The sequence below is a fragment of the Phyllobates terribilis genome, unplaced genomic scaffold (assembly GCF_046119375.1).
Source record: "Phyllobates terribilis strain yellow unplaced genomic scaffold, ASM4611937v1 Scaffold_5__5_contigs__length_657084704, whole genome shotgun sequence".
Taxonomy (NCBI): Eukaryota; Metazoa; Chordata; class Amphibia; order Anura; family Dendrobatidae; genus Phyllobates; species Phyllobates terribilis.
Window position 1 is genome coordinate 269,596,139 of NW_027362765.1, and position 72,089 is coordinate 269,668,227.

General features: G+C 43.9%; 1 protein-coding gene across 2 annotated transcripts; it reads right to left on the reverse strand.

The window, feature by feature from the left end:
- Nucleotides 1-8,174: 8,174 nt before the first annotated feature.
- On the reverse strand, nucleotides 8,175-48,181 carry HLF (HLF transcription factor, PAR bZIP family member). Of its 2 annotated transcripts, none has more exons than XM_073684141.1 (4): nucleotides 47,851-48,181; nucleotides 45,516-45,851; nucleotides 14,428-14,648; nucleotides 8,175-11,948 (listed from the first exon to the last, which is right to left on the reverse strand). In XM_073684141.1, exons 1-4 carry the CDS (start codon nucleotides 47,963-47,965, stop codon nucleotides 11,733-11,735), a joined length of 888 nt encoding a protein of 295 aa, XP_073540242.1. In that variant the 5' UTR covers nucleotides 47,966-48,181; the 3' UTR covers nucleotides 8,175-11,732. The 2 variants fall into 2 exon arrangements, with proteins under 2 accessions (XP_073540242.1, XP_073540241.1); XM_073684140.1 differs by having other exon boundaries at nucleotides 8,175-11,951.
- Nucleotides 48,182-72,089: the final 23,908 nt, after the last annotated feature.

Sequence of the window (72,089 nt, forward strand, 5' to 3'; positions counted from 1 at the left end):
AGGCATTAATATTAACCCCTTCATGACTGGAACATTTTCCGTTTTTGTTTTTTCTCCCCTTCTTGCCAGAGCCAGAACTTATTTATTTTTCGTTCAATATGTCCATGTGAGGGCTTATTTTTTGCGGGATGAGTTGTACTCCATCACCATCACTGGTTTTACCATATTATGTACTGGAAAACGGGAAAAAAATTCCAAGTACGGTGAAATTGCAAAAAAAAATGCAATCTCACAGTTGTTGTTTTTTTTTTTTTTCCCACGTTCACTGAATGCTAAAACTGACCTGCCATTTTTATTCTCCAGGTCATTACGAGTTTGTAGACAACAAATATGTATAGGTTCTTTGTTATTTAAGTGATGAAAAAAAATTCCAAAATTTGCTAAAAAAAAAAAAAAAATGGTGCCATTTTCTGAGACCTGTAGTGTCTCCATTTTCGGGATCTGGAGCCAGGTGAGGGTTTATTTTTTGCACGCCAGGCTGACATTTTTATTGATACCATTTTGGGGTAGATCTGATGTTTTGATCGCCCGTTATTGCATTTTATTGCAATGTTGCGGCGACCAAAAAAACGTAAATCTGGCATTTGGAATTTTTTTCTCGTTACACCGTTTACCGATCTGAATAGTTCTTTTTTTATATTGATAGATCGGGCAATTCTGAACGCGGCGATACCAAATATGTGTATGTATGTGATGTTTATTTTTTAGTATTTTATTTTGAATGGGGCACAAGGGGGGTGATTAAAACTTTTATATTTTTACATTTTTTTAAATAATTTTAAAAACATTTTTTTACACTTTTTGCCATAGGAGAGTGGAAGCAGCAGCTGTCCGATTGCCTCTGCTACATAGAGGCGATGAGCAGATCGCCTCTATGTAGTAGAAATGCTCATGTACTATGAGCGCCGACCACTAGGTGGCGCTCATAGCAATCTTTACATGATAGCCACACAGGTCTGCTGCAGACCCTGGGTTGTCATGCCCAGGCATCGGTGACCCGCAATCACGTGACGGGGTCACCGATCGGCGGGGCCTAGGATGCACTTTGCGGAATCGCGAGTTAAATGCCACTGGTTAATAGTCGCGGGTGGATCGCAATTCCACCCGCGGCTGTTCTGGGCACATGTCAGCTGTAAGAATCAGCTGACATGTGCCCGGTTCAGTGCGGGCTCAGTGCTGGAGCCCGTGCTGAACAGTGGGTGCCAACGTGGTGCGTACTATAACGTGCCACGCCAGAAAGGGGTTGAAATGACACTGGTATATTATTTAACGCTACCTGAATTTGTCACTGACTAATAAGAAGATGGCCCATGGATAGAGTACTAAATGCAATTAAAGAAAAAAAGGGACATTTGCATATATGCAAATATAGCAAGGAGAATTTTCAACATCATGTATAAACTTGAATAAAAGAGGTGTCTGCCTAAAATAACCCCATATACAATGACTATATGACTTTGTGAGCTCAGAGGTACTGTAGATTATCTGATCAGAAACCCTCTCTAGTAGCCAGAGCCGAGGGAAATCACTGATTTTCTACTGAATCAAATGAGCTTCATGCAATACTTAAAATCTCCTGTAGTGATGATGTAAGGAAAATGACATTGTGAAAAATGGCATCCACATCCCCTATACCAGTGATGGCGAACCTTTTATGGACCGAGTGCCCAAACTGCAATGCAAAACCCACTTATTTATCGCCAAGTGCCAACGCGGAAAATTAACCAGAATACTGAGGTTTTAGTTTAGAAGAAACAACTCATACAGAGAGCAGGGGAGGGCAGCATAGAGCAGCCACAGAAAGGAGCAGGGGTATGAGACTGCAGAAATAAAGAATGTGCTCACCCCCATCTTGGTATATGCCCCAATCCATGTATATATGCTGCCCCCCCCCACCAATCCATATACTGTATATATGCTGCCCCCCCCACCAATCCATGTATACAGTATATACCGCCCTCCCCAAATCCATGTATATATGTGTAACACCCCTTCAGGGCTACCACGGTACGCTGGGTGTTATGGGGGGTCTCACCTCTCTAGGGCGCAGTGCCTCCACCCGAATCTTGATTGGAGCTCTCTCTAGGACTGCAGAAGGACTGTTATCTTCAGCCAGGGACTGATTCGGGAAGCCCCTGCCTTTAGCTCAGTACACACTCACCCGGAACAGGAGTAAAACAGTTAACAGGTTTATTGCTATGCAGCAGAAATTAGGTGGATTTAAAGAAACAACATACAATACAGGTAACGGTGCTCTATAAAAATCATATACACATCACAACCTAATTCTTCCCCGCCCCTGCAAATATAACGTAGCAGGGTTCCCCTTTTCTTGTATTAACTCAGTCCAAACGTTGGGGCCCAGATGCCGCGGATATTGGCGCACAAATTTATAACCGTTGGTGCACTTAGATGAACATTAACGTAAAAAGTCTGGGGCGTAGTGTACTCACTGTAACTGGCGCTGGTAGAACCACAAGTCTCAAAAGGGCACTCACGGTGCATCTCAACCGGTTGTAGGTTTCCCTGGACACCAGCTGGGGGCGGCAGGATTCAGGCCTTTATACGGTGGGAGTGCCGGCAGAATTCTCCGAGTCCTTGATGTCACTTGCTTCACCGAGTGACAGGGCCGCGCTCTCTCCAGATGCGCGGGTATATCAGAGGGGACGGCAACGCTCCGCAGCGTAGCGGTATACAAGTCCACAGCGCTCCGTCTTTCACAACAACAAGCTGCCACACTTCCTTTCCTCTCTAGTTTTACTTTCACTTTCTCTCCAGCTCCCTCCCCCAAGTCCCTCCTCCCTCCTATCTTTCCAGGCTGTGTCATCTGACAGAAACAAGGGTCCATGGGAATTGTAGTCCACTGCAGCTCAGGGAAAGAACGATTAATGTCTGTAGGTCCCTGTTTAACAGCAGCTGCAAAGCTCTTCTTAGTGTCTGTAAGTCCCAGTATACCAGTAGCTGCTCTGACAGTTCCATGTGCAGGTGTTACATATGGCTGCCCTCCCACAATCCATGTATTTATGTTATTTCCCCCCAATTCCATGTATATATGCTGTTTCCCCCCATTCCATGTATATGTGTTCTTTCCTCCCATTCCATGTATGTATGGCTGCCCTCCCGCAATCCATGTATTTATGTTATTTCCCCCCCATTCCATGTATATATGCTGTTTCCCCCCATTCCATGTATATACGTTGCCCCCCCATTCCATGTATATATGCTGTTTTCCCTCCATTCAATATATATATGCTGACCCCCATTCCACGTATATATGCTCTTTCCCCCCATTCCATGTATATATGCTCTCCCCCCCATTCCATGTATATATGCTCTTTCCCCCCATTCCATGTACATATGCTCTTTTCCCCCCATTCCATGTATATATGCTCCTTCCCCCCCATTCCATGTATAAATGCTGTTTCCCCCCCCCATTCCATGTTTATACAGTGGTGGCCAAAAGTATTGGCACCCCTGCAATTCTGTCAGATAATACTCAGTTTCTTCCTGAAAATGATTGCAATCACAAATTCTTTGGTATTATTATCTTCATTTAATTTGCTTGCAAGGAAAAAACACAAAAGAGAATGAAGCAAAAATCAAATCATTGATCATTTCACACAAAACTCCAAAAATGGGCCAGACAAAAGTATTGGCACCCTCAGCCTAATACTTGGTTGCACAACCTTTAGCCAAAATAACTGCGAACAACAGCTTCCGGTAACCATCAATGAGTTTCTTACAATGCTCTGCTGGAATTGTAGACCATTCTTCTTTGGCAAACTGCTCCAGGTCCCTGATATTTGAAGGGTGCCTTCTCCAAACTGCCATTTTGAGATCTCTCCACAGATATTCTATGGGATTCAGGTCTGGACTCACTGCTGGCCACCTTAGAAGTCTCCAGTGTTTTCTCTCAAACCATTTTATAGTGCTTTTGGAAGTGTGTTTTGGGTCATTGTCCTGCTGGAAGACCCATGACCTCTGAGGAAGACCCAGCTTTCTCACACTGGGCCCTACATTATGCTGCAAAATTTGTTGGTAGTCTTCAGACTTCATAATGCCATGCACATGGTCAAGCAGTCCAGTGCCAGAGGCAGCAAAGCGACCCCAAAACATCAGGGAACCTGCGCCATGTTTGACTGTATGGACCGTGTTCTTTTCTTTGAATGCCTCTTTTTTTTTCCTGTACACTCTATGTTGATGCTTTTTTTCCCAAAAAGCTCTACTTTTGTCTCATCTGACCAGAGAACATTCTTCCAAAATGTTTTAGGCTTTCTCAGGTAAGTTTTGGCAAACTCCAGCCTGGCTTTTTTATGTCTTGGAGTAAGAAGTGGGGTCTTCCTGGGTATCCTACCATACAGTCCCTTTTCATTCAGACGCCGACGGATAGTACGGGTTGACACTGTTGTACCCTCGGACTGCAGGGCAGCTTGAACTTGTTTGGATGTTAGTCGAGGTTCTTTATCCACCATCCGCAATCTTGCGTTGAAATCTCTCGTCAATTTTTCTTTTCCGTCCACATCTAGGGAGGTTAGCCACAGTGCCATGGGCTTTAAACTTCTTGATGACACTGCGCACGGAAGACACAGGAACATTCAGGTCTTTGGAGATGGACTTGTAGCCTTGAGATTGCTCATGCTTCCTCACAATTTGGTTTCTCAAGTCCTCAAACAGTTCTTTGGGCTTCTTTCTTTTCTCCATGCTCAATGTGGTACACACAAGGATACAGGGCAGAGGTTCAGTCAATTTTAATCCATGTTAACTGGCTGCAAGTGTGATTTAGTTATTGTCAACACCTTTTAGGTGCCACAGGTAAGTTACAGGTGCTGTTAATTACACGAATTAGAGAAGCATCACATGATTTTTCAAACAATGCCAATACTTTTGTCCACCCCCTTTTTTAGGTTTGGTGTGGAATTATATCCAATTTGGCTTTAGGACAATTCTTTTTGTGTTTTTTCATTGAAGACAAATTAAATGAAGATAATATCAAAGAATTTGTGATTGCAATCATTTTCAGGAAGAAAGTGAGTATTATCTGACAGAATTGCAGGGGTGCCAATACTTTTGGCCACCACTGTATGCTGTTCGCCCCCATTCCATGTATATATGCTGCCTCCCCCCCATTCCATGTATATATGCTGTTTCCCCCCATTTCATGTATATATGCTCTTTCCCCCATTCCATGTATATTTGCTCTCCCCCCCCATTCCATGTATATATGCTCTTTCCCCCCCATTCCTTGTATATATGCTCTTTCCCCTCCCATTCCATGTATATATGCTGTTTCCCCCCCATTCCATGTATATATGCCCCCCATTCCATGTACATATGTTTGTTTCCCCCCCATTCCATGTATATATGCTCTTTCCCCCCATTCCATGTATAAATGCTCTTTCCCCCCCATTCCTTGTATATATGCTCTTTCCCCTCCCATTCCATGTATATATGCTGCTCCCCCCCATTCCATGTATATATGCCCCCCCATTCCATGTACATGTTTGTTTCCCCCCATTCCATGTATATATGCTCTTTCCCCCCATTTCATGTATATATGCTCTTTCCACCATTCCATGTATATTTGCTCTCTCCCCCCCATTCCATGTATATATGCTCTTTCCCCCCCATTCCATGTATATATGCTCTTTCCCTCCCATTCCATGTATATATGCTCATTCCCCCATTCCATATATATATATATATATATATATGCTGCCCCCCCATTCCATGTATATATTGCTGTTCCCCCCTCCCGCCCCCATTCCATGTATATATTGCTGTTCCCCCCCTCCCGCCCCCCATTCCATGTACAGTATATATTGCTGTCGTCCACCCCCCGCTGCCCCCCATTCCATCCTGCTGGCACCGCTGTTCATATAAAAAATAAATAAATAAATAACAAACACTCCTACTCACCTTCCTCTCCTGTAGCCGGCAGCTGACTCCAGCGTCCTAGCGACCGGGCACATGACGTCACTGCCATGCGCCCAGTCGCTCGTACGCTGACCTCAGCAGCTGGCCTCTGATTGGCCAACAGCGTGTATTTCGGTGCCCAGGCCTGGCAACTCGTGCGCTGCAATACACTTCAGCTAGATGTGTGTCAGAGAATTCACATCTAGCTGAAGTGGGGACTGGTGTCGGCGGGCTCCGAGTACTCACCCGCCGGGCCAGGTCCTGGTCCAGGAGCACTATTGCTGCGGCGATGGCGCGTGTGCCCTTAGGGACGGCTCTGCGTGCCCACTCTGGCACGCGTGCCATAGGTTCGCCAGCACTGCCCTATACTGTAGAAAAAAATAATTCTTTAAATAGAGCCATGATGTTTGAGTCACCCACACTGAAAGATGGTGCTAAATCTACTAGTATTCCAATGTCAAAAGACAAACAAGGTTTGAAGGAATGGAACATTTCTATAGTGTACATATGAAAAAAAATCATATGCATATACACAGTAATGTGTGAAGTTTTGAGGGAGTTGAGGAAAAATTCTGAAAAGCAAGAATTATTTAAAAAATATAAGTATTAATAATTAATTTTTGTCAATTAACAAAATGAAAACTAATTGAACAAAAGAGAAATCTGAATCAAATCAATATTTGGTGTGACCGCCCTTTACCTTCAAAATAGCATCAGTTCTTCTAGGTACACTTGCACAGGGATTTTGTAAAATTAAAGTCCGGTGTATGAGTAACCAATTACATCAAACAGGTGATAATAATCACCATATTTGTATGTAGGTTGAAATAAAGTCATTAACTGAAACAACTGATTAGGAGTGAAAATGGGTGAACAGCCAAACTTTGCTGTAAAGATGAGGTTCTGGAAGACCGTTTCATGTCACAGGTCATACGCCATGAAAAGACTGAGAACAGAAACAAAATACAAGGTAGTTATATTGCATCATCAAGGTCTCACCCAGGCAAAAAAATTTCAAGCAGACTGGGGTTTCAAGATGTGCTGTTCAAGCACTTTTGAAGAAGCCACAAGAAATGGGCAATGTTGAGGATCGTAGACACATTGGTTGGCCAAAGAAACTAATACAGCAAATGAAGACACATTATCATTAATTCCATTTGAAACTGGAAGATGTCAAGCAATACAATTAGCCCAGAACTGGCAACAACCAGTGAGACCGACCTATACCCATCTACTGTTCTGAGAAGTCTCGCAAGAAGTGGTCTTCAGGTATTGCGATACCTTCAACATGGAAACATGGCAAAGCGAATTAACTATGCAAGAAACTAAAGGAAATTGTGTGCAGAAAAATGACAGCATGTGCTCTGGCCTGAGGAGTGAAAACCTGAAATATTTGGCTATAACAGTAGGCAGTTTTGTTCGCCAAGGGGCCAGAGAGCAGTACAATAATAAGTGTCTGCAGGCAAACGTGAAACATGATGTAGGTTCCTTGCAAATTTGGAGCTGTAGTTTAGTAAATGGAGTTGTGGATTTGAACAAGATTAACGGGGTCCTCAATGCTGATAAATACAGTAAAATACTTATCCTTCATGTAATACCATCAGAGGGGCATCTGATAGGCTCCAAGTTTATTCTGCAGCAGAACAATGCCTTCAAATATACATCCAGTGTCATTAATAACTATCTTCAGTGTGGAGAAGAACAAGGAGTCCTGAAAGTGATGATAAGACCCCACAGAGCTCTGATCTGTACATTGGATTTAGATTTCTGTTTTGTTCATTCACTTTGGATTTTGGATTTAATTGATAAAACTAAAGTACTAATAGTTCTGTTTTTGGAAAAATCCTTACTTTGCAGCATTTTTTCCATATCTATAGTAAAAATAACACCAGTGATGTTACTGTACATATTACAATTATCCAATTATCACCCAAAACCTATGTACATAATCATCATTGTCAATATGACTAAACAATATTCCATACTAGCTCAGTGCTCCCTCTGTCTAAAATCACATTTCTTTCTTCTATCCTTAACATTCTAAAGATCCCTGAAGTTATAACTTTATGAAATTATGAGATTTAACTATTATTACCTTAAAATTGATGATTATGGATGAGTTGCACTACCCATGGACAACCCCTTTAAATTTAGGGCTACAGTATTTTCACATGAGCATAATAGGACCACCAGGATTTGAGGCCACATCATGCTCAAGTACAACATAAGGACTAGTAATAAACTCAGGCTTCATATCTCTTCTGTATTTTTATTATAATTTTTCTCCTGTGTAGAAGATGTTTTTTAAACACACATGTAGAAGTCATTGTGCAAAATACTTCAAAACATAATAACTTTAATCTGTACATTTGAATAATATAAATCTTACAAAGGTCTGTTGAAAAACACCAAATTATTTTGATAACCCACAGTATAAGACAACACCATGACCTTCCTTATATTACATGCCTCTTTTACAGTACATTCATTCTTTTAGAAAAGCAAACTAAGGCCTTACGTACATATACAGTGTAACTAAACAGAATTAAGAATACTTCCTCCATTGTGTTGTCTCTGATGACAACTTTATGGAAAATTCATAGTCCGGGCGATAAATAAAGGAGAAGGGACCCCATAACAGGGTCATTTTACTGGTACAGGTTCTTGGCACCAGGACCCACCTTGTCTTAGGACAAAAGGGTTTGGCACTTGTTCGCCCCTCATGCATGTCCCTTATAGAAGAGGAGGGTGACATCAGCCTTAGGATAGTTTTTCTTTTCTTTGTTTTTATGGAGAAATTAACACCTCCTATGAAGAAGGTTCCTATCAAAGGGCTAAAAAAAAATCTATTTCTAGCAACTTGGATGGACCCCCATTATGTAAACCCAATCAATCTTCCAAACCCAAGTGTAAAATGATCATGTCTGTAAAGGGAGTATTATTATATTACCATAATATTATTATAATGAAATATATCAAACACTAAACTTCATCGTAAAACAAAAGTTCACCATACACAGGGCACAAGTTTGCTTTTCTTTTCATATACATAAAAAAATAAGCTTCTGCAAGTCATATTCATTTCACAGCTACCAGATTTAAAATGACATCACAAAAAAATACAAAGAATCTTAAAACGCTAAAATCACAGAGTTTCTTACAAAAGTGAAAACTGTACAAACAATAATTGTGAAATGCAATACGAAAAAGGCTACGTGGAAGGTGGAAAGTGAAGATTGTTTATAGTTGTAACCGATTCCTTAAACATATTTAATACGAGGATATTGCGGAATATATTAAATCAATGACATTTATGTGACAGCTAGATGCTGGCAAAAGAGCTTAAATTTAAAGTTGACCCCCAAAGACAATAATGCACCCCGGGTTCAAAACTTTTGGTCTACTAAAACATCATTGACTTAGAAATCTTGAAATTCTATACTCAAGAGGAATAGAGTCCACTGTGTCCAACCAGATAATGTAGACTTTATTCCGGTAGATTGTAAAGTCTATTAGATGGAGTTAAAAAAAAGATCCAGATTGGTAAATACTAAGGAGGCAGAACTTAAAGGGGTTGTTTATCTTATAAAACATATTCTAATTGGTCACAAGGCTGAGCCACCATGTCCTCTTGGACATGGTGGCTCCGCCTGGTGGCTAATCAGAGGGGAAATCATAATGCACATAGCTGTATGTCTAATAGGAATTAGACGCACAGCTATGTGCATTACGATTTCCCCTCTGATTAGCCTGCACCCCGTGAAAGATCTCAAAGTAAACCCTAAACTTTTCCATTGCCAAACGGGAGGCCAAATAGAGACTGAGCTTTTCCATCTGGTGGAGCAAGTAAAAAAGCATATATGTTAAATGTACTGTATACATTTTTTATATGAAAATCTATGAGAATCGATTTAATGGATAATTCATGAGTAGAGATGTGCAAACCTGGGCTTAGTGTCTGGTGCTAAATGGCGAGCACAGACTTCTCCCGGAAGTCCGTTGCAATGTTCAGAGTTCCGGGGGTAGTCAGGGAGAGAGAGAATTTTCCAGCTGAAAAATTTGGGCCCTCATTGTTGTGGTTCGGGTTTTGATAAAGTTCTGGTACAAGATCTGAACTTTGGAAATAAATATGGGTAGGGTACCAGAACCAGAACTTCCATGGGTCCACTCATCCCTATTCATGAGCTTATGAAGAGCTAGATGTCATTACAGCCAATGATTGAGTGACATGGAAAATGGACGCACCCATAATTTTTAGGCTATAATTTTGTCCTTGTAACAGGTATGTTATGAAAAATATCACATCATATTTATACCATACTAGTCCACAGGTGACAGATGTCATACCTACGACATATTTCCACGTAGTATAAAAACTGCATTTTTCTGTTGCATTTTATATTTTTTGCACAGAAAATCTGCTGCGTTTAACAGTAAAAGCAAAGTGCATCTAATTTCATGACAACTCATGTCGACAGTGCGATTAGATATAATGTTAAGCTGTGAATTTTTGGTGCGTGTTTCTAAGTGTAAAATCCTAGTGTTTTTGCATTAAAAATAATGTGCCAAACCTGCACCAAATATGCAGCAAAAAAAGGGAAAACATATAGAAAGAAACAGTAAAAACACAGTATTCCCCGCAGATTGCTATTGTGGATATTGGTGCAGACACAAAAACGCAACAGGAAAATGCAGCATTTCGTGGGAGCATGGTCCTAACCATCAGCCAAGAGCCTTTGTTTAACATATATTCGCAAACTTTTTACTGCGAACATGAAGTAAAAGATAAAAAACTACAATGTGAATCTAGCTTTACATGTTTAAGTGGGCACATTGTAATTCTTCATTGTGCCTGTGGGAGTGCTGCAGGGAAATGAAACACTTGCTGGTCACTGGTTGATCCAGTAACTTATCATTAGATTAATTGGGGGGGGGGGTCCTTTTTACAAAAAGAGATCGGAAAAATCAGATAACCTTTTTAATAGAATGTTGGTAAGAACTTGAAAAACCGAGAATTCTGTTAAGTCCAAATTGCCTTTTTAGTATTTTAAAGCACCGTGAGATAATTTATACATAAGGAATAGAGAAGATAGTAAACTAGATATAGCTACATAAAAACTCTATATGTCGAGCCTGTATTCTTTATGCAAGTGGAGATTTGTGTGGCTAAGATTATTGCTTTAGGCATAAGGAAAATGTAAAAATGATCAGAAGCTCTTATGAGTCCTAATGGCTTCTTTTAGTTGGACCAAAAGGGCAAATGGGATATAAAAGTAAAACACAGGAAATAAATGTTATGGTGAATATTAATATTTAACAATAGTAATGAACAAAGGAAAGGAAAACAATACTTTTAGTAAATTCACACATATATACAGATGAGTTGCCGACTTAAAGACATCGGAGGATTATGGCAAGGAAATCTATTTTACAGAGAAAAAAAAATTTAGGATGGGGAAAGTCTTGTGTAGTAGTCTATGTGACTCCTGACGCTGAGAGAAGGTTCTTTGTGCTCCCTGGGTGCCACCGCAGTCTGAATCCAGAGCAGATGCCGAGGGTACAGGAAAAATGTGCTACAGCAGGTTTTGACATAGTCAAGGAAAGCCGTACCCTTTAATAAAGCGCTTTACAGTATGGAAAGTGCTAAGATCAACAAATAGAAATAAAAAAAAAATAATAATGGTAAAAAAAAAAAAGAGACATTGCAAGTTTTTTTTCTTCTTCCAGTAAAGTGCTGATGACAGAAGTAGGTTGGTATGTGTTTAGTGCTACTCGGCAGAAATGAATGTGTCCATGTGTCTCCATAGCCAGTCTGAATCTTACACAGGCCCATGACGGGCTTCATACTTTGCCAAAATGTTTTTGCATTTGCCAAGCTCTTTCCGGAGGTCAGCAACCTCCAGCCGTAGGGCAGAATTCTCCTTCTCGAGGAATGAAGCCCGGATGGCAATCTGGTTCTCTTTGAGCCTTCGTGCATCTCTTGATCTCTTGGCAGCCATATTGTTCTTTTTGCGCCTTGCCCAGTATTTTTCATCCTGCTCATTTGTTCAAAGACAAAATGGAACATGTTAGACTTTGGAACCACGGAAAAGGGAAGTGACAGGCAACATGGAGTAGGAGAACTCTACCACATCTAGATTTTATTCCGCTAAATCAAAAGCAGAGTAATAAAAAGCAGAGTTATCAGAAGCTGATAAAAAGGGGCAGCGACTTGTCCTATCTCAGGGTATACTTTCCCTGATCACTATTTCTAGTTACTTCCTAGCAATTAATCATGCAGTCACCTGAGCCATGCCCATCCTCATATTAACAAATTGCAAAATGAAATCTTTTAATCCAGTCCCACTGCATCCAAGGATGGTAAGATAAGATCACGTGCTCTCTAGAGGCAACTGACTGGGTTAATCTCCTTACCCCGTCCCTAGAATCAGTGAGCCTGGATTAAATATTCCAAGTGACCACAGCAAGCGATGTGATTAAAGCAAAACGGAGGCTCTTTGTTACACAGGCAGGGACACTTTGCTGGCTCACTGGTGCTAAGCGATAAAATCATCTTAATTAGCTTGTCTTTCCGCTATTGCAGCACAGGAATTGTTTTTCTTCCAAAGGATTCAGGTTTCACGTGCAAACTAAAAGTTGAAGACTATATCAAGATAGATTTCCGGGCATGTCCCGTTCACGTGTGAGGATTAGCGGCTAAGCTGTGAACCATCCTGGGATACAGTTTGTCATTAAAGGTAACTGGTCATGTTGAAAACGGTATCTGATCTTCAGGCAGGATGTTCTGAGCAGAATCATATACCTTGTTGTGGGAAACGTTTCTGTATAACTTGTATTTTATGCATTGAAATCCCTGGTGGCTGTATACATGAGTCCATTTGGTGGTCCTACTAGTGATTGACAGCGATTGATCTTCCCTGTACAATCACTAGTAGGACCACCAACTGGAATCTAGAAACACCAGGGATTTCAATGAATAAAATACACGTTATACTGAATATTTTCTAACAAACCTATATTTCATTCTGCTCAGCTTCTCCTCTACATTGTGCTGTCCACAGATCAGGCTACATGTATGGTGTGACCAGTTCCCTTGAAAGGGAATCTGTCAGCAGGATTTCACACGTAAACTATTTATATACACATGTAGGTGTTTCAAAGACAAGTACAGCAATACCTTTACAAGGACAGTAGGTTACTACATTACTGAGAAATTAGCATTTAAATTGATATGCAAATGAGGCTTAAGAGCTACCTGTAGATCTGCAGCCTCTGTCACTCCAGCTCAATTCCCTGTCCAGTGCCAAGTCCTCCTGCTCGACTGATTGCTTCTTTACCTAAAGTCATACATCATAGAGGCTGTCAGTCAAGCAGGAGGATTTTGAACTGGATAGGGAATAGAGCTGGAGTGACAGAGGCTTCAACTCTGCAATAGCCCTCAGCCTCATCTGCATATCAATTAAAGCACTGATTTCTCAGTAACGGAGGAATGGACTGGCCATGTAAAGGTATTGCTGGACTTGTCTTTGAGTTACATGCACACAGAAATAGTTTTGGGGGTGAAATCCTCCTGTCAGTTTCCCTTTAAAGAGACAATCCCAAGTTTACACATGTCTAAACAAAAGTAGTCTTACCTAAGATTTAGCTTCCATCTACTATACAAATCAGTGATTCTAACGTATATATATGGTGACAATTCAAATAGTCAGAATATCTACAGGACCTTCTAAGATATAATCCTTGGTCACAAGTCATCTTCACTAATTACGATGCATATTAGAAATATGCTAGGCAGAATATTTGAATAAGCATGGTCAAGTCTATGATCACCTTAAAAACTGGGCATGACCAAAAAACAATATCACTAAAGTTTCGGATGACATACAGTACTCATGGACAACGTTCCTTTGTGTCTCCATAGAGATTTGTACTGTCTCTGACTATTAATATCTCCTAGGAATAATGAAGAGAATAATTCAAAGGCACCAGCATGAACAATCACACTTAGTATTCTCCTACCACACATGTGCCACCTGCCAAATATTCATTCCCTCCAGAAATGCTCGTCTTAGAGCGAATCTTTCAGTACATGTATATTTATACACTCACATGTTCAGTCCTCAGCTACATTGAACATCACTAGGCACATTGTACAACTCTGTAGAGTTTTGTGAAATAGGAAAATATGATAAAATTAGAAGAACATGATCTTGCGCTGTCTGGCTTCACATTTTTTGTAATTTTGGTGCAAAAAGAAATTCTCCTTAAGACTAAAAGAATTATTCAGTTCTCAGTAATGTGGCTCCTTACAGGTATCAAGTGTCAAGAATAGGATTAGAAATAAGCAGGGTAACATGTCTTAAATTGTGTTTGGATAAGGAGCTTTGCCTTGTCCTGTCGGGTCTCAATCCCATTCTTGAGACCAAACATTGGCTTTGAAACAGAGCTTCAATATAGTCATCTGAATGCAGCTCTAGACCAGCAAGAACATCTTGTACACCGTTTCCAACTTACCTTCAGATCTTCTGGTATGAAGATTTTGCGGGCCTTCTTAATCATTGGCTGTGGCTTTAATTCTTCTTCGGAAAACTTGCGTTTCCTGGGGTCAAACATCTCTTGACCTGGGATACTAGACAGGGCAAGATCTGCTGGGTCTGGTTCATATCCTACGGCCACTTGGATAGTTTCTGGATCTATTGGACTTGGAGTGTTGCGGTTTCCTGGCAAAATCTGACCTGAAAGATATTACCCAATTAAAGAATATTAGACTAGGCTAGATTATTCTAGATGAGAAAAGAACTGTAATTCCAGAGTACAGTAGATTTCCACATATTATACGTAACTATTCTTATTGGCCTATACTAAAGCCATTTCACAGATATATGTTTTCAGGGTTATGGACTTTATGCCCCTAACTTCATATATAGGAACAGAGGGTTTTTTGTTGTTAAGTGACAAATAAAAGTACCATGATCTATCAGAAGTTGAATCAATGAATACATAGGAAGACAAAAACAACAAGCACGTCATGACTTGGAAATGGTGCACACATAATAAACAGATTTGTTATTTACAGGGAAAAAAGCAGCACTTCCAGTGACAAATATAGGAAGAGGATAATGGCCTCTTTGGAGTCCTCCATAAACTGAACAGCCTAGACAATATGAATAACACAAAGGGCTTTTTCTTGCCCGTTTCTCAAAGTGCTCCGCACATCTTTACAGTACACTTAGCCAGGCTGCTGTTCTATTTTCTACCTTATTACTATGGGACGTTCTCCATTCTCAGCATATGCCCAGCTCACATCTCCATGCAAAACTTATTTTGCTTTATTTCCTCATTAACTAGCAAAACTTAAATTCCATGGCTGCAAAAAAACCTTCTAATTACATTTAGCATCTATTGCAAGAAGAAAAAAAGCTTATCAATCTCACAGTCTTTGGATAAATTCACACTTTTTGGCCACATTCACACGTTCAGTATTTGCTCAGTATTTTACATCAGTATTTGGAAGCCAAAATCAGGAGAGGAACAATGGTTTTGGCTTACAATACTGAGGTAAAATACTGACCAAGCACTGAAGGTGTGAACGTGGCCTTTGACTGAGAAATGTACAGCAAATTCCTGGAACAGAACCGCAAAAAGGATCCAGTTGTTACTGTGCAGGAGCTGCTGTTTAGCGTATGTGTGTATGGGCTCTCACATTGTCTTACTGCAATACTAACAGTGTGATGCCTCTTATTCCCTGTGGAGGCGCTGCGTAAGGTATACAATTCTGTAACACACTATATATATTACACATAATACAAATTACATATATGAATGTATATGGTATGTTTGTGTGTATGTATGTATACACACATATATATACTGTATATATATTTAAGCAGTTGTGTATATTATATATATAGTTGTGTATATTATATATTATATATATATATATATATTGTGAGGTAGTGACTGGGATCACATATGAGGGACGTTATATATCCCCCAGGATGTGTACAGAGACCTATTAAATCCATTGGAGTGCATTGCAGTCACACACAGCTGCGGCTGCAATGCAGGAATGAAGGTGAGCATTGACCTGGTCAGGCTATCTGGCTAAGGCAGATTAGTAAAACCTGGCAGGGCCTTCATTTCTTGGAGGAGGCTACAGGAAGGAGGTGGGGCGGCCTCCTCCCTCCAACCCGGGTTTTCCAGTGGCTCTTGCCACAGGTCCTTTAAAACCCTGCATTAAGGGTTAGTGTTGTTCTATGTTGGAACCTGCTAGGAGGATAGCAGGAAAGCTCAGCGGACCTGTGAGTAGCTGAACCCATGCCTGGGAAGGCTCTGCACCAGTCAGGCTCTGAGCGGCCCGGCGTGGCCGTTGTCCATGGCAACCGTTGTTATGGACTCATGTTAACCCGGCTGCGAACCGGAGGACTTTCTGTTTTACCCGTGAGTTGCTGAATAAAAGCTGTTTATTTTGGACTTGCTTGGGTCACTGCCTCAGTTACTGCACGGTGTGAACACCGCCGCCTTACAGCTTACACACAAATGCGCATATATACATATGTATATAATATATATACGCGTATCTATATAAAAAATATATTTATGAAAAAAGAACGTACTATCATTAAACCCATATCTATACATGTCATATATATGGTTTAATTTGTCAGTTTTTTATGCATGGCCAAACGACTGGTCTAATTAGCACCAGATTTGGTACACAGGCAAATCAGGTGCTTCTAATGATTTGAGACCGGGTTGCAGCCTTCTATGACCTACTGTTCTGAACATATTCATGTAAAATAAAACAGAATACAAAAGTAAACTCACGGTGATCTGACTATAGATGTGACATGGCCATTAGCAAACTGATGAAACTCCAGACTGAGGCACGGCTGCATATTGATGTATTTTATTTATATGACGCCATCATACCCCTTCACAGACGTCATCACTGTCCCCATTGGGGCTCACAATCTAAATTCCCTATCAATATGTCTTTGGAATGTGGTTGGAAACCCAGGTAAACACGGGGAGAACATACAGTTGCCATGCAGATAGTCACATGTTGTGGCTAAAGATCAGTCCCATTCATCTAAATGGAGTTATTTTGGTGGCAAGCACACTGATATGTACAAGCCCCATCCACATCAAATCTGGTATGTTCCCTTATAATATAGTAAGTATCACTATTTATCACTATTGCTAAAATTTACCATAGAAGAAATCTAAATAATCACTTTTAATTATTTTGTCTCTTCCTTATTCCAAAATATACTGAAACATCAGATATTTTCTTTACATCACCAGCAAACAATACCAGTGTCTGCCACTAGAGGACAGCAGTCAGTTAGTTTACTGCTCAGCCACATCAATGAGCAGAACTGTCATTAAACAGCTGAAAATCCTGATTAAAAACCCTTTATTCTGGAGGCAGCAATCAAACCGAAAGGGTAGAGAAAGCAGCCTGATTAAGGAGTCGTCCAAGTGCTTGATTGGCGTGACTCTGAAATTTGCCAGTGACAGAAATAGCTTTGATAAAATCACATGATCTCTTCAGAGATTGGATACATTTTATTTAATCCTAGTTTAACCTCTTCCACACCGCAATATTGCTATACTGGTAGTTAGGGTACATACCCTAACACCACTATAAAATACAAAAATCACCATGTCCTCTGGACTGTGTAAGAAAAATCGTCAGTTCAACATATTATCATTGTATGGGTAAAGGGAAACGGTCACGTTGTACATGGGGTCCGATCTGTGGCAGCACGTTATAGAGAAGGAGAAGCTGAGCAGAACAATGTATGTATTTGTGGGAAAAGATTCAGTATAACTTGTAATTTGTCTGTATACATAGGAGTCCAGTGGGCGGTCCTAATAGTGATTGACAGATAGCTCTGCATAGTCATACATGGAGGACTGTCAATCACTGAGTAGGACCACCCACTGGACTCCTCTGTATACAGACACCAGGGATTTCAGGGAATAAAATACAATTTATACTAAATCTTTTCCCACAAAAATGTATATAAATTTGATCAGCTCCTGCTCAATAACATCCGGCCTACAGATCAGATGCCATTTTCAATTTGACAGGCTCCCTTTAAGTAAGCCTTGGCTTCTGGCCCTTGGTGCAAATAGAAGCTGAATTATTTCCTGCTATAATATGACCCGCTGGGCATGTGGGACTACTACTTTCATCATCAGTGGACAGCCAGCAGCCGGTTGATTAGGCCGGTCCTATTATATTTACCAGAGATAAACCGTAGTTCATTTTAGATTTTGACTGAAATAACATGCCCTATATATAAAAGCCATATACATACAGTACAGACCAAAAGTTTGGACACACCTTCTCATTTAAAGATTTTTCTGTATTTTCATGACTATGAAAATTGTACATTCACACTGAAGGCATCAAAACTCTGAATTAACACATGTGGAATTATATACTTAACAAAAAAGTGTGAAACAACTGAAAATATGTCTTATATTCTAGGTTCTTCAAAGTAGCCACCTTTTGCTTTGATGACTGCTTTGCACACTCTTGGCATTCTCTTGATGAGCTTCAAGAGGTAGTCACCAGAAATGGTCTTCAAACAATCTTGAAGGAGTTCCCAGAGATGCTTAGCACTTGTTGGCCCTTTTGCCTTCACTCTGCGGTCCAGCTCAGATATAATTCCACATGTGTTAATTCATAGTTTTGATGCCTTCAGAGTGAATGAACAATTTCCATAGTCATGAAAATACAGAAAAATCTTTAAATGAGAAGGTGTGTCCAAACTTTTGGTCTGTACTGTATATCCCCATGATGACATTGGTTATGATGGTTCTTCGTCAGATATCACAAAGTTCAAGAAAGCCAGGTACAACTGGTGCGGTAAAGTCACTGATAAATATACCTCAATGGGCCATTTCCATGTTGTATTTGTTTAAGTGAAAGCCATTACAGGCCCCTGGGGGCTATCACCCACTTTTCCTTTAAGGAGTCGTCCTCTTTCAGAAAAGATTTTCCGATGAGTTCCCCATAAAAAAACAAACTGTCTTTAATCACCCTCCCAAGGTCCAACGGTCCAACTATTTATTCTAAGGCTATGTTCAGAGAGCATTATTCAAAAATGACTAGTTTTTCAAAAAGAAACTCTCCATTTTTGTTTCATATTTGAAGCGGTTTTGACGTGTTTTTTTTGGCATTTTTTTCCCATGTATCATTTTGTGCAGCCTTTTGACTTGATGTGTTAATTTTGGAGCGGATTCCTGGAGGAATCTTCCTTGAAGAAGTGTCATGCACATTTTTTTGTTCCAACAAGGTGTTTTTTGAGAACCCAGAAAAGGGAAAAAAATAAATGCTAAAACAGTGAAATTAATAGGAGATAGCAAAAATGATTTGAAACATTTTGAAGAAACCTTTTAAACGGTGTTTAGAGCACCCCCCCCCCAAAAAAAAACTCATCAAAACCCTTTGTGTGAACATAGCATAAAGATCAGTAATGGTCCCGATAGCTGGACCCCAAAAGATAGCTTATAAAAAGGAAAAACTATCAAGGAAGGATATTACAATATTACACATCTGTAGCCTGGGAAAGTTGAATGAAAACGCCGGTCAGAGCTATAATGACGATGAAGCTAGTTTACAGATAAATGGGCCTATGTGAAATACATCTATTCATTAGGCACTTATTTTATAATATACTGAAATATATTATAAATTGTCTATAAATCCACATTTCTAGGTATAGCTGGGAATCTCAGTATGGTGTAAACTTGTTCAAGTCTTATTTGCAGGATCCAGTCATTCGGGGTGGAGCTGCTAAAAGCAGTTCACAATCCTAATTTTACTCTGTAATCCTCTCTAATGTTAAGTCTTTGCAGTACATGCAGGAACAGGGGCTGCACAGCACATAGGAAAAGTCAGACAGGTGGCAGATTAGACCAGGCTTATCGAGAGGGCACACACAGGGAGATGCCACCTAGCAGTGAGATCAGCGGGTCGCATGTCCAAGTTATGTCCCAGGTAATTGGCGTCCATTTCCACTGTACCAATTGTGCTTCCAATGCAATAGGAGTAAGAATGACTGTGAAGACAACACAATCTAAGACATCATTCAGACATCAGTGATTTTTCTCACATGCAAAAAATGTGGTCCGAGTTTCATCAGTGTCTTTGATCCCATCTTCATCAGTGTTTGGTCAGTGATTCAGCAGTTGAGTATGCGCAGAAGATGTCTTCTTCAGGCAGGTCCACGCTGATACCTGCCTGAAAATGCTCCCGGAAAACGCTTAAAAGAACAAGCAGCGGCATTTCTATTTAGATCTTGCTTTCTGTGCATATGTATAATAGGCAATGCGGCACTCAAAATTGCATATGTTCAGTCTTTTAAGCAACTTTTAACCACTTCCCATTCCTAAAGCGGTTAAAAGAAGTGACGTCTATTATTCAGCCATTTTTCCGCTCTAAAGATGGCCCCAAAAAAATGCAGACTGTCAGAAATGATTATAATGAGGTCAAGAAACAACAAAAATAAAACGCAAAAAAAGATGCTTCAGGAAAAAAGAAAATGTCGGCGTTTCCTAAAGGATCTTCCTCTTGGAAAACCAGTTGGGCTCACACGCATGTAAAAGACGTCTGAGGGTTCATTCCGATGTCGGTTTTTTTCATACGAGGGCTATCCGTTTTTTTCATGGATAGCTCTCTTAACTATGATATTCTATGGGGCTGTTCACATGTCCGATTTTTTTTTCTCGGATTGAGCGGTCCGTGGAAAATATGACATGTCCAATTTTGATGCCGAGTTTCTGATCAAAATCGACTATACAAGTCTATGAGTCCGTGAAAAAAATCAGACATAGAGTGACTACAGACTTTTGTGAAGAACCTGAACAAACCCTTTAAGTTCTGGTGTTTGCCACCATCACAGTCCCTTAGAGATAGGTTGGTTGATCCTTAAAACTTCTTTGTTTATCCTGTCTTGGAGGTAGAGATGGATCGTTGTAGATTTTAGACAGAGTGTTCGATAAGCTGGGTAAAGAGCTTTCCAGAGTCAGTAGACAAACCACCAAAACCTGTAGGTGCCAAGTGCAAACAATGGCCACCTGGTTCTGGATATTCATCTCGGCTTACTAATGCCAGTAAACCGCAGGTACAGCACAGAATATCCCAATGTAAGCTTCTTCCTATGAAAGACAACACCATGATGTGGCTGATGCTTGGTCCGGTAGCACCTGTCTAGTGTACATCTCTTTGTTATTTCCTATGTATTTCTGTTCTTGCCCCCTCCGCACGTGAGCCAGATTGGTGGTATCTATTCATCATAATCCAGGTAGAATGCAGTGATGTCATGGTTACAAAGTGTGCGCCAACTATTAGTAAAACAAGCGGGTGACTATATCCCAGGTTTTATTTCCTATGATACTCGCAATGCTTGAGGATGCTATATTTAGGAAACAGATTGTACTGTTTATACTCAGTAAATGGCTACCAGACTGTACAACGCTGATGGCGAGATACCAGGATTCTGCTGGAAAAGGAGAGAAGGCCGCCCACTTACAGTACCTACTGTAGATTGCTTGGTGAGGCACCAGTACAATAAATACACTTGTATTGTATTTTGTCAGAGATCTTGGCACGTGTAAAGACTATTAAACTTTAGACATGTGCATAGAGCATAAATAAGCCAGAGCACGTATTACCAAGTGCAATAGGTAGGCCTCCACTATGTAAATCCATCCTCCATGGCATATGGAAAATAGCAGCTGGTGCATCATCAGCCTCCATGGATCGCGCATTCTGGTTCATTTGCTTGCACAGATCTCACCCAAATGATTTAATGAACGCCTATCGTGCATTTTTTCGTATTTATGCTGATAGGCATCTACCTAATATTTAGAGAAAACTTTTATAGTTATACTCCAGCCATCTAATAGTTTATAATTTTGGCCACTTTGCATCTAGATCTTTTATTTTCCAATTTACATTACTCTAGGGCTACCATCACAAGTACAAATTTGTGCAGTGAATTTCAAGCAAAAGGAACAGCAATCCACATCAGAATTCATGACAAAATCTTCACGGGTCAGATGTAAATTTGACATGGATTTTGATGTAAATTTGCCGTAGATTTCTTTGAAATGCGTTGCAAAGGGTAAAATTCACTGCATAAACTGACGAGCTGAAGATTTAAAATCCGCGCAGCAGCTCGGTTTCTACTGTATATTTTTTACGCATTGCATGGATAATTTTTCGTACATTATCTCATTCATTTGACAAAAAAATAATAATACAATTATATTTTCTGCTGCACATTTTGTTTGAAAATCTGCAGGTTTCAACATACTCTATAGGTTTTTGTGTCCATCTCACCACCACACATTTCTCCTATGATTCCTTTCTCTTCCTCAATCCTGTGCAAATTTGTGCAGTGAATTTCACACACATGTACAGCAAATCCACATCAAAACTCATGACAAAATCCTCACAGGTCGCATGTGGATTTTTCGTGAATTTTGATGTAAATGTGCTGTGGATTTCTTTGATATGCAATGCAAAGGTTAAAATTCACAGCATAAACTGACGAGCTGAGGATTTAAATCCGTGCAGCAGCTCGGTTTCTACTGTAGATTTTTTCAGCAACGCATGGATCATTTTTTGTACGATATCTCATCCAGTTGACTTAAAAAATAGTAATACACCGAAAATTCCACCTGCAAATTGGATTGAAAAATCTGCAGAGTTCAATATAACCTACAGGTATTTGTGTCCATCTCAACCCCGCACACTTCTTCCATGATTCCATTTCTCTTCCTCTATCCTGCTTCCTTTAAAAGGCACACTATCACAATGACATCTGGAAACCCAGAACTGATACCTAGCACTTGTCCCATAGAACTAGCATAACCCTCTATGGCCACTTTTCTGGGGGAAGGCATTAATGTTGATCGAGTATGTACTCGATCATCACTAGTAGGCATCCAATTTATTTTTTTCCCCTTGCATCCTGACTCAGGTCTATTTTTGTTGATTTAGCTGTAGATATAAAACTGCAAAATAGATTAAAGATGGAGAACGTAGTGAAGCTTAAACTTTTTGTGTCTACAACTGAGGTAGGATGTCACGTAGCAAATATAGCAGTGTAGAGTTATTCTATGTGCTAAGATGTAGGTCAGAGTAAGCTCCATTTACTTCAATAAATTCCAGAAAATGCCACTCAGGAGCATTTTAGAAAGCCTGATCCGTTAAGCTGAAAAATTTGGGCTAAGTCTGTTCAAAAACAGCTCGTTATGAAACATAGTTTTTTTTTTTTGTACAGGAGGTATGGAAAAAAATTACACAGTCACAAAGATGTCTGAAAATAGAAGTGATTTTGAAGATGACCTTCAATATAACAGGCTATTGAAGAAACAGCTAGATTCACTGTTTAGCCACAAGAATACTTGTAAAACAATGATAATCTTGTGACAATGGCAACAGTCCAGGAGTAGGAAATATTCGGCAGCAAGAGGACAGTCAGTTCCTCATATTGATGTGAATGAAACAGAGAAAGAAGGGCAAGTGTAAGGACTGAGTGGCATAGACCAATTTGTGGATGGCTAGGTCAAAGCATTGGTAAAACAGAAGGTCTTGTGGTATGATATGCAGTGGTTAGTACCTGCCGTAAGAAAGACAACTGGTGAATTGCAACAATACTTTGGGCACCAAAGGCTCATTGATGTCTGTTAAGAGCGAAGACTAGCTCATCTAGTCCGATCGTACAGAAAACCTACTGGCAAGCGAAGTGTTAAAAAACTAAATGCTGGCTATGATAGAAAGGAGTCAGAACACACAGTACATTGCAGCTTGCTGCCTATGCGGTGGCGTACCTGCAGACTGATCACAGTGCCCAGGCTCTGTCCACCTCTGCAAAACCATTAGGGCTTGTTTACATGCTGCACTTTTCACATATTTTTCCCGCAGTTAAAATGCAGCATTTTACAGCACCAGTAAAGTGAATGAGCTTTCTGAAATCACACCCTGCTTATTTTTTCCTTGTGCATTCAAACCACCAAAGTGTTTTTTTTCAAATCTGCAGGGTGTCAATTCTTTCAGCGTTTTTTGCACAATTTTTCACTCACTCAAATGACCAAGAAAAAAGCCCAAATAAAAGCGCATACAAAAAAAGTGTAAAAAACACATGTATTTTATGCAGTGTCTTTTTTCTGCCAACATTCTCATTTTTGCTGCAGAAAAATACGCTGCAAATATTCAATGTGTGCATATGGCATTAGAACTGGATTACAGAGCAATGGCAAAAAAGTGTCCAAAAATAATAAAAGGAAAGGTATCATTGGAGTCGAAAAATAGTATGCATTCATGGCAAATTTGCTTGCATTTCTTACTCTCAAGGATTATCCATGAATATATGGAAAAAGATGGCAAACTGAAGGACATTATACTCATCTATGGAGAATATACCTATTATGAAAATGCTCCTATTTTTGTGCAAATTAAATTAGAACTGGATTATGGAACAATGGAAAAAAAGTGTCCAAAAATAATAAATGGAAAGGTATTATTGGAGTCGAAAAATAGTGTGCATTCATGGCAAATTTGCTTGCATTTCTTACTCAAGGATTATCCGTGAATATATGGAAAAGATGGCTAAAGGACATTATACTCATCTATGGAGAATATACCCATTATGGAAATGCTCCTATTTTTGTATATAGAATTAATGGCAGTAAAATATTTGAATGCATATTTAAACAGTTTTTCATGCATTGCATTCGTAAGGCAATGGAAAAAAGTGGCCTGGTCTGATGAATCATGTTATCTTTTACATCATAAGGATTGTAAGCTACAAGTATGATGCTTGCCGGAGAAAAAGAAGTCAGCAGGATGCACTGTTCTTAAGACAACCACCTTAAAGTAATGCACCCAGTCATGAAAACTAGTGCTAACAAAAAGGAATTTCTCCATTGCTTGTGCTAGAAAATGACAGAAATAATTAGCCGAGCTGTTAAGAATAGCACCCTCCTCTTGCACTGATTTTCATATAAATTCCATAAGTTTCTTACAATGCTTTTGTTTAAGAGGGATTTTTTTACTGTTTTTGGACAGATAGATCGTTCACAGTCAATCATTTTGCTACAAACTCTAATTTTGCATAAAGTAGCATACCTATCCATTTATAGACATTTAAAAATTGTTCAATAACCAGAAAGTATTTCCTGGAGTGAAGTTTTGACATTCTCTTGTCTTGGAGTTTCAACTCAGGCTATAACAGAGTCTAGTTTGTGGTTCCTAGTGGGTTCCTGGATATATAGCAGGATATGTATCTCAATGCCCTCTTTGTAGACCCTCTGACACTGGAGCACTACGACAAAGAGGCTATGGAGCTTCTTCAGATTATATTCGAGAATGGGAGTTTTGGAGAACTTGTTGGCATCATAAGCGGTATTAATGTATTAATTAATGGCTGAATATGTGGCCACTATATGAGGTACTGAAAATAACAAAATAATCTACAATTATGCATTGCCGTATTTTTAAGATAAGACGCACTTTTTTCCTCCAAAATTTTGGAGGAAAAAGGGGGGTGCATCTTATAGTCCGAATACTATATACTGTGGCTGTGTGTGGTGAGGGTGTGGGGGAGCAGCAGTGGGGGATCAGCGGGGCACAAAATGCATCAGCCGCTTGCTGCAGCCTACGCTGTACCCGCTACTAAAGAAAATGAATATTCCCTGCTCCCCACGCCCATGGGTGTGGAGATCAATGAATATTCATTTTCCTTAATAGCCTTCACACTGTAGCCGCAGCGCTCCTGATGAAGGACGCACCGAAACGCGCGTCGGGGTGAGCGCCACATCAGCAGTAGGACCATTGAGCCCAGAGCCACTACAAAACGTGTATGTCTCAGAAATCAGGTACGAACCATTAGAGCACTATATAATGACACATATATGGATATGGCAAGCATGTAGTGCAACTCACCAATAGCTATAAATTAATTTAAATAGAACTTATCCCTCGATAGGGGCATATACTGCTAGTTGTGTCCTTGGTTACGCCTATATTTGGCTATAAGTTGTTATCACCTGGGATTGATACCTTGCTACTGTAGCAGTTTGGACGTAATATTGGCATTTATATTGAATTTATAATTAGAGTTGAGTTACTGCCATTTAGCTCTGGTGTCTTTTCTACATATAATAATTAATACTTTTTAATTGTAATATACTGTAGTATCACCGCGTGTGTGCTCTTTCTCTTAACCACCATGTACCCTATTTGTCATAATAAAGGTCTTTTTTATTGAATACAATTGACTTCTTTTTTGGATTTATATATTGGTTGTTGTTCTGCGGTCAGTGTGCCCGCTATTAAAGCTCATGAATATTCCCTACAACTCATTCCCATGGGTTATAGTGAATATCCATGGTCTTTAATAGCGGGCACACTGACCGCAGAGCGGCAGCAGGAGCCGCGCTATGGTACAGTGTGACGGCTGTTGAAGGGACTGACTGGTCACTGCTCCCCAAGCACACAGTCCCGGCGTGGGGAGCAGTGACTATTCCGGCACAGCACTTTCCTGTGTGAGAACGGATGGCAGGGATGCCATGCGCACCCTGCCATGCGCGGCTCACACAGTGAGAGTGTCGGCAGCAGAGCGGGACAGCGCTGGAGGAGAGAGAAGGTGAGTATGATTGTTTATTTTTTTCGTGGGCAGCGTGATGGGGGCTCAAGGGGTGTCATGCACACAAGGATGGGGTTTCAAGGAGTGCCATGCATACCAGGATGGGGGCTCAAGGGGTGCCATGCATACCAGGATGGGGGCTCAAGGGGTGCCATGCATGCCAGGATGTAGGATCAATGGGTGCCATGAATGCCAGGATGGGGGCTCAAGGGGTGCCATGCATGCCAGGATGGGGGATCAAGGGGTGCCATGAATGCCAGGATGGGGGGATCAAGGGGTGCCATGCATGCCAGGATGGGGGATCAAGGGGTGCCATGCATATCAGGATGGGGATGAGGGCCATGTATACCAGGAAGGACAGGCCATACATACCAGGATGGAGGATATTAACAGAATTGGGAGACATTACCCCTATACCAGTGTCAGCAGCAGACCCCCTCCCCCATAATAGGGCATCATGACCACATTTTTTGCTTACATCTTTTTCCTATTTTCCTCCTCTAAAACCTATGTGCATCTTATGGTCCGCTGCGTCTTATAGTCCGAAAAATACGTATACAATATAGTTCTCAGGGATATTTCTTATCAGAAAGTGACTGGATTCACCTTACCATGCACAACATTTACAACTAGGGATGAGGGGACCTGTGGAAGTTTGGGTTCTGGTACCCAAACTTTATTCCAAAGTTTGGTTCAGGTACTAGAACTGCACCCATTGAAAACAATGAGGACCCGAACCTTTGAGCTGGAAAATTCTCTCTCTCCTCCCAGACGTCCCCTGAACTCCGAACATTGCATCGGACTTCCGGAAGCAGTCTGTGTTCAGCATTTACCACTAGACATTAACTGTCCGGTATGAACCCCAAACTTTTAAGTTCAGGTTCGCTCATCTCTATTTACCACTAAATAAACCATTTTTATTGCACATTATTCCTTATCCCTTCGAGACCTTCATATATACACTGCTCACACTTAAGATGAGAGAAAAGTTCCACAGCAGAGCAACGTTGGTGAACCTAAGTTCAACTCTGACTGACATCAATATGACTGAGAAAAGTAGAATAGGTTTGTGGCACCACTGGTAGATAAAACTACAGACCTCATATTTTTTAGGATGATGCCTTCGATTATTGTCATAGAGAACCTTATAATAGTCCACAGAAAAAAAAAAACGCTATTATGCCACTAGTCAAAACTCGCCAGTTTCCATGGAGACAATGAAAGTAGAAAACTTCCCAGACAAATGCTCAGCTTCTTTTGTAAAATTAGTTGCTGATAAACTTCACAATCTTTTCTTAACTGCTTGTTTGCCAACATTGGTAGATATCTTGACCTTGGAAATATCTGTTTTTCAATATAACTATAGAAGTCATGCTTAACTTGAAGAAAAGGGCACATAGCTGCACATATCACCTTCTTAGAAGTTCATGCGTGCTAGCAGTCTCAATTTGTCCAGGACAATAAAGTAAATGGAGCGTGTAAGAGGGGGATTTGGCAAAACCACCCCTAAAAGTTCCCATTTTAGGGACTTAAAGGTTTCAAATTTTTCTTACTAGTATCAGTTCTCCTTTCTGATCATGAAAGGAAATTTGTTCCCAAGCCCCTACATATAAAGGGGTTTATCAACCTCACAGCCATGTTTCAAAATAGTGCCCCATTTGTGTAAAGGTCGAGTGTGGTACTGCAGCTTAGCTGCAATGATTTGAGTAGGCAACAGCACTTATAACCTGCAGACAGGAGTGATACTGTCTGGCTTGTTTCAGACGAGCATATTTCACGTCACGAATACGGACCGCAATGTCCGGACTGAGAGCGGGTCTCCTGATCTGGACTTACAGCCTCATAGACATACCTGATATATGAAAGTGTACATTCGGGTCAGGAGACCCCACACCACACTGGGCATTGTGGTCGGTATATGGACCATAAAATACAATCATGTGAACCTGATCTTTTAGGAGGGAAGCATGTACGTTCTCCTTAGTTCTACCAACCTCCTCAACGTATGCTGCATATACCTATTTTGTATTTTTTTATAGGTGTATGAATAACACCCATTTTCAACTTACAGCAGAGTTTTCAGAAAAGGTGAGGAGAAAAACTTGTCTACTATAGACAATCGCTTTTTGCTTAAAGGGTCCCCAGGCAATAGGTTGTTAATATTATATACTGCTGCTGGGATCCCTTACAATTAGCTGTATCTAACAAAATAGCTTTTTTTTCTTTTTTTGTAGCGCCACCGCAGGGTGAAATGAAGCATTACACTCATTGAAATGAATGGGAAGTCTATGTTAGGCCACATTCACTCGTTCAGTATTTGGTCAGTATTTTACTTCAGTATTTGTAAGCCAAAACCAGGAGTGGAACAATCAGAGGAAAAGTATAATAGAAACACGTCATCACTTCTGTGTTTATCACCCACTCCTGGTTTTGGATTACACATACTGATGTCAAATACTGACCAAATACTGAATGTGTGAACGTGGCCTAATGAATGGAATCCTTACAACTGCCCTCAGCTCTGACTAATAAGGATCCTGAATAAGGGGGTTTCCTCCAATAACTCACAATTGGCCAAGAAGGCATTTAAACATGAGCTTTCTAAACTAAACAACCTCTTTAATTACGATGACCTGCAAACGTGAGTTTATTGGTCGAAAAATAATCAATTAAATTTTATCTCTGAATTAATTGGTAAAGTTTAGTAAGGTGTCCCTAAAAATATAATAGCACAATTCACTCTCCATTTTATAACCCGAGTAATTATTAAGCAATTACCTTCAACTAATTGATGACAACTAATGACAACTGTCCAGTAATCGCGGTTAGGGTGTGTTAGATAACAGCTCACGAATGTGTCCACTTCACATTACAATTTGTGCAACCTTAAAGTTCCACTCTCTATCAATAGCTTTTTTTTCACATATGGACTTTTCCCAGCTACTTGGATAATGATTGCTGTATGACAAGATAAAGTACAATATCTGTTAAAGAGGATTTTACTTCGGAAATAGCAATGTCATAGTCATAACTTTTACTCCTTCTCGCTTTGGACAGAGGTTCCATCCAGTCATCTTCTACAGACAGCCATGTTATAACTATATGGTTACTTTGCCTGGTCACCCGTCACAGAATGAGCATGTACAACAGATTCATTCCTGTTGTGTCCCTGTTAATAGGGAATGAGAATGAAAATGCTACCTCACCTTCCTAGTAAAATTTTAAATAAAGTCTTTATGTGCCTGCAGAATCAATGGATCTAAAATAAAATAAAAAATATGCAACTTAAAAAGTCTACCACTCATGTATATACCTTGGTGTCTCCACAGAAACAGACTATAAATCCTCTCTAGTCTGATCTTCAATCTGTTCCGTACTTTCTTCACATATTTGGTAGATTAGGAAATAATATGGGACGGTTAGAAGGCAGTTTCATCTCTGTTGTCTTGAGTAATGTAAAATTTGAAGGAAATTACCTTAAAAAATATAATACTGCTACTTTCTAATGCTACTTTCAGGTCCCCCTGACAAAGCTGCAGGCGAAACGCGCGTTAGGGTACTGGGTAGTGTGGTCCCTAATACATGATCGTACATGGTCAGCATAGCTGTCTATGTATATGATAAATGGTTATACGGGCACTAATGTAGGTCTTTTTTTCTGACTAATATATCTTACTGACATGGTTATTTCCTTGTTAGCATTAGTGTCTTATATACTCAGGAACCGATTATATCTATACTAAATGTGATTGTTATATAGACTTTATATTCTTGGTTAAAAAGAGAAATTTAAATTAATTGTATTATTAAATTGCTATACTGAATTATAAATCTGACCACACGGCCCATTTTACTTTTAATCGGGTTTTATGTTTTTTTTTCATGTGTATTTGTCTTCTGTTATTGTGTTTAAATTTTGTCTTTCAATAAAGTTTAAAAATAATTATTTTGTAATTTATAACATGTCTTGTTGGTAATTATAGGACTATACTCTGTTGTCTTAAGTAATGTAAAATTTGAAGAAAATGACCTTAACAAATATAACACTGCTACTTTCTAGCGAACGCCTACAAAGAGGTGTTGCCTAAAAGTTTGATGATCCCAAATCTACCATTGGTAATGCTCGTCTGTGCTACAGTATATTCACAATGTAACAAGCACAAGTAATATAGACGTATAATCATAGTGACCAAAATGTCTAACAGCTCTATCAAGGAAATACATAAATGAATTCCAACCATTCATTGCATTTTTTTTGTATCGGTGGGGCAGTGTTTATTCTCAAATTATGTTAAAGTGGTACCATTTCCGGCTTGGTGGGAATGCAAAGGATTTTTTTTTCAGCTACTTATTAGAATCTTGACGTTCATTGCATTCTAAAAAAAAAATGTATCGGACCAGTTTTATTATTGTTTTTCATCAATCGGGCTCTCTATGTACACCACAGCCCCAATGAGGTAACCAAAAAAGCACTGTCTGCCTTTTACAAAATCATTTGTTGGAAAGGTTCCCCTGAATGTGCACAATCACAAGTTATTTCACAGCTTGGGCTCCCAACAATCAGCTGTAATCTATTGTACCTAACAATAAGTGTTTTATTTCCCTGCAGTGCCCCCATAGTACAAATGAAGTATTGCATTGTGCCTATTGAAATGAATAGGCTGTCTTTGTATTGCAGTGTAGTACTGGGTGCCCCAGATAGAGAAATTCCTGATTTTAGATTGATGTTCTGAATTCTCCTCCATTATTGAGGAGTTCCCTTCATGCACACAACTTAACCCTATATAACCTGGGCTTTAGAATGGTTACGAAGCTTTACAAACTTAGCTAATTCTCCATTTATTTCTCGTTCTGCATTCCTGCTGTATCTGGCCAAAACCTGAATTCATTCCTGATAGATTCATAAGAGGATTTTTGCTTGGCAGTGGATATTATTATAAGCATGGAACCATTTAAGGAGATAGTTTTGTGTGCAGAATCAGTCACATTTTCTGCAGAAATGAGTCTGAAATGCACAACCTTTGTGTTCCAACCCAAGCTGGCCTGCAATGTGTTATTGTACATGATGAGGTCTGTGTCATTTTTTAGGGCACAGTAAATATCTTAATCGGGCCCACTAAATAGGTTTTCTGTTCTTGCTTTATTCATTAATCTCCAATCAGCTTGAGTACAGGATCAAATGTAAATTCTCAAGCTAAGTAACAGTCACTTCCTATGGTCCGCTCTGGATTTGGTCTTTCTCTGGATTTTATGCTATACTTACATATGTATATTATGACAAAAACTCTCATAGGAGATATATCTATATTACGTTTATGTGAATATGTAACATCACTAAGATACAACATTACGTCTACTACTTAGTCCCCTGGTGGGTATGTTTGTAGGCCAGACCTGGACCATAAGGGTCATGGGGCAGATTAGATGCAGAAATGTTTGTACCTTATAAATTCTTTGCACACTGTACATATTAATGAATGGATGTGTGCATGACCAACTGTGTATGGCAGCGGGATAGATGTCATGTACCTTGGTCATAGAGGTATATCCTTGTCCAAGAGGTAGGACCTACATCTATCAAATATTAATATTAACATTAGAAAAGTGGAGCCTAAATGTTTCCTGTAATGTAAAATAAGAAAATCAGATACTGCTCACCATCCGCCACTCCTGCGCCAGCTCTCTGTCGCTGCTACGGTCTCATGTACCTTGGTGTCATGTACCTTGGTCCTAGAGGTAGATCCTTGTCCAAGAGGTAGGACCTACATCTATCAAATATTAATATTAGAAAAGTGGAACCTAAATGTTTCCTGTAATGTAAAATAACAAAATCAGATACTGCCCAACATCCGCCACTCCTGCGCCGGCTCTCTGTCGCTGCTACGGTCTCATGTACCTTGGTCCTAGAGGTAGATCCTTGTCCAAGAGGTAGGACCTACATCTATCAAATATTAATATTAGAAAAGTGGAGCCTAAATGTTTCCTGTAATGTAAAATAACAAAATCAGATACTGCTCACCATCCACCACTCCTGCGCCGGCTCTGTTGCTGCTACGGTATCAGTGTTTTTGCTGCATCAGTGATGCCATATTAAAAGCGTGCATCACCACTGCATTTAGACAGCGAGGAGCCGGATGTCAATCAGCATGATGTCGGCATTCAAGTCCCATCAACAGAGCAGGATAGAAGAAAAGCCACTACTCTGTCGATGTGACGTTGACTGAATTGCCGGCAGGAGCTGTCTTTGACCGTTCTGTGCCGGCAGAGATCGGAGCCGGGCACAACAGGCAGATAGGTAATAACTACCTGACTGTTAGTTCTTAGGCCCATAGTAAAAAAGATAAATAGTCCCGGATAACTCCTTTAACAAAATTACTATTTTAAAAAATTCAGGAAATAGGCAGAGATATATTAGGAAGTTGCTTGTAACTCACTAATATACTAATTACATGGCCCCAGAAAGAAAGCCGCGCATTAATATAATCAGTAGGTTTTTCTTTTAATCCACGATTAATAATAACTCACTGTACCTCGGTCACTTCCGATCACCTGGATTAGGTGTTTACAACCAGCAGCGGCATTAGACTATTAAGTGAATAAACAATTGACTGTAACAAGTATTACTGCACATGATGTACTGTACAAGGAGTCTACTGTAGTCTTCCCGTGAGTAATTACTAGCAGTGAAAGTAAGTGGAAGCTTCTTTCACAGCACAAGTCATTCCACGTGATAGGAGCTCACCAAGTTCACTCCCACACCCGGGGCACAGGACGTACCAGCCTACTGCCAGCCAGCTTCTACTAAAACATCCACATGTAGAAACTCTAGTAAATATGGGACTTGGCGCATTGCCGGGGCACACATACACTGTACAGGAAGTACCTGCACTTCCGGGCTGCTCCCCGTGAGTAAGATAGTCGCCACTCACAAGCCCATGCCTGTCTATCTATAATAAACAAACATTGTCTATGCCAATACAGAAAGTACAGTGGGTGATGAATATGTTTAGATATCAGATATCCTCAGTGTACTGTAAAAATTAGTGCTTGGTAATCACTTACAGCAAATTATTGTATTAACCCCTTCACGACCTTGAGATTTTCTGTTTTTTTGCACTTTGGTTTTTTGCTCCCCTTCTTCCCAAAGCCATAACTTTTTTACATTTTTTTTTACATCAATATGGCAGTGTGAGGGCTTGTTTTTTGCGGGATGAGTTGTATTTTTGAATGACACCATTCATTTTACCATATAGTGAACTGGAAAAAGGGAAAAAATTCCAAGTGCAGTGAAAGTGCAAGAAAGTGCAACTGTACAATTGTTTTTTTTTTTTTTTTTGTACCTTGTTCACTAAATGTAAAACTGACCTGTCATTATGATTCTCCAGGTCATTACAGGTTTACAGATACAAAACATGTATAGGTTCCTTTTTATTTAAGAGGAGAAAAAAAAATCCAAAGTTTGTAGAAAAAAAAATAGCACCATATTCCGAGACCCGTAGCGTCTCCATTTTTCGGGATGTGGGTCAGAGAGAGGGCTTATTTTTGTGTGCCGAGCTGACGTTTTCATTGATACCATTTTGGGGTATATACGATGTTTTGATCACCCATTATTGCATTTTATTGCAATTGTTGCGGGGACCAAAAAACATAATTCTGGCGTTCTGATTTTTTTCTCGTTACACAGTTTACCAATTGGATTAATTATTTTTATATTTTGATAGAGAGATTCTGAACGCAGCGATACCAAATATGAGTATTTTTTTTTGTTTGTTTTATTTTGAATGGGGCAAAAAGGGGTTGATTTTAATATTTTTTTAAAAACATTTTTTCCCTACCTTCTACTGTCTTCAATAGTCTCCTTAGGAGACTGGAAGCTGTGATCATCTAATCACTTGTGCTACACATAGCAGGGTTTCTGCCCTGCTATGTGTAGCAAAAATCATCATCTTCTATGAACACCGGCCACAGCCCGGCGTTCATGGCTGCTCAGCAATGACAAGCATGGGGGTCTTCTGCAGACCCCTGGTTGTCCTGCCAACCCATCAGTGTCCTGCCGATCATGTGACAGGTGCGCCGATGCTTGGGGTTTGTGACGTGCTCCAGAGCTTATTTTAAATGAAAGGGAGAATTATCAGCGTGAGACATGTAGATCAGGAGAGCAGACTGTCAGTCATTAAATGTCTCACACTATTAATTTCCCCTTTCATTTAAAATAAGCTTTGGAGGCAGACTCTCATGCAGATCAGTGTCCGGCCCAAAGATCTTAACATCTCATTTACATATTAAGAAAAATATTGATTCCTCAGGAATAAGACATTGGATCGCAGATATCAGATAGGTATCAGTTTATTCAACTTTCTACGACCTACATCCCCATATAGATGGCTTAGGAGGGTGCATCTTACTGACAGATTCCCTTTAAACAGTCCACATAATAGTGCCATATAGTACTGAAATTCAACACCTCAAATTTGCTCCTGGGCGCACCATCTTAGAGAACAACTAGTAACTGTGGGTAATTATGGACAATTACCCAGTTTTCCACCCTTGTTAAGAGCTGTAATACCAGTTATATTGGATGTCACCTGGCATTCCATGCTAAAATATAGCTAAGAAAAGGAGGTATACTGGTGATTTTTCCAATGATACGTTTAGTCATTATACAACTTTTGCTAAACTCTGAGCTGTAAAACTGCTTGGTTGATAAAGGCTCCTGTATATTAAAGTCCATGTTATCGGGGGTTAGATAATATACCTAAAATAACTGCAGTGTTTAACATGCTGTATGACCAATGTCCTTGATGTTTGTAGGCACACAACCTGTGTGCGGGGTGGTGCAGACGGACTTTTTTGCTTTTCTATGATTTTGTGTAGTGGGTTTTATTTTACATAATACATTTTACAATAGATTAAAGTTATCCAAGACATCAAAGTTTGGTTGGACTTGTTCGCCATCTAAAGTGTATGGGACCTTATGACCAGCCCTGGACCTTTCCTTCCTAGAGAGACAAGCCACAACTAGGAGTACCGGGTTGCCACTCATACCACTCAGTCTATTGAAAACAAATGCATGTGTATGAGAATCACTCATTCGGCCGATCACTATCTAAGGCCTATGAGTCTCTTTACGTATCACGGGAAATGTTTAATTAGAGTCCATTTTTGAGGGATTTCAGAATTACGTATTGTTTTATTAGACTAATGGACATTAGAATAGATACAACAATAAATCATGGCAGATGCAACAAAGTTTTTTCATGTTCTGTCAAGTTGTGGTTTTGAAGCTGAACTGCCTAATCCCATGCAAAATATTAATATGCATGATTACACTGCAATAATTTAGGATGTGGCGCATTATGTGTATAAATTAATATTCCAGCAGAAATTCTTAGGTCCACGTTCTGTTATAATACAGAAAACATTCTACGATATCAGCAGTTTACAATGCCATGAACTAATTCAACAGCTGGGATCAGAGGTTCCTCTGATCCAGGCTAACGCAGCATAAGCCCGACCATCAGGCTTCAGCTTCTGGGCATTTAATGATATACAGATAAGTCAAGGTGAGCCAAGACTTAGCTTAAAATGAGCTGAGATGAACGTGTATGTATACATCAGAGAATTGCTCATTTTATGCATTAATAATGTATATAGTGTATATATTAGACACTGCCTTTAGTTCAGACTCTGTGATCAGAATACAAAGCCAAAGAGACAAAGGCTACTACAAAACCATCACTATTTGCCATGGCTTATAAATTGTAAGCTAGTATGGGCAGGCCTCCGAGCATGTGTGTCTTGTAACTAAGCATTGTTCTCTGAAGAACAATATGGAATTTGACACTAGAAAACAAGTTAAATGCACTATATAAAGAAAAGATAAAAACAATAAGAATAATGATATGGTAAAAATATATTGTGTGAATCATTTTTTTTTCATTTAACTATCATCATAGCATGGTGGCTCAGTGGTTAACACTGTTACTTTGTAGTGTTAAGGTCCCGGGTTTGAATCCCACCAAGGACGTTTGTATGTTCTCGCCATCTTTAAGTGAGTTTCTGTCAGGTTCTCCATTTCCTTCCACACGCCAAAGACATACCAATAGGGAATTTAGATTGTGAACCTCAATGGGGACAGTGATGACAATATGCTACAGGAGTAAGCATAATAAATAAATCACTAATGTGATTGTACATGGTCAAATCATGGTCCTCTTCTTCTCATCCCTGTACACCCACAACCAGTAACTCCTGACTCCCAAATATATAAATTGATAGAGCTTTCCAGATACATGTCATTCCAGTTGGCCGCTCTAGCACATACACATTATGTAAGCAGACCAGCACATTTTGCTTTGGGCAGAATGGTTGTCTGGTGTCTACAGATGTCCAGATTTATATCTGGATTTACTATAATAAGAAAGAAGTTATTGTTCTTTTAAGTGTTTGTCCACGCGCCTGTTTGCTTCAAGATAAATTCACTTTTTTTCTACTAAAGTCTAATTGATCTGAATGTGCTGTGACCAGGGTCAGATGCTTGTGACGCAACCCTACAGCCCCAAGGGATGGGATTACTCCTTTAAGTCTCGATTGTTGATCCACCACTACAATACAATCACTGTTTTGTTTTTCAAGACCGATACGATGGGATAAAATAATGAACTGAAAAAAATAAATAAATGAAGACGCCAAAACTTCTGTACTATGTTGGCAAGAGCAAGAGAACATTTTATACCTTCCTAATAAATCTTTAACCACCCAAAAAAAAAACTCAAATGTACCTCTTCATGACTGGGCAATTTTCATTTTATTTTACTATATAATGTACTGAAAAATAGGAAAAAAATTATATTTGGGGTGAAATTGTAAAAAAATAAATCAGTTAGCTATTAAGGTTATTCAGGTACATTTTTTTTTTTTTTAAATATTTTTCAAACATTTTTCACTTTATATTTTTTAGTTCCCTAAGGGGACTTGAACCTGTAATCATTTGAGTAAGGATGAGTGGACCCGGAGAAGTTCGGGTCCTAGTATCAGACACAAAATTTAGTCCAATGTTCAGTTCGGGTACCAAAACTGTATCCGAACTTGATCCAGAAACTGAAACCCATTGAAAACAATGTGGACTCGAACTTTGGAGCAGGAAAATATTCCCTCTCTCTTGTCCCCGAACACTAAAAAAGACTTCCGGGAGAAGTCCGTGTTCGGAGCTTAACGCCAGACACTAACTGTCTGGCACGAACCCCGAACTTTTAAATTCAGGTTCGCTCATCTCTACATCTGAGGACTAATGTGGCTGCACTTGGGACCTTTACCAGGCTAATTTCCGTCACCCCATTTGCACCCTGTGATCACCTCCTGAGCCTCCTCCATACATGTGCACAATGACTGTGATGTACAATTAGGTTAGGGGGGCACAAATTTGATTATTCCATTAAGCATCATATGTAGTGTTAAATTTGTAGAGAGGTGAAAAGTATGGGTGCGAAGAGACTGTGCGATAACACTCTACACATGGCATGTGCCTCAGGACAGCGAGAAAAAGGGGTAAAAGTGTTTTATAGTAGGCTTGACCTGAGTTTTATTGGACATTGATATTGATGATCTATCATTAGTATAGGCCATCAGTGTAAAATGGGTTTGGGTCCGACTCATCTGACTAAAGGAAGTGGTACTAGGCGCAGCCACTCCCAAATGAATGGTGCTACACCTGGTAAACAATGAAGAGGACATGGCTCAGTCAACCAATGGATTGGTGATTATGCTGGGAGTCAGCCTTCTATTGATCTGATGTGGATGGAGCGTCCCATAAGATCCCCAGAAAACCCCTTTAAGAATCAAAGTCTTATTGTTCTTCTGTGGCCCTTAAGGAACTCTAAGATGATTAGGGTGCTGTGGAAACATGATATAATAAGCTGTAAGATTCATGGATTTCCTGTAACAAGTGTGAAAATCACCGGACACACCACAAGGGTGGAAAAGAAGCATGAAAATCTTGTCAAGACTTTTAGCTGAAGTTCTCCATAACTAATAGATAAGGGTCCTGAACAGGTCATCCGCTTTAAATTAAGTTTGAAGAGTCGCCATAGTTTTAATTTGTATTTAATAAATGAATAGCAAACATGAAAATAAGAAACTTTGTAATGTATTCTATTACAGAAATCTGCTTTCTCTGCTCGGGCTAAACTTTCATTCTCAAAATTTGCAATTCACGGTGTAAAATCTGTATTCAGTGAAGACAGATTTTTACATTACTAATATAGTAATTCGGGAAAACTTGCAGAAGAATGTCTGTCGACTTCTAGCTCCTCCCTCTCCTCTCCATAGAATTTTAAAAGCACCAACAGTCTTCCCTTCTATCTCAGTAACATAAAAATATGTCTTCGATAAATAAAGATTTTACAAATTTTACCCATGAATAGAAAGATCAGTCCAAAAGCAAAAAAAATAGTTTTGTACAAATATATTTTGATAACGCATGCCATGATTTTTCTTCTGCAGGATCATATGGCTATACAGTAGATGACTCGTAGACTGATATGGGCCATTAGCCCAATCTCTGAGAGTAATAGTAATGTACAAACAATGCAGTCGCAACAAAGAAAATGACAAATTCTGTTTTCCTTTATCAAAATGAGCACTCTATGTGGTTTTCTCTAGTGAGGCATACAACCCAGAATGCATCAGTCTACCTACTAATCTTAGTATTGTAGTTTTACTGACATATGACCTATCAAGCATCAATAGGATAATAGTGCGCTTTGTATGCCAGGCTGTATACATGAGTCCTTGAAGTGAGGTTTCTGATTCTGAGAATACTTTATACAATTCTTTGAGGTCATCTGTTACATTGTATGTTAACGGTTCCAACAATAGAGGACTAGTGTCAAGGGTGTAAAATAATAGGCCCTGAGGAATAAACCAGTGTGTTCGAAACGCGTTGGCAGAGATGCTCTGTCTCCCATAGTTTGCACCATGTTTTTAATTTTTTTCTAATAAAAGTATTAAGAGTTTTTACTCAAGTGCTGGAATATGCCACGCATCCCTTTTATTCTTGGAAAAAATAAGATCAGAGGTATCTAAAAATAATACATTGTTTGCTGCTAATACCATGAATTCCTCGCTATATTACTGAATTAGAACAATGAACATACAGAAATACAACTGACATGACGTATACCATAATAGAAAAACCAATGGTATATATTAAAGCGTTCATGCCATACACCCAAATGTCCAGCAAAGAGCTTACAAATCCATGCTCTGGAAACTAGTTATCGCTGTTCTCTGTTCTGTATCAGACTAGGGGTTCCCTTTACAGGAAACATCTTTGGCAGCCAATGGACAAGCAAACGACCACTGAAAATAAGGAAAGTTTTTGGGCTATGTGCTGTAGGCTCAGTGTTTAGTTGGGACATTTGGACCATTTTGATCTACAGACCTTTATAGGTTTTATTTCTTTAAAAAGGGTTATCCCTCAAAAAAATATTTTTTGTTCCGGTCAATGTCTATGGAATTGACAGATCTAGTGGAGTATAATAATGTCAGTGCCATGTACATTGAATAGAACAGTAGATTGTATGGAGGCTTGGGACCTTTGTGATCTTGAGGGTATAGGCGGTAGGACCCAAAGGAATTATACAATTATTGCCTATCCTGCTGTGAGTACATCTTTATTTTTGTAGGTCAACCTCTTTAAATTGCCAATCCCTTCAGACAATCCCTTCTCTAAAATGATCTGTTAGAGCCATCATGTTCAGCCAATAGCTGAACATATAATAAATGGACAATTTGAGTTGACCAATCTAGGACCTGCTCTTATTTAGCAGTAATCTGCTGTGATGTTTCGTCAAGTATAGTAAAAAAGCAGTGGACTTTCCATGTGAATGTTCAGGATGAAGATTTGTAGAGTAAAAAAAAAATCTTACACGTATATTGACTTTGGGTGTGGATTTTAAGGAAATTCCAGAATGAGACCCTGCCATGAGCTATCACGGATTGTTGGTTGAGGTGCTACAGAACACCGCAGTTACACCTGAAGGCAAAAGTTGACCAAAAGGGGCTCCCAGTCTCAACAACAAAAAGTCTCATTGCTCATCTTATCTCACATAGATCGATAATCTGTTCATGCACAAATAGTCTACTTTGTTGAAGGTAAAGTCATTGCAATCCATTCTTGAGGTCTAAACTTGCAAATTGCCTCTTCAGAGAGAAAAAGTATTTGAACTCTAGTGCCACCTATTTTAAGTAGCAATCCTAAAACTCTATATCAGCCCTTTAACAAGCCTTGCTACATGACTTAGGATAAAAGACAAACCAGAATCTCAATTTGTCACAGTGTTTCAGGGTGTTGCCCATCGTCAGTGCAAAGCATGAGATCTGATTAGGCTGTATGAGAGGCTTCTGACTGGGATCTAAGGGGTAAGGTTTCTCCTTGTGGAGAGTGACATGTCTGGCATGCCAATGTAAGGAAGCTTATAAGCCATGCAATGCTCCACTGGGAAATTAAATATGAAAATTTCCCCTTTAAAGATGAAGAGGACTTGATCTTGACTTTTAGGATTGCTCCTTACAATAGATGGCACTAGAATTCAAGTCCTCTTCTTCTCTGAAGAGGCAAATTGCATATTTAATTTCCCAGAAGAGCATTGCATGGCTTATAAGCCTCGATACAATGGCATGCCAGGCATGTCACTCTCCATAAGGCGATATGTGACCCCTTAGAGCCTGATGAGGACTAAACTGTAATGTGGTGCTTTTTTTTTTAAACAACTATCTATAATACCTGAGACATGTTTCCAGTTGTTTTACTGGTCCATGTCCTTTTCGCAATGCTCAACTTTGAAGTATAGGAAATTTAGTAGAGTAGATCTCTCCTAGTTGAGTTCCAAGGTGGATCTAAAATATATAAAGTAACTACTTTCTTCTATGCACCATGAGAATTTCCAAGCCAGGTCCGTCTTATCAGTGCTATATGAGGTGCTAATGAGAAAAGTTTAGCAACCACTTAGGCGGTGTGCCCACTATGCGTTTTTCAAGCGTTTTTGATGCGGATTTTCTGCAGCGTAAACGCTTGCAAAACGCTTGGTAATCCGTGCCCCATGGTCCCCAATGAAAATCTGCATGTTCTGTGCCCATGCTGCTGAATTTTCCGCAGCGAATTTCCTTGCGGAAAAATCTGCAGCATGTCCATTATTTGTGCGTTTCTGCATGCGGATTTGAGGTCCCAAAGCATTTGAAAAACGCAAGTCAAATCCGCATGTGAAAACGCTGCAAAAACGCGTGCAAAATCCGCAAGCGTTTTTACTGCCAAGAACATGCAGAAACGCTGCAGAAATTTTCTGCTTCATTTCTGCATCGTGGGCACATACCCTTAGCCACAGACGTCTGCAGCTTCTGTTCCCCGGCTGAGCAGTGTAAGGAGACGGCACAGGGTAGAGCCATGTGTACAGATCACATAGTAATCCGCACTCACATGAGATGAAATGTGAGCAGACGCATTGAAGAACCGTGCGCTCACACATGTCTCAATTACAGGCTGGGAAAGTAAACACGAGCGAGGCGTGCTAAGTGTGTGCCTACACCTGCTAATTATCCTGCCGTACAAATGAGGCTTAAAAAGAGAAGGGGTTTTTACTTCATTTTTTCCCTTCAGCGATAATCTGTTTTGAAAACGTACAATTAATTGTTTCGCTCGGCTAGGCACCGGAGTATACTTAAAGAGAGATTTCTGTATAATCCAGCCATTCTCAGCTATGCATATAGCTATACTTAGGAGCGATTAGTGAGAGTGGTGTCTTGGCTCACAGCTCCGTTAAGCCTTGGATTGCAAACGACAAATTGGTTTGGCTCCGGAAGGCAAAAATGTATGTGAATAGAATCATATACTGTATATATTGTCCTGTTAGATATATGGATACATCTTGCTTTTATGGTGAGTATAAGGCTACATTCACACATCCATCTGACCCGTTCTTGTGCGTTTTTTTGTTGGACAACACATGGACCCATAGAGTTTCATTTATCCATACACACATCAGTTTTAAAAACGGATCCGTGTGTCCGATCCGTGAGACTCAGAGCATGTCCTACTCAACAGACTCAGCCATTAAAGTCTATGGGAAACCATGTAAAACGGTTGACACGCTGAAGGCAGACTTTCAGTTCCACCCAACTTTCATCCATTTTTCACTGATACATTATTAAGAGTCAATGGATAAAAAAGTTCAGACAGTCTACTGCTTCAGTGAACAATAAGGGAAACTACTAGGATGATATCTGAGAAAAAAATAAGTCTTCTTTTCTAGGATGGTAAAACTCACATGGGTGGGTGAATGTAGCCTAAGACTTTGGGAGGTTTTAGTTTTTAGGAGAACATCTAACATACTGGCATTTACTTGTCGATGCTTTCCTTCACTCAGGACAATTATTCAATTTGCCGTCCTGCGACCAAGGTCCATGATTTACCAGCCAACCCGGACCCTCACACCCCACGACTGAGTCTAATGGTAGTAGGTATTTGTGGTTGCCTGATTGACAGAGGTCTAGTGGTCACCATTTATGGTGTGTCTACATCTTAAAGGATATCTCCAGATACATTCACTACCTACTTGCCCAATTAAGACCAGTGTTTCCCAAACTCCAGTCCTCATGGCCCCCAACAGATCATGTTTTCTGTTTCTCCTTAGTATTGCACAGGTGAGAGACCCTGTTGCAATTTCTTATGCCTTGATAATAATTCCACCATTTGTGCAATTCTAAGGAAATCCTGAAATCATGATCTGTTGGGGGCCGTGAGGACTGGATTTTGAGAAACACTGATTTAGACTAATAAACTGGGTGACAAAGTCTGTAATGGCTTCCATTATTGGTTGGCACACAGCTGTTTGTGCCTCAGACAAATAAATTGTATTTTTCAGGAATTAAATAGCCCCAGGTATTATTTTTTCCTAAGCTATCCAGACTTTACATAGTTGCTTCTCCCATCAAAACCCACAAAGGCTGCATATATCATTAAGATAATAATTTTCATACAGTATATTTACACTGACCTTGAAATCTAATAGAGTTTCTACGCACTGTGCAAGCTGTTTGTTCCCATAGAGGCTACAGAACTATAATTTAGCACAAGGACAAATCACTTTGAAATTCATTTTTACATCTATATAACAATAAAGACAAACATATATATATATATATATTTCTAAAAAACATAATATAGCTTGACTGCACTGCATAAGAACAGAACACAATCCACAAGGGTCACTGGAGCTGGTCAAGGACGCCAGCCAGTGTTTTTACAGATGGATCTATGACCCTCGCTATAAGAAAACAGCTCCAATAATGATGCTCGTGAACATTTCTATTCTTCTACGGCATTGATAAAAGTATAAAAGTAATCATGGTATACAACCCTTTGTGGCCACTGTGCCAGAGGCTACTCTGAGAAGCAGCCTTCTAACCATGTAGACAACATGCATATGGCACCCAACACATTCATAGCTTATGTCAGTGACTGTACATCATCTGACTCAGAAATTGTGCTAGTAAAGAGTAGGTGCCGACACCATAAATGATAATTTGCATTTAACAACTAGACTCTGGGAGATCTAGTCACTTCCCAAAATAATTGTGGTTAGTGTTTAGGATTCTATATGATCCAAGAGGTGTTCAATGGGCAAGTTTGGCATCATTTGTGTGCTGCTGCCTAATTTTGAAAGTTTAGGAAGAGATTCTCTACAGTAAGAGTGATAAAGCTGAGGAATGTGCTTTCACAATGGCAAAGTGTAATAACAGCATAACTTACTGTACATTATATGATACTTATATGATACAAAAACCTTACAAATTAAACCTGCATATGCGATGTTTATGCCTGTTTCTTAGGCTTTCCTCACATGTATTAAAGCTGTCAAACAGTCGCAAATCATGAGCACGGAGTGACTAAAACATAACACCCGAACACGCTGAAGATACTCGGTGAGCACCCGAACATGCTCGCCGAAAGGGTTAACAGAACATGCTCGCTCATCACTACTAGGTACCTTTTAAACTATGGAAGGTCACCGATTTGATGTTTGTTAAAATTATCTTGATTGTCAAAGACAACTCAAAACTTTTTCTTAGCTGCCATCTTAGTTTGATGAGCTTTTTCAGAATAACCATCCGATAATATGTTGGAATTCTGACTACTCTCGGAACAACATTTTTGTAACCTGCTGTATGTTAAGAAAAGACTGAACAGTTAAGTGATGTTTGAGTTGCCTTGATGCGTACAGCTATTTGGAGCCGTGGCTTTATAAGGACAAAGTGCTTCAACAAAGCCCGATGGTTTCTGCAGGAGAGTGAGGCTGCACAATCCACGATTACAGGCAGCCTTGAGAAGGACAAAGCTCTCAAAAAGTGGTCCTCAAGCTTAGAAAATGCTTGCCCGTCAATAACAGTACAAAAAATGGTCACAGGCATGTAAAACCTTGCGGAAAGCTGAGCAGAATATGGACAAGGGTCTATAACAGTTCTATATCTATGTTATTTTGGAATTTTTTAGGAAAACTAAATGAGGACAAGTCTAGGCCAAGTGTAAAAGTCAAAAAGATCTGTCATGTAGGAAGAAGTCTGTAATCCCAGACCACGCTTGCCTACAGAATGGGGATCACTTTGGTATTCTGGTATGTTTCTTATTATTTAGATAAGATATTTCTCTTATTACTACTTTGACACAACATATAATTGACTTTTATTTGAATGGACTTTTCAGATTTCCGGTAAACTTTCAGCAGAGCTCCCAACATGTGATCTTCTCATACACGACATATCTCTGACATCTAAGACTCTAAATGAAATCACATGTTCGGCTGTATAGTTCACAAATAGTTCATTATTCATCATTATAGCATTTGTTTTTACATTAAAAGAAGAGACACTTACAGGGCCTTACTGGACTGTGCATACAGTTCTGGGGCACCAAGCCTGGCAGGACAGATGTGGATGCCCGACTGCTCAGATCAATGACAGAAGGTGGTGTCACCGGAGCCTGTTGGAGACTCGGCTGATGGGAGCTCAGGTCATGTGAGGACTGGCTTGGTGGAATACCGTTTTCGGAGAGAAACTCTTCCAGGTCCATGTACTCCAGCTGGAAGGTATCGCCATCATACGGTAGGGTCTTGTCCCATAGCGTTGGCCCCAAGAAAGCCGACTGTGGGACAGTGGAACTTGACGTGTCATCTTCAAGCTTCTTTTCCTTGTCTTTTTCTTTACAGAAGGCTAAATGGGTAAAGATGGAATCATTTAATATTGGATAATGTGTGTAGCATGTTATAGCAAGATGTCAAAACATGGGAAAGCTGATATTTTCTCTGGCTCATCATGTAACGTGTCTGACACCAGCATAATGAAACATTGAGGTGCACATGGCAACTGGGAAAACACCAAGAAACAGAAATATTACAACTTTACATGTTGTTCTTCTGGTTTTTGGAGACAACTTTGGATGACTGTGCCATTACTTGGTGACTGAATCATACATCATTTTACATACATCACATGTATTACATCATTAATATACACATCACATGTATAACATCAGTTATACATACATCACATGTATTACATCATACATCATTAATATACACATCACATGTATAACATCATTTACACATACATCACATGTATTACATCATACATCATTTATACATACATCTCATGTACTATATCATACATCATTAATATACACATCACATGTATAACATCAGTTATACATACATCACATGTATTACATCATACATCATTAATATACACATCACATGTATAACATCATTTGTACATACATCACTTGTATTACGTCATATCATTTATACATATATCTCATGTACTATATCATACATCATTAATATACACATCACATATATAACATCATTTACACATATATCACATGTATAACATAATTTACACATACATCACATGTATTACGTCATATCATTTATACATATATCACATGTATTACATCATGTATACATACATAGCATGTACTGCATCATACATTATATATACACACATCACATATATTGCATCATACATCATTTATACATACATCACTGATACATACATCATTACCAATACATATTGCATTATACATCATTAATACACATATCACTCGTATTACATCATTTATACATACAACAGATAAATATATATTAATGATGTCTGATCCATTATACATTATATCATACATCATTTATCAATATAATACCTGTATGAATTATGCATCTTGTGTTTATTATCACAATCTGTAGAAAATAAACCCCCCAAAGAGGTAGAAAATGAAAGTTTTCAGGCTGGTGCTCACATTACCCTTCAGATTTGCAGGATAGCTGTAATCTCTGTAAGGGATCGGTTCAGTGGAAATCATGTGATTGGTACATTCTACGCCTCAGTTATCTAACCTCAGCCACACAAGCATTCATTGCTCAGGTAGAACTACAGGTCTCAGCCTTGAGCAGTGGTGCAGCCAGCTCAGGTGTATTTCCTGCATTAGTGATGTGTGTGCAGAATACATGGCTGCTTATTGTTTGAAGTTTTGGGAGTCGATGTACTTTTAAGTGAATTGTAGCATAACCTCAACTTTCAAGGAGCAAGTTACTTAGAAAACAAGGAACACACAATTAAGTCCAAATATATATTTTCTACCAAGAACTTAACCACGCTGACATTAATTCATGGAAGCCTCCATGAGAGAGGGACCTGGACAACATACTGTAATGTGCACAGATGGAGCAGAGAGGAGTTTGTCATCTGGCACAAATCATCTATCGTTTCACACCATAATGCAAAGAACTAGCAATGCAGCCAGGATGTACGAAATCACAAACCGGCTCTGCTACATCGTCACTTAGTGCTACTACTAATAATAGTCATGATGATAATACAATAAAATAATAATAATACAAATAATAATAATACAATAAAATAATAATAATACAAATAATACAATAAAATAAAATAATATAATAATACAATAAAATAATAATACAAATAATAATAATACAAAATAATATAATAATACAATAAAATATAATAATCTAAAGAATAATGCAAAAATAATATAAATAGAATAATATAATAAAATAATAATATAAAATATAATAATCAAAAGAATAATGAAAAAATAATATAATAATAAAACTAATAATGATAATACAAAAATACTCATATTATAATAAACATAATATAATAATATTGGCTATCTCTATGAAACGTGTGTTACCATCTTCGTGATGGATGGGCAGCTTCAGAGGGTTCTCCAGCAGAGACTTCAGCACCCCGTAGGTTGGAGGTATAAAAGTTGGGTTGAGCGGTAAGAGCCTTGACATCTTCTCCATCTTGGATGCTTTGCAGGGATTTCAGGGTGGAGAAGGCAGGATATAGCAGGCTGACCCGAGCACTGGATATTACAGACTTGTGCAGCCCGGTGACCCGTCACACTGCCGCTCCTGTCTCTCCCACTGCAAATCCAGCTCTGTGCTGAGAGGCTGCGATCATGCCCATCTCCATGTGCCGCAGCTGACAGGCGTGACGTCACGACCACACCTCCTATCCTAAAAAGGAAAGGCGGGGCGTGTCTTCATACTGTTCCACTTACTGTACATTGATATCCTGGTTCGAGTTGCCGCCTCACTGCTTTTTTCCCCTTCACCTGTTTGCACATTACACCTTTATTTCCATGGCCCCTTGCCCGGCAATCTGAATCTTGCATTACTCTAGCACAAACTATTACATTCTATGGAGCACAGATCACTTTTATTGCCCGAAAATAGCCTTAGGGTCACATGGCATGCCTTCCTGATGCTGTGCTTTTAACCCCTTCATGAGCAGCCGATTTTACATTTTTGTGCTTTCAATTTTTCCTTCAAAGAGCCAAAACTTTTTTTTTATCTCTCAGTCCACATAGTAATATAAGGGCTTTTTTTAAGTGAGACGAGTTGTAGTTTTGAATGAGACCATTTATTTTAATGTACTGAAAAAGAGGAACAGTAGCAGATGGGGTGAAATGGTGACAAAGAACTGCCATTGGTTTTGGGGTTTTTTAGTTTTATGGCATTCAGTGTGCGGTAAGAATGAAGTGGCGACAGGTTGGCACCATTACTGTGATACCAGATTTGTTTAAGGGAACCTGTCAGAAATGTGTATGCCCACAAATCATTTATATGACTGCGTAGCACTTTAAAACATAAGCAAGTTATTGTGACCCCAAAGCAATGCTCCAGCAGTGAGAAATCACCTTCTGAAGTTCTGCATCTAATGTGTCTGTAAGTGAGGATATACGTACCGCTGCTTGGCCTACAGCGTGAGGCTGAGGAGCTGTAAGTGCACCTTCACACCGCTATGCACTTACAGCTCCTCAGTCTCACACTGTGTTCCTGGCTCCGATACACAGCAGGGAATACAGCATGAGGCTGAGAAGCTATAAGTGCACCTTCACACCGCTATGCACTTACAGCTCCTCAGTCTCACACTGTGTTCCTGGCTCCGATACACAGCAGGGAATACAGCATGAGGCTGAGAAGCTATAAGTGCACCTTGACACCGCTATGCACTTACAGCTCCTCAGTCTCACACTGTGTTCCTGGCTCCGATACACAGCAGGGAATGCAGCATAAGGCTGAGAAGCTGTAAGTGCACCTTCACACCGCTATGCACTTACAGCTCCTCAGTCTCACACTGTATTCCTGGCTCCGATACACAGCAGGGAATGCAGCATAAGGCTGAGAAGCTGTAAGTGCACCTTCACACCACTATGCACTTACAGCTTCTCAGCCTCACACTGTGTTCCTGACTCCGATACACAGCAGGGAATACAGCATGAGGCTGAGGAGCTGTAAGTGCACCTTCACACCGCTATGCACTTACAGCTCCTCAGTCTCACACTGTATTCCTGGCTCCGATACAGAGCAGGGAATGCAGCATAAGGCTGAGAAGCTGTAAGCGCACCTTCACACCGCTATGCACTTACAGCTCCTCAGTCTCACACTGTATTCCTGGCTCCGATACACAGCAGGGAATGCAGCATAAGGCTGAGAAGCTGTAAGTGCACCTTCACACCGCTATGCACTTACAGCTTCTCAGCCCCACACTGTGTTCCTGGCTCCGATACACAGCAGGGAATACAGCATGAGGCTGAGGAGCTGTAAGTGCACCTTCACACCGCTATGCACTTACAGCTTCTCAGCCTCACACTGTGTTCCTGGCTCCGATACAAAGCAGGGAATACAGCATGAGGCTGAGGAGCTGTAAGTGCACCTTCACACCACTATGCACTTACAGCTTCTCAGCCTCACACTGTGTTCCTGGCTCCGATACACAGCAGGGAATGCAGCATAAGGCTGAGGAGCTGTAAGTGCACCTTCACACCGCTATGCACTTACAGCTTCTCAGCCTCACACTGTGTTCCTGGCTCCGATACACAGCAGGGAATGCAACATAAGGCTGAGGAGCTGTAAGTGCACCTTCACACCGCTATGCACTTACAGCTTCTCAGCCTCACACTGTGTTCCTGGCTCCGATACACAGCAGGGAATACAGCGTGAGGCTGAGGAGCTGTAAGCGCACCTTCACACCTCTATGCACTTACAGCTCCTCAGTCTCACACTGTATTCCTGGCTCCGATACACAGCAGGGAATGCAGCATAAGGCTGAGAAGCTGTAAGTGCACCTTCACACCGCTATGCACTTACAGCTTCTCAGCCTCACACTGTGTTCCTGGCTCCGATACACAGCAGGGAATACAGCATGAGGCTGAGGAGCTGTAAGTGCACCTTCACACCGCTATGCACTTACAGCTTCTCAGCCTCACACTGTGTTCCTGGCTCCGATACACAGCAGGGAATGCAGCATAAGGCTGAGGAGCTGTAAGTGCACCTTCACACCGCTATGCACTTACAGCTTCTCAGCCTCACACTGTGTTCCTGGCTCCGATACACAGCAGGGAATACAGCGTGAGGCTGAGGAGCTGTAAGTGCACCTTCACACCGCTATGCACTTACAGCTCCTCAGTCTCACACTGTATTCCTGGCTCCGATACACAGCAGGAAATACAGCGTGAGGCTGAGGAGCTGTAAGTGCACCTTCACACCGCTATGCACTTACAGCTCCTCAGTCTCACACTGTGTTCCTGGCTCCGATACACAGCAGGGAATACAGCGTGAGGCTGAGGAGCTGTAAGTGCACCTTCACACATCTATGCACTTACAGCTCCTCAGCCTCACACTGTATTCCTGGCTCCGATACACAGCAGGAAATACAGCGTGAGGCTGAGGAGCTGTAAGTGCACCTTCACACCGCTATGCACTTACAGCTCCTCAGTCTCACACTGTGTTCCTGGCTCCGATACACAGCAGGGAATACAGCGTGAGGCTGAGGAGCTGTAAGTGCACCTTCACACCTCTATGCACTTACAGCTCCTCAGTCTCACACTGTGTTCCTGGCTCCGATACACAGCAGGGAATACAGCGTGAGGCTGAGGAGCTGTAAGTGCACCTTCACACCTCTATGCACTTACAGCTCCTCAGTCTCACACTGTATTCCTGGCTCCGATACACAGCAGGGAATGCAGCATAAGGCTGAGAAGCTGTAAGTGCACCTTCACACCGCTATGCACTTACAGCTTCTCAGCCTCACACTGTGTTCCTGGCTCCGATACACAGCAGGGAATACAGCATGAGGCTGAGGAGCTGTAAGTGCACCTTCACACCGCTATGCACTTACAGCTTCTCAGCCTCACACTGTGTTCCTGGCTCCGATACACAGCAGGGAATACAGCGTGAGGCGGAGGAGCTGTAAGTGCACCTTCACACCGCTATGCACTTACAGCTCCTCAGTCTCACACTGTATTCCTGGCTCCGATACACAGCAGGAAATACAGCGTGAGGCTGAGGAGCTGTAAGTGCACCTTCACACCGCTATGCACTTACAGCTCCTCAGTCTCACACTGTGTTCCTGGCTCCGATACACAGCAGGGAATACAGCGTGAGGCTGAGGAGCTGTAAGTGCACCTTCACACCTCTATGCACTTACAGCTCCTCAGCCTCACACTGTATTCCTGGCTCCGATACACAGCAGGAAATACAGCGTGAGGCTGAGGAGCTGTAAGTGCACCTTCACACCGCTATGCACTTACAGCTCCTCAGTCTCACACTGTATTCCTGGCTCCGATACACAGCAGGGAATGCAGCATAAGGCTGAGAAGCTGTAAGTGCACCTTCACACCGCTATGTGTGGCACCCCAGGGGTCTGGTCTCCACAATAATAGCAATATTATGTCTGAGAGCAGGTGGGAGGTCTCTTGGTCAGGGATCTTATGCATGCCACACCTCCTGCCCAGTCCTGGGAGGTGAAGAACTTCCCCTATATAAACCTGGGGCTGAGGCAGGGTTAAGAGAGAGAGAGAGAACAAGAGTAGAGAAGAGAAGCAGCATAGGAAGAAACAACAGGAGCTCTGTGGGAGCAGTGCTACAAGGAGTCAGGGGCTGGCAGCTGCAGAGCTCGCCCTGACTGAGAAGTTATCACCGGACCTGGAGTCCGAGGCTGTGGGGACTAATCCTTACCCAGCAGCAGAAACCGACCGGCAGGGGATTGCAGGTCCTCTGGCCCAGAAACCCGAAGGCACGGTCACACGCGTGGGACCAGCACCGCCATCGTGGAGCGGAAGCCATTAGAAGGCCCCGAGTCACCGGCCATACGGGTGAGCACCACATGGTACACTCAGGGACGTGGGCTACTTTTACCCGCCTCTAGCAAGGTAGCCAGAAGAGTACAGTTAGCTGGGAAGGCCTACAACTCCGCCTGGCCAGGGGAGATCCCATCTGCTCAAGGACTGACCAGGCCCCGATCGCTAGCAAGTACTCCGGGAGGGTCTATCTTTGTCACCAGTAAAGACCCTGAACTACACGCATCGTCTCTGAGTGGTTCCTGCTACCCCCATCATCCACTTCGGCTGCCCTGAGGCCATACCCCTCCCGTTGGGGGTTATACCATCCCCTCTGCACCATCCTTCCACCGGCCTCAGCGGTCTGCCCTGCAGCGGCAGCTCCAAAGCTGCATTCAACGGGTGGCGTAGTCATCCAACATCTACTGCTAATAGACTCGCCACTTAGTTTGACTCCCTGGGCACGGACCGGGTCACCGCCACGAGACTACTACCCCCATCTGATCCGGCTCCGGGTAAGCCCCCGTGCACGCGATGCCGCACGGCACAGAAGGCCCAGGGGCGCGTCAACTTTTGGCGTAGTCGGCAGGATTTCGTGCCCGCAACCACCGGGTACTGCGTGCCTGAAAAAGACTGTTCAAACTTACCAGTGGTGAAGATTCCCGCCATCCGGCGCCATCTTCAGCCTTCTTCCCGCCATCGGTGAAGATTCCCGCCATCCGGCGCCATCTTCAGCCTTCTTCCCGCCATCGGTGAAGATTCCCGCCATCCAGCGCCATTTTCAGCCTTCTTCCCGCCTTCCGTGGAGTTTTCCCGCCGTTGGACGCCATCTTGAAGACGCCGCGCGGGAAGAAGAGGGGCGTGGACTCCAAAAGCGCGCGAGAACTGAAGCCCCGCCTCACGTCCAGACGTCGCGTAAGGTCCTGGAAGGAGCCCAGCAGACGCTGACGTCACAGGAGCGCGACGGAAGGTCCTCAACCCTGACGATCCACTGCGGAGCCGCGGCCTACGGAAGAGGATCATCGCAAGGTAGGCCACGGTCCACTAGGGGGGAGAAAGATGTCGGATACGGAGGAGAGCTTCACTGCCTCAACCCCCGCCAGCGCCACCGCTGCTGCAGTCATGCCTTTCACCATGCCTTATATCCCGGGAGCAGCCTGGCTACCCCAGTACTCAGGGGAGTCACATACCCTGAATGACTTTAGAGAAAAGCTGGATAGCCTCTTCCAGGTGTACCCCCTCACAGAAGAGCAAAAAGTGAGCATCCTGGTGGCCCAACTAACCGGGGCAGCCCAAAGGGAGGTAAAGTCCTGGCCACCTGGGAGGAAGACTGTCGCGGGGATACTAACCCGGCTGAGGGACACCTTTGATACCCGCACCTCAGCCGAGATTAAGCTTAGATTCTATGGGTGCAAGCAGCGAGCACATGAGAGTATAAGGGACTATGCACTAAACCTACAAGAGGCCCTGAGAGCCATTAAGCAGACCGACCCTGACGGTGTGGGAAACGAGGACAGGCTGTTGACCGAACAATTTATACAGGGACTATATTGCAATGCCCACCGAACCCAGTTGCGGGCAATGGCCTTACAGGATCCTCATCTGGACTTTGCACAGTTCAAGGACAGAGCCATCCGGGTGCTCCGAGAACCGGCACCGGGTGGCGTTGTGACCCACAGGCGCCCAGCTATCACTTACCACAAGGAGGCGGCGCCCTTGTCGGCAGGGCCTGTGGGGGCTGATGCGCAGGCTTTGAACAATGACCCGGCTCCAGACCTGCACCATCAGGTCCAAAGAGCTAGCTAAAAGCGTTGCTGCGCTAACCCGAACTGTGCAGTCTTTACAGGTTTCCACTCCAGGAAAGATCCAGCTGGCATCCGGACGGAGGACATCCCGTGGCGTCGACCAAGGAGGACCCCACCGGCCAGAGGAAGACCCAGCGACCGATACAACGAGGACGGACAACCCATCTGCCGCCGCTGCAATCAACCCGGACATATGGCAAGGTACTGTCCTTTAAACTGGCACAACCTGGGGTAGAGGGCCAACCCCCAGGAAAAAGATCACCAGGCCCATCGAGCTGGCGCGACAAATATGTGGGAGGACGTCCAGTCTTGCCTGTGGTACTGGATGGCATTCCTATGAGTGCCCTACTGGACACCGGGTCACAGGTCACCACCATCCCGTACGTGCTCTTCAAGCAGTACTGGAATGACTCGGATATAACCCGCTACCCTGACGACGACTTGAGTATTATTGCCAGCAATGGTCAACCCGTGCCGCAGATCGGATTTAAAGAGATGACCATTAAAATCGGTAGAGTCGAACTGGCAGCACAGGGACTGATCATTGTAGACATTGACAAGCGTGAGAGTCACCCAAAGATAACTCTAGGAACTAATGTGATTGAAAATTGTCTTGCAGAGGTGATTTTCATTTTACAGCAGGTTGCCAAGAACGCCAGCTCCGGCCAGCAGCGAGTGCTCCAGAAAGAGATCCGGGCACTGATGCGACGGCAACAGGTGGAACTCTCCGGCGGTGAGATTGGTAGCGTAAGAATGTGTGACCCTTTCCCTATTGCCATGCCCCCGAAAAGTGAAATGATGATTTGGTGTCGGGCAGCTATTGGTCTGAGAGGTAGAGATTACCAAGCAATGGTAGAACCAGCCTATTCAGACAGTAGGCCCACCATTTTGACAGCCCGGGGGGTGGTTGATGTACGCCATGGGAGGGTGCCCGTTCGTATAATAAATATCGGGAAGAGGGAAGTGTACCTACCCCGGTATGCCACGCTAGCCAAATTATACACCATCAACCAAAATTCTATACAGTCTGTGGAACCCTTGCCTCCATCTCACCCGGAGGAAGGTAACGGCTCTAAGAAAATAATGGAGGATTGGTGTCAGCAACTACATTTGGGTACTGACTCCACTCCCTCCCATCAGAAACAGGGAGTCTATCGGGTGGTTCAAGAGTACGAGAGAGTGTTTAGTAAACACCCGTTAGACTTCGGGCGAGTCAAGGGGGTGGAACACCACATCCCCACGGGAGACCATCCTCCCATAAAAGAGAGGTATCGACCAGTACCCCCTGCACACTACCAACACGCCAAGGGGATGCTTAGAGACATGAAGGAGGCTGGGGTAATCAAGGATAGCTGTAGCCCCTGGGCAGCCCCACTAGTCTTAGTCAAAAAGAAAGACAACACCATGAGAATGTGTGTAGATTACCGGAAAATCAACCGAATCACACACAAGGATGCGTACCCCTTACCAAGGATAGAGGAGTCTTTGGCTGCTTTAAAATCTGCTAACTTCTTCTCTACCTTGGATCTCACTAGCGGGTACTGGCAGGTTCCTGTAGCAGAGGCGGACCGGGAGAAGACCGCATTCACCACCCCGATGGGACTTAGCGAGTTTACTTGTATGCCGTTCGGACTCTGCAATGCACCAGGAACCTTCCAACGATTAATGGAGTGCTGTCTGGGACACAGAAACTTCGAGACGGTCCTGCTGTACCTGGACGATGTCATCGTATATTCCAAGACTTATGAGGACCACCTGAAACACCTGGCGGAAGTGTTCGAAGCCCTGGCAAGTTATGGCCTGAAGGTGAAACCCTCTAAGTGTCACCTCCTGAAGCCAAAGGTGCAGTACCTGGGACACGTGGTGAGTGCTGACGGAGTGGCTCCCGACCCTGATAAGATCACCGCAATTAAGGAATGGCCAAGCCCCTCCAGCGTAAAGGAAGTGAGGCAGTTCCTCGGGTTGGTAGGCTACTACCGAAGGTTTATTCCCGGTTTCACCAGAAAGGCAGCTCCTATGCAGGACCTCCTGATAGGCCGATCCAGGAAGGCCAAGAACCAGAAGCCACCCTTCAGATGGGAGAAGCTGGAAGAAGAGTCCTTCCGCCAGCTGAAGATGGCCCTCACGGGGGATGAAATCCTGGCATACCCTGATTATAGCCAGCCCTTTATCCTCTACACCGACGCCAGTAACATCGGGCTAGGAGCCGTACTGTCCCAGATTCAGCAGGGGAAAGAACGGGTAATTGCTTACGCCAGCCGAAAACTGCGACCCACCGAAAGAAACCCTGAAAATTACAGCTCATTTAAGCTAGAGTTCCTGGCAGTGGTGTGGGCAGTCACCGAACGCTTTAAGCACTACCTCGCTTCTTCCCGGTTCACCGTGTACACGGATAACAACCCGTTGACACACCTGGACACAGCAAGACTCGGTGCCCTAGAGCAGAGATGGATGGCCCGTTTGTCCAACTATGAGTTTACAATCAAATACCGGGCAGGACGCTCCAATACCAACGCGGACGCCCTGTCCAGGATGCCAAATCTACCGGACGTAGGGGAAGACTCAGAGGGACTGGAAGAAGTTGAACTCCCCGCATTCCACCGTCATGGGACTATCCAGTATTCCCACCGTGTAAGGAGTAAATCCGCTACGTTCAACCCTTTACCTCATTACAACTGGGCGGAGACGCAAGACAGTGACCCTGCCGTCCGACTGGTAAAGGAGATGCTGACTCGGCCAGATGCACGCCTTGACCCAGACGCTCCGGAGGAAGCCAAGCAACTGTGGGCTGAGAAGAGTCGACTGTTCCTTTACAAGGGGAAGTTGTGCCGCAGAATGGTTAACTCCCGGACGCATGAATTAATCTGGCAAGTAGTGGTGCCAAGAAGAGACGCAGCTATGGTGATGGAGGCATACCACGACGGAGCTGGGCACTTCGGATGGAAGAAGCTGGAGTTCTTGCTGCGCGGGCGGTTCCATTGGGTGGGCATGAGAGGAACCATCGAGAGGTGGTGCAGAGACTGTGGCCCGTGCAACCTAAGAAGGAAGGACCGTGCCAGCCAGAAGACTCCCCTGCAGTCCATCGTCACCCGGCAGCCGTTGGAACTGGTAGCCTTGGATCATGTAAAACTGACCCCAAGCAGAAGTGGCTATGTCTACGCACTAACCATCGTGGATCACTACTCCCGGTTCTTGGTTGTCGTCCCCGTCAAGGACTTAACAGCTCGAACAGCAGCTAGAGCCTTCCAGCAGCATTTCTGCCGTCCACACGGGTACCCGGACCAAGTGTTGATGGATCAGGGACCTGCCTTTGAAGCGGAGGTCTTCCAAGAATTCTGCACTCTGTATGGCTGCCGGAAGATAAGGACGACACCCTATCATCCGCAAACTAATGGACTTTGTGAGAAAATGAACCAGGTGGTGATAGATCTTCTAAAAACATTGCCCCTGGAAGAACGCAGTCTGTGGCCCGAGAGGTTGCCCGACCTAGTGGACCTATACAACCACATCCCGGTAGGTTCCACTAACTGTACCCCGGCTTACCTGATGAGGGCAAGACCTGGTAAGCTACCTGTTGACCTGGAGATGGGAGTCCTGACACCCGAGGACACTTCACCAGAAGCAGACTGGGACACAGAGAGGCAGCAGCAGTACCGGAAAGTACAGGAGAGCGTGGAGCGTAGTCTCTGTCAAGCTAGGGAAAGACAAGAGAAAACTTACAACCAGTATGCTCCCGCTGTTCCCCTGGTGCCCGGAGAGCAGGTCTTGAAGAGGAAAAGACGGCTCCATAAGTTGGACGACCAGTGGGAGAAGGACCCGTACACCGTACTGCCCTCAAGCCACGACAACCCGAAGGTCTGTACCATCAGCAAAGACGGAGGGGAAACCACAACCATTGTATCCCGGGATCACCTGAAGAAGTGTCCCGAACAGCTACGGAACCCTGAAGAGGAACAAGAAGACCCTCGACCCGTAGAGGAAGGGAAAGATATGGTTAGTACTGTGCTCGGAGACTTCCCTCGGTCCTGGACTCAAGTCAATGGTGCAGTTGTGGTACCCGTCCTCACGTTCCCACAACCAGAATCCCAAGTACTTACAGAGCAACCGGTAGAGCTGGAAGAACAGCCGGTCCAGGAGGCAGAAGACTCCACACAAGCAGACCAGGAGGATCAACCCTCTGCTTATAGTGAGCCTGCCATACCCCTAGTGAGCCAAAGGGTCCGTAGACGGCTGCCCAGTTTACCCTTGACAGCTCCTATACCCTGTAGCTCAGGACCAGTCAACCAGCTTCGTAGGTCCACTAGGGTCACTAGAGGCCAGCTGCCCGTACGGTGGAGGATCTAAGTGTTTAAGTTATTTTATTAATGTTTATCTGTTATTGTTGCTTGTGTATAATTTTGTGTTTCTAGCTATTTACAGGAGTCTTTGGTGGAATCCTTTGTGTATAGTTGGAGCGTAACCCAGGACGGACTAAAGACTGTTAAGGACTCGGGGCAGGACAGACCCCTACCTGGTTACGTCTCCCTGTTTTGGTGAAATGGACACCTTTGTTTTCTTCAAAGACTGCACCCGGTTGCGGACACACCGTGACCATCTTTATGTGTTTCCTTATTGTATTTTATTGTTGTTGTTATACCCTGTTATGTTTTTGTAAAATATGTTTAGTCCCGGAGTACTAAATTTCACTAGGGGGGAATGTGGCACCCCAGGGGTCTGGTCTCCACAATAATAGCAATATTATGTCTGAGAGCAGGTGGGAGGTCTCTTGGTCAGGGATCTTATGCATGCCACACCTCCTGCCCAGTCCTGGGAGGGGAAGAACTTCCCCTATATAAACCTGGGGCTGAGGCAGGGTTAAGAGAGAGAGAGAGAACAAGAGTAGAGAAGAGAAGCAGCATAGGAAGAAACAACAAGAGCTCTGTGGGAGCAGTGCTACAAGGAGTCAGGGGCTGGCAGCTGCAGAGCTCGCCCTGACTGAGAAGTTATCACCGGACCCGGAGTCCGAGGCTGTGGGTACTAATCCTTACCCAGCAGCAGAAACCGACCGGCAGGGGATTGCAGGTCCTCTGGCCCAGAAACCCGAAGGCACGGTCACACGCGTGGGACCAGCACCGCCATCGTGGAGCGGAAGCCATTAGAAGGCCCCGAGTCACCGGCCATACGGGTGAGCACCACACGGTACACTCAGGGACGTGGGCTACTTTTACCCGCCTCTAGCAAAGTAGCCAGAAGAGTACAGTTAGCTGGGAAGGCCTACAACTCCGCTTGGCCAGGGGAGATCCCATCTGCTCAAGGACTGACCAGGCCCCGATCGCTAGCAAGTACTCCGGGAGGGTCTATCTTTGTCACCAGTAAAGACCCTGAACTACACGCATCGTCTCTGAGTGGTTCCTGCTACCCCCATCATCCACTTCGGCTGCCCTGAGGCCATACCCCTCCCGTTGGGGGTTATACCATCCCCGCTGCACCATCCTTCCACCGGCCTCAGCGGTCTGCCCTGCAGCGGCAGCTCCAAAGCTGCATTCAACGGGTGGCGTAGTCATCCAACATCTACTGCTAATAGACTCGCCACTTAGTTTGACTCCCTGGGCACGGACCGGGTCACCGCCACGAGACTACTACCCCCATCTGATCCGGCTCCGGGTAAGCCCCCGTGCACGCGATGCCGCACGGCACAGAAGGCCCAGGGGCCCGTCAACTTTTGGCGTAGTCGGCAGGATTTCGTGCCCGCAACCACCGGGTACTGCGTGCCTGAAAAAGACTGTTCAAACTTACCAGTGGTGAAGATTCACGCCATCCGGCGCCAACTTCAGCCTTCTTCCCGCCATCGGTGAAGATTCCCGCCATCCGGCGCCATCTTCAGCCTTCTTCCCGCCATTGGTGAAGATTCCTGCCATCCGGCGCCATTTTCAGCCTTCTTCCCGCCTTCCGTGGAGTTTTCCCGCCGTTGGACGCCATCTTGAAGACGCCGCGCGGGAAGAAGAGGGGCGTGGACTCCAAAAGCGCGCGAGAACTGAAGCCCCGCCTCACGTCCAGACGTCGCGTAAGGTCCTGGAAGGAGCCCAGCAGACGCTGACGTCACAGGAGCGCGACGGAAGGTCCTCAACCCTGACGATCCACTGCGGAGCCGTGGCCTACGGAAGAGGATCATCGCAAGGTAGGCCACGGTCCACTAGGGGGGAGAAAGATGTCGGATACGGAGGAGAGCTTCACTGCCTCAACCCCCGCCAGCGCCACCGCTGCTGCAGTCATGCCTTTCACCATGCCCTATATCCCGGGAGCAGCCTGGCTACCCCAGTACTCAGGGGAGTCACATACCCTGAATGACTTTAGAGAAAAGCTGGATAGCCTCTTCCAGGTGTACCCCCTCACAGAAGAGCAAAAAGTGAGCATCCTGGTGGCCCAACTAACCGGGGCAGCCCAAAGGGAGGTAAAGTCCTGGCCACCTGGGAGGAAGACTGTCGCGGGGATACTAACCCGGCTGAGGGACACCTTTGATACCCGCACCTCAGCCGAGATTAAGCTTAGATTCTATGGGTGCAAGCAGCGAGCACATGAGAGTATAAGGGACTATGCACTAAACCTACAAGAGGCCCTGAGAGCCATTAAGCAGACCGACCCTGACGGCGTGGGAAACGAGGACAGGCTGTTGACCGAACAATTTATAGAGGGACAATATTGCAATGCCCACCGAACCCAGTTGCGGGCAATGGCCTTACAGGATCCTCATCTGGACTTTGCACAGTTCAAGGACAGAGCCATCCGGGTGCTCCGAGAACCGGCACCGGGTGGCGTTGTGACCCACAGGCGCCCAGCTATCACTTACCACAAGGAGGCGGCGCCCTTGTCGGCAGGGCCTGTGGGGGCTGATGCGCAGGCTTTGAACAATGACCCGGCTCCAGACCTGCACCATCAGGTCCAAGAGCTAGCTAAAAGCGTTGCTGCGCTAACCCGAACTGTGCAGTCTTTACAGGTTTCCACTCCAGGAAAGATCCAGCTGGCATCCGGACCGGAGGACATCCCGTGGCGTCGACCAAGGAGGACCCCACCGGCCAGAGGAAGACCCAGCGACCGATACAACGAGGACGGACAACCCATCTGCCGCCGCTGCAATCAACCCGGACATATGGCAAGGTACTGTCCTTTAAACTGGCACAACCTGGGGTAGAGGGCCAACCCCCAGGAAAAAGATCACCAGGCCCATCGAGCTGGCGCGACAAATATGTGGGAGGACTTCCAGTCTTGCCTGTGGTACTGGATGGCATTCCTATGAGTGCCCTACTGGACACCGGGTCACAGGTCACCACCATCCCGTACGTGCTCTTCAAGCAGTACTGGAATGACTCGGATATAACCCGCTACCCTGACGACGACTTGAGTATTATTGCCAGCAATGGTCAACCCGTGCCGCAGATCGGATTTAAAGAGATGACCATTAAAATCGGTAGAGTCGAACTGGCAGCACAGGGACTGATCATTGTAGACATTGACAAGCGTGAGAGTCACCCAAAGATAACTCTTGGAACTAATGTGATTGAAAATTGTCTTGCAGAGGTGATTTTCATTTTACAGCAGGTTGCCAAGAACGCCAGCTCCGGCCAGCAGCGAGTGCTCCAGAAAGAGATCCGGGCACTGATGCGACGGCAACAGGTGGAACTCTCCGGCTGTGAGATTGGTAGCGTAAGAATGTGTGACCCTTTCCCTATTGCCATGCCCCCGAAAAGTGAAATGATGATTTGGTGTCGGGCAGCTATTGGTCTGAGAGGTAGAGATTACCAAGCAATGGTAGAACCAGCCTATTCAGACAGTAGGCCCACCATTTTGACAGCCCGGGGGGTGGTTGATGTACGCCATGGGAGGGTGCCCGTTCGTATAATAAATATCGGGAAGAGGGAAGTGTACCTACCCCGGTATGCCACGCTAGCCAAATTATACACCATCAACCAAAATTCTATACAGTCTGTGGAACCCTTGCCTCCATCTCACCCGGAGGAAGGTAACGGCTCTAAGAAAATAATGGAGGATTGGTGTCAGCAACTACATTTGGGTACTGACTCCACTCCCTCCCATCAGAAACAGGGAGTCTATCGGGTGGTTCAAGAGTACGAGAGAGTGTTTAGTAAACACCCGTTAGACTTCGGGCGAGTCAAGGGGGTGGAACACCACATCCCCACGGGAGACCATCCTCCCATAAAAGAGAGGTATCGACCCGTACCCCCTGCACACTACCAACACGCCAAGGGGATGCTTAGAGACATGAAGGAGGCTGGGGTAATCAAGGATAGCTGTAGCCCCTGGGCAGCCCCACTAGTCTTAGTCAAAAAGAAAGACAACACCATGAGAATGTGTGTAGATTACCGGAAAATCAACCGAATCACACACAAGGATGCGTACCCCTTACCAAGGATAGAGGAGTCTTTGGCTGCTTTAAAATCTGCTAACTTCTTCTCTACCTTGGATCTCACTAGCGGGTACTGGCAGGTTCCTGTAGCAGAGGCGGACCGGGAGAAGACCGCATTCACCACCCCGATGGGACTTAGCGAGTTTACTTGTATGCCGTTCGGACTCTGCAATGCACCAGGAACCTTCCAACGATTAATGGAGTGCTGTCTGGGACACAGAAACTTCGAGACGGTCCTGCTGTACCTGGACGATGTCATCGTATATTCCAAGACTTATGAGGACCACCTGAAACACCTGGCGGAAGTGTTCGAAGCCCTGGCAAGTTATGGCCTGAAGGTGAAACCCTCTAAGTGTCACCTCCTGAAGCCAAAGGTGCAGTACCTGGGACACGTGGTGAGTGCTGACGGAGTGGCTCCCGACCCTGATAAGATCACCGCAATTAAGGAATGGCCAAGCCCCTCCAGCGTAAAGGAAGTGAGGCAGTTCCTCGGGTTGGTAGGCTACTACCGAAGGTTTATTCCCGGTTTCACCAGAAAGGCAGCTCCTATGCAGGACCTCCTGATAGGCCGATCCAGGAAGGCCAAGAACCAGAAGCCACCCTTCAGATGGGAGAAGCTGGAAGAAGAGTCCTTCCGCCAGCTGAAGATGGCCCTCACGGGGGATGAAATCCTGGCATACCCTGATTATAGCCAGCCCTTTATCCTCTACACCGACGCCAGTAACATCGGGCTAGGAGCCGTACTGTCCCAGATTCAGCAGGGGAAAGAACGGGTAATTGCTTACGCCAGCCGAAAACTGCGACCCACCGAAAGAAACCCTGAAAATTACAGCTCATTTAAGCTAGAGTTCCTGGCAGTGGTGTGGGCAGTCACCGAACGCTTTAAGCACTACCTCGCTTCTTCCCGGTTCACCGTGTACACGGATAACAACCCGTTGACACACCTGGACACAGCAAGACTCGGTGCCCTAGAGCAGAGATGGATGGCCCGTTTGTCCAACTATGAGTTTACAATCAAATACCGGGCAGGACGCTCCAATACCAACGCGGACGCCCTGTCCAGGATGCCAAATCTACCGGACGTAGGGGAAGACTCAGAGGGACTGGAAGAAGTTGAACTCCCCGCATTCCACCGTCATGGGACTATCCAGTATTCCCACCGTGTAAGGAGTAAATCCGCTACGTTCAACCCTTTACCTCATTACAACTGGGCGGAGACGCAAGACAGTGACCCTGCCGTCCGACTGGTAAAGGAGATGCTGACTCGGCCAGATGCACGCCTTGACCCAGACGCTCCGGAGGAAGCCAAGCAACTGTGGGCTGAGAAGAGTCGACTGTTCCTTTACAAGGGGAAGTTGTGCCGCAGAATGGTTAACTCCCGGACGCATGAATTAATCTGGCAAGTAGTGGTGCCAAGAAGAGACGCAGCTATGGTGATGGAGGCATACCACGACGGAGCTGGGCACTTCGGATGGAAGAAGCTGGAGTTCTTGCTGCGCGGGCGGTTCCATTGGGTGGGCATGAGAGGAACCATCGAGAGGTGGTGCAGAGACTGTGGCCCGTGCAACCTAAGAAGGAAGGACCGTGCCAGCCAGAAGACTCCCCTGCAGTCCATCGTCACCCGGCAGCCGTTGGAACTGGTAGCCTTGGATCATGTAAAACTGACCCCAAGCAGAAGTGGCTACGTCTACGCACTAACCATCGTGGATCACTACTCCCGGTTCTTGGTTGTCGTCCCCGTCAAGGACTTAACAGCTCGAACAGCAGCTAGAGCCTTCCAGCAGCATTTCTGCCGTCCACACGGGTACCCGGACCAAGTGTTGATGGATCAGGGACCTGCCTTTGAAGCGGAGGTCTTCCAAGAATTCTGCACTCTGTATGGCTGCCGGAAGATAAGGACGACACCCTATCATCCGCAAACTAATGGACTTTGTGAGAAAATGAACCAGGTGGTGATAGATCTTCTAAAAACATTGCCCCTGGAAGAACGCAGTCTGTGGCCCGAGAGGTTGCCCGACCTAGTGGACCTATACAACCACATCCCGGTAGGTTCCACTAACTGTACCCCGGCTTACCTGATGAGGGCAAGACCTGGTAAGCTACCTGTTGACCTGGAGATGGGAGTCCTGACACCTGAGGACACTTCACCAGAAGCAGACTGGGACACAGAGAGGCAGCAGCAGTACCGGAAAGTACAGGAGAGCGTGGAGCGTAGTCTCTGTCAAGCTAGGGAAAGACAAGAGAAAACTTACAACCAGTATGCTCCCGCTTTTCCCCTGGTGCCCGGAGAGCAGGTCTTGAAGAGGAAAAGACGGCTCCATAAGTTGGACGACCAGTGGGAGAAGGACCCGTACACCGTACTGCCCTCAAGCCACGACAACCCGAAGGTCTGTACCATCAGCAAAGACGGAGGGGAAACCACAACCATTGTATCCCGGGATCACCTGAAGAAGTGTCCCGAACAGCTACGGAACCCTGAAGAGGAACAAGAAGACCCTCGACCCGTAGAGGAAGGGAAAGATATGGTTAGTACTGTGCTCGGAGACTTCCCTCGGTCCTGGACTCAAGTCAATGGTGCAGTTGTGGTACCCGTCCTCACGTTCCTCCAACCAGAATCCCAAGTACTTACAGAGCAACCGGTAGAGCTGGAAGAACAGCCGGTCCAGGAGGCAGAAGACTCCACACAAGCAGACCAGGAGGATCAACCCTCTGCTTATAGTGAGCCTGCCATACCCCTAGTGAGCCAAAGGGTCCGTAGACGGCTGCCCAGTTTACCCTTGACAGCTCCTATACCCTGTAGCTCAGGACCAGTCAACCAGCTTCGTAGGTCCACTAGGGTCACTAGAGGCCAGCTGCCCGTACGGTGGAGGATCTAAGTGTTTAAGTTATTTTATTAATGTTTATCTGTTATTGTTGCTTGTGTATAATTTTGTGTTTCTAGTTATTTACAGGAGTCTTTGGTGGATTTACCGGGAATCCTTTGTGTATAGTTGGAGCGTAACCCAGGACGGACTAAAGACTGTTAAGGACTCGGGGCAGGACAGACCCCTACCTGGTTACGTCTCCCTGTTTTGGTGAAATGGACACCTTTGTTTTCTTCAAAGACTGCACCCGGTTGCGGACACACCGTGACCATCTTTATGTGTTTCCTTATTGTATTTTATTGTTGTTGTTATACCCTGTTATGTTTTTGTAAAATATGTTTAGTCCCGGAGTACTAAATTTCACTAGGGGGGAATGTGGCACCCCAGGGGTCTGGTCTCCACAATAATAGCAATATTATGTCTGAGAGCAGGTGGGAGGTCTCTTGGTCAGGGATCTTATGCATGCCACACCTCCTGCCCAGTCCTGGGAGGGGAAGAACTTCCCCTATATAAACCTGGGGCTGAGGCAGGGTTAAGAGAGAGAGAGAGAACAAGAGTAGAGAAGAGAAGCAGCATAGGAAGAAACAACAGGAGCTCTGTGGGAGCAGTGCTACAAGGAGTCAGGGGCTGGCAGCTGCAGAGCTCGCCCTGACTGAGAAGTTATCACCGGACCCGGAGTCCGAGGCTGTGGGGACTAATCCTTACCCAGCAGCAGAAACCGACCGGCAGGGGATTGCAGGTCCTCTGGCCCAGAAACCCGAAGGCACGGTCACACGCGTGGGACCAGCACCGCCATCGTGGAGCGGAAGCCATTAGAAGGCCCCGAGTCACCGGCCATACGGGTGAGCACCACACGGTACACTCAGGGACGTGGGCTACTTTTACCCGCCTCTAGCAAGGTAGCCAGAAGAGTACAGTTAGCTGGGAAGGCCTACAACTCCGCCTGGCCAGGGGAGATCCCATCTGCTCAAGGACTGACCAGGCCCCGATCGCTAGCAAGTACTCCGGGAGGGTCTATCTTTGTCACCAGTAAAGACCCTGAACTACACGCATCATCTCTGAGTGGTTCCTGCTACCCCCATCATCCACTTCGGCTGCCCTGAGGCCATACCTCTCCCGTTGGGGGTTATACCATCCCCGCTGCACCATCCTTCCACCGGCCTCAGCGGTCTGCCCTGCAGCGGCAGCTCCAAAGCTGCATTCAACGGGTGGCGTAGTCATCCAACATCTACTTGTAATAGACTCGCCACTTAGTTTGACTCCCTGGGCACGGACCGGGTCACCGCCACAAGACTACTACCCCCATCTGATCCGGCTCCGAGTAAGCCCCCGTGCACGCGATGCCGCACGGCACAGAAGGCCCAGGGGCACATCATATGCACTTACAGCTTCTCAGCCTCACACGGTGTTCCTGGCTCCGATACACAGCAGGGAATACAGCATGAGGCTGAGGAGCTGTAAGTGCACCTTCACACCGCTATGCACTTACAGCTTCTCAGCCTCACACTGTGTTCCTGGCTCCGATACACAGCAGGGAATGCAGCATAAGGCTGAGGAGCTGTAAGTGCACCTTCACACAGCTATGCACTTACAGCTTCTCAGCCTCACACTGTGTTCCTGGCTCCGATACACAGCAGGGAATACAGCGTGAGGCTGAGGAGCTGTAAGTGCACCTTCACACCGCTATGCACTTACAGCTCCTCAGTCTCACACTGTATTCCTGGCTCCGATACACAGCAGGAAATACAGCGTGAGGCTGAGGAGCTGTAAGTGCACCTTCACACCGCTATGCACTTACAGCTCCTCAGTCTCACACTGTGTTCCTGGCTCCGATACACAGCAGGGAATACAGCGTGAGGCTGAGGAGCTGTAAGTGCACCTTCTCACCTCTATGCACTTACAGCTCCTCAGCCTTACACTGTATTCCTGGCTCCGATACACAGCAGGAAATACAGCGTGATGCTGAGGAGCTGTAAGTGCACCTTCACACCGCTATGCACTTACAGCTCCTCAGTCTCACACTGTGTTCCTGGCTCCGATACACAGCAGGAAATACAGCGTGAGGCTGAGGAGCTGTAAGTGCACCTTCACACCGCTATGCACTTACAGCTTCTCAGCCTCACACTGTGTTCCTGGCTCCGATACACAGCAGGGAATGCAGCATAAGGCTGAGGAGCTGTAAGTGCACCTTCACACCGCTATGCACTTACAGCTCCTCAGTCTCACACTGTATTCCTGGCTCCGATACACAGCAGGGAATACAGCGTGAGGCTGAGGAGCTGTAAGTGCACCTTCACACCGCTATGCACTTACAGCTTCTCAGCCTCACACTGTGTTCCTGGCTCCGATACACAGCAGGAAATACAGCGTGAGGCTGAGGAGCTGTAAGTGCACCTTCACACCGCTATGCACTTACAGCTCCTCAGTCTCACACTGTGTTCCTGGCTCCGATACACAGCAGGAAATACAGCGTGAGGCTGAGGAGCTGTAAGCGCACCTTCACACCGCTATGCACTTACAGCTTCTCAGCCTCACACTGTGTTCCTGGCTCCGATGCACAGCAGGGAATGCAGCATAAGGCTGAGGAGCTGTAAGTGCACCTTCACATGGCTATGCACTTACAGCTCCTCAGTCTCACACTGTATTCCTGGCTCCGATACACAGCAGGGAATACAGCGTGAGGCTGAGGAGCTGTAAGTGCACCTTCACACCGCTATGCACTTACAGCTTCTCAGCCTCACACTGTGTTCCTGGCTCCGATACACAGCAGGAAATACAGCGTGAGGCTGAGGAGCTGTAAGTGCACCTTCACACCGCTATGCACTTACAGCTTCTCAGCCTCACACTGTGTTCCAGGCTCCGATACACAGCAGGGAATGCAGCATAAGGCTGAGGAGCTGTAAGTGCACCTTCACACCGCTATGCACTTACAGCTCCTCAGTCTCACACTGTATTCCTGGCTCCGATACACAGCAGGGAATACAGCGTGAGGCTGAGGAGCTGTAAGTGCACCTTCACACCGCTATGCACTTACAGCTTCTCAGCCTCACACTGTGTTCCTGGCTCCGATACACAGCAGGGAATACAGCGTGAGGCTGAGGAGCTGTAAGTGCACCTTCACACCGCTATGCACTTACAGCTCCTCAGTCTCACACTGTGTTCCTGGCTCCGATACACAGCAGGAAATACAGCGTGAGGCTGAGGAGCTGTAAGTGCACCTTCACACCGCTATGCACTTACAGCTTCTCAGCCTCACACTGTGTTCCTGGCTCCGATACACAGCAGGGAATGCAGCATAAGGCTGAGGAGCTGTAAGTGCACCTTCACACCGCTATGCACTTACAGCTCCTCAGTCTCACACTGTATTCCTGGCTCCGATACACAGCAGGGAATACAGCGTGAGGCTGAGGAGCTGTAAGTGCACCTTCACACCGCTATGCACTTACAGCTTCTCAGCCTCACACTGTGTTCCTGGCTCCGATACACAGCAGGAAATACAGCGTGAGGCTGAGGAGCTGTAAGTGCACCTTCACACCGCTATGCACTTACAGCTTCTCAGCCTCACACTGTGTTCCTGGCTCCGATACACAGCAGGGAATGCAGCATAAGGCTGAGGAGCTGTAAGTGCACCTTCACACCGCTATGCACTTACAGCTCCTCAGTCTCACACTGTGTTCCTGGCTCCGATACACAGCAGGAAATACAGCGTGAGGCTGAGGAGCTGTAAGTGCACCTTCACACCGCTATGCACTTACAGCCTCTCAGCCTCACACTGTGTTCCTGGCTCCGATACACAGCAGGGAATGCAGCATAAGGCTGAGGAGCTGTAAGTGCACCTTCACACCGCTATGCACTTACAGCTCCTCAGTCTCACACTGTATTCCTGGCTCCGATACACAGCAGGTAATACAGCGTGAGGCTGAGGAGCTGTAAGTGCACCTTCACAAGGCTATGCACTAACAGCTCCTCAGTCTCACACTGTGTTCCTGGCTCCGATACACAGCAGGAAATACAGCGTGAGGCTGAGGAGCTGTAAGCGCACCTTCACACCGCTATGCACTTACAGCTTCTCAGCCTCACACTGTGTTCCTGGCTCCGATGCACAGCAGGGAATGCAGCATAAGGCTGAGGAGCTGTAAGTGCACCTTCACATCGCTATGCACTTACAGCTCCTCAGTCTCACACTGTATTCCTGGCTCCGATACACAGCAGGGAATACAGCGTGAGGTTAAGTAGCTGTAAGTGCACCTTCACACCGCTATGTACTTACAGCTCCTCAGCCTCACACTGTGTTCCTGGCTCCGATACACAGCAGGGAATGCAGCATGGGGCTGAGGAGCTGTAAGTGCACCTTCACACCTCTATGCACTTACAGCTCCTCAGTGTTACACTGTATTCCTGGCTCCGATACACAGCAGGGAATACAGCATGGGGCTGAGGAGCTATAAGTGCACCTTCACACCTCTATGCACTTACAGCTCCTCAGTCTCACATTGTATTCCTGGCTCTGATACACAGCAGGGAATACAGCATGGGGCTGAGAACCTGTAAGTGCACCTTCACAGCTCTATGCACTTACAGCTTCTCAGCCTCACACTGTATTCCTGGCTCCGATACACAGCAGGGAATACAGTATGGGGCTGAGGAGCTGTAAGTGCACCTTCACACCTCTATGCTCTTACAGCTCCTCAGCCTCACACTGTGTTCTAGCCTCCGATACACAGCAGGGAATTCAGCATGAGGCTGAGGAGTTGTAAGTGCACCTTCACATCTCTATGTACTTACAGCTTCTTGGCCTCACACTAGGTTCTTGGCTCCGATACACAGCAGGGAATACAGCATGAGGCTGAGGAGCTGTAAGTGCACCTTCACGCCTGTATGCACGTACAGCTCCTTAGCCTCACACTGTGTTCCTGGCTCCGATACACAGCAGAAAATACAGCGAGAGGCTGAGGAGCTGTAAGTGCACCTTCACACCTCTATGCACTTACAACTCCTCAGTCTCACACTGTGCTCCTGGCTCCGATACACAGCAGGGAATACAGCGTGAGGCTGAGGAGCTGTAAGTGCACCTTCACACCTCTATGCACTTACAGCTCCTCAGTCTCACACTGTATTCCTGGCTCTGATACACAGCAGGGAATACAGCATGGGGCTGAGAACCTGTAAGTGCACCTTCACAGCTCTATGCACTTACAGCTTCTCAGCCTTACACTGCATTCCTGGCTCCAATACACAGCAGGGAATACAGTATGGGGCTGAGGAGCTGTAATTGCACCTTCACACCTCTATGCACTTACAGCTCCTCAGCCGCACACTGTGTTCTAGCCTCCGATACACAGCAGGGAATACAGCATGAGTCTGAGGAGTTGTAAGTGCACCTTCACATCTCTATGTACTTACAGCTTCTTGGCCTCACACTAGGTTCTTGGCTCTGATACACAACAAGGAATACAGCGTGAGGCTGAGGACCTTTAAGTGCACCTTCACACCTCTATGCACTTACAGCTCCTCAGCCTCACACTGTATTCCTGGCTCCGATACACAGCAGGGAATACAGCATGAGGCTGAGGAGCTGTAAGTGCACCTTCACACCTGTATGCACTTACAACTCCTCAGTCTCACACTGTGCTCCTGGCTCCGATACACAGCAGGGAATACAGCGTGAGGCTGAGGAGCTGTAAGTGCACCTTCACACCTCTATGCACTTACAGACATGTACATACAGATACAGTATGATCTCTCACTGCTGGAGCATCGCTTAGGGTCATAAAGGGATCAACCTGCATATCTTTTAAAGGGTTACACAGTCATACAAATGGTTTGGAGCTGTAGTTGTTTCTGACAGGTTTCCTTTAAGTGGTGAAAAAAAAAGAAATGTGTTTGTGTCGCCATTTTCTGAGACCCACAACTTTTTTTTATCTCTCGATCGATTTAGCTTATTTTTAGTGTGACAAGCTATAGTTTTCATTGACACTATTTTTGGGTACATAGGATGATTTGATCCCTTTTTATTGCACTTTTAGAGGATGTATGGCAATCGAGTAACATTAACTTTAACATTTAAATTTTTTTTCTTTACAGAATTTTCCCTACAGGTTAAATAATTTTATATTCATAGATCAGACTTTTACGTTGTGGAAATACTGAATTTGTGTTTTTTGTTTTTTTTTAAATCTCTCTATTTTTGGATTGAAACTTTTGCGATCTTAATTTTTTTTTAAATAACTTTTTACATTTTATTAACCCCGCCCCCAAGGGATTTGAACCTGCAATTATTTGATTGCTTATGCAATATAACAATATAAGGAAATACTAAAAGGGATTATCAAGGACCTTTTTTTTTTTTTTACTATGGGCCTAAAAACTAACAGGCACGCAGTGTCGCACTACCAGCTTGTTCTACCGGCACATCTCAGACCAGCCACCGAATGCTCCTGCTAATGTCATGCTGATTGACAGCCGGCTCCCCGCAGTTAAGCTGACTGTCAATCAGTATAACATCTGCAGTCACACCCCATCAACAGAGCAGAGCAGAAGAGAAGTCGCTGAATCGTCAGTGGGTATGATCTGTGACAGGTCTCTGTCGGGAGAGATTGGCACCGGGCACAACAGGCAGGTAGGTGGCAACTACCTAACTGCCTGTTAGTTTTAGGATCATAGTAAAAAGAACAAATAGTCCTGTATGAAGCCTTTAAGTAGTGCAGTATATAGTGAAAAACACAGTTTCCT

Excerpts from the sequence above, each read along its gene's own strand:
- HLF (XM_073684140.1), bottom strand. The coding sequence starts at position 47,965 with ATGGAGAAGATGTCAAGGCTCTTACCGCTCAACCCAACTTTTATACCT. Across the intron at positions 45,852-47,850 it reads GCCCATCCATCACGAAGATG|CCTTCTGTAAAGAAAAAGAC; the intron begins GTAACACACGTT and ends TTACCCATTTAG. Across the intron at positions 11,952-14,427 it reads TCATACCAGAAGATCTGAAG|CAGGATGAAAAATACTGGGC; the intron begins GTAAGTTGGAAA and ends TGAACAAATGAG.